Below are 72,089 nucleotides of genomic sequence, written 5' to 3'. Positions count from 1 at the left end.
ATTCTCCTGCTTTGAGATTATGGGATTAGTAAATCCTGTTGTTTGTCATTGTCTCCTAAGCATGGTTTGGTGATAAAATCCCTGCCAATTATCATAGTTCTCCTTTATTGAGAATTAGGTCAACGGAAGTTCAGATTTGGTTTTATTGATATATTTTCCAATTGGATCGGATAGGATTCCAATTCTAATTATGTTACTTGAATCAAGCAAGAGAGTTCCCTGATCACTACAAGTGAATCTTGGCAGTCTAGTTCCCACCTTTGAATTCTTAGTTTTAATTACTTAATTCACAATTACTCTGTCAATCACTTTATAATTAGTTTTACATCTTCTTCTAGTTCTACTTCTAGTTAATTTCAGAAACGTACAGGTTTCAGTCCATGTGGCTTCAACCTTGGTCTTACTGAGATTATTACTACATCGTGATTCTACACTTGGGGTTGTGAACACTATATCATTAAGATTGATGGTATTTGTGATCGTACTTAGTCTCACTTTAACAAAATTAAATGTTATAAATATTAACGCAATTCAATACTAGTAATCTTGATGGATCAGATTGTACAAGTGTTGTCTATATTATCCAATAATTACATTGATTAACCATTTAGATACTTCTTCAAAATTAAAACATGTTTTCAAAACATTTTCAAAATTAAACATTGATATTGATCCAAAGTGACCCAAGTGAGAAAATGTAAGAATTCTATAAGGTAAGGTGGGCCTTATTAATCAATGTTCTGGATTTTACTAGGGGTTGAATGGTGTGATTGGGCATACTAGTGGGCCTCATAAAGTTGTGATTCACCTAAAATCATGTGAGGGATGGTACATTATAACTGTTTTACACGCATAATATTTTAGATGGACTAAGAATCCTAAATTCGTGTGGAGCCCAAGGGGTGATGGGTTACAAACTCCTCACCATCAATAAATATAAAAGGAGAGTTAGGTTCTTAAACCTACACATGTTGAAGTATTTTCATCCCATCTCAGTACTTCTCTAAAAGGTATAAGGTGTGAAAATTGTGGCATTAAGTCTACAGCAATGACGCCCCAATTAGGTACTAATTTTAGATTTCTCGATCTCCATCTCTGATGCACTAAATGGTCTTTTCAATTATGCAAACACAGTTTACACTAGAATGAGTTAGAAAAATGGTTAGATGGTGTGGATAAAACACATATACTAGGTTGGGTCCACGTACCATTTTCTAGCACCCAAGCCCCATATAGGAGGGGTCACTATGGAATCCAAGTCCCTACTTTTTGCCGATTACCACCGTCTTCCCCGAGATCAGCACAAGCTGGGGCTCTAGGGGCCCACCATGATGTATGAGTTTACTTACATTGTCCATTTATTTTCATATCATTTCAAGGTATACGCCTAAAAATGATGTAGATCCAAGGCTCAAGTGAACCACAATAGAGATTGAACGACCATCATTGAAAACTTCTTGAGAGCACTAGATGTAAGAAAGGAGGCGGAGGGATTCAGACTCCTAATAACTCATAGAAAGATTGTAATGACCCGAAAAATTTTGTGCCAAGACCCGAGTACTACCTCTAATCTCCTTAGTAGCTTATTGGGGTAATTAGCGCTTAACTCGATTGCTTGTGAAATTTGCATCAATCACTTTAAATTTGATCTGCATGACTCAAAACCTGTAGAATAGTTAGCGCTATGTTACTCTGAAATCTGGGATTCACCGCTAAATCCAGTTGCTCTTGGAAATTTTTGGAAGTTCTGGATTGGACCTGGACTGCGCGTCGAAAGTCCGATAGCGATGATCTTAGACTGTTGCGATCACCATATTGGACTTGGTCATCACCTCAAAAATCAATCCAGATGATGTTCTGGGTCGATTTGATTGAGTCTGGAGTGAAGAGTGTGAGAACGGTTGGAAATTTAATAAGATTTTATGAAATCTGAGTCGTGTCGCTTGTGCAACGATTTTAAGGAATCTGGCCGTTGGATTCTAACCCAATTTCACCCTCTGATCAGGGAAGGTGGCCCAAGCATGCCTTTGTGCTTGTGGACCTGATCTAGTTTCGGTGACCGTTGAATTGAGTGTGGTCCGCCACGGCTAATCTGAAGATCCGGTCGGTACGAAAACTCAGCTTGACCTAGATCCATGGTCAGTGAGCTTAAGTCCGACCTTTCGTGGTAATAGGCCTACCGGAAGTGCTTCGTTGGATCGTGAGAGGCCGGTTTTGGTTATACCCTAAGTATACCTTAGCCCTGGGGTTATTTTCATCAATGTTAGGCCTATTTATAGACCTTAAAACCCTAGCTCTCCTTTCCATACGAATTTCCTAACCCTAGCTTAGAAAGAGAGTGGAAAGAGAGAGAAAGTGAGAGAGAAGTTGGTGAATCATCTTAGATTCTTTCCTGTTCTTCTTCATCCTTGAACCTTCACTTTTGAATCGTTATTCCGGCGATTCTGAGTTCATCTTTGGATAAGTTAACCTAACCCTAATCTATGTTAGAGCTTAGAATAGTCTTTGTATTGTTGTAGCTTATTTTTATTCTTGCTTTAGGTTATCCTGTCGCCGTTGACGAAGACATATCGTCTGAAATCAGTTCGGTGTTCTCTTCTGGCTTAAGGTGCGGACTTTAATCGTATAGGTTATGGTTTTCAAGGCTTTCAATGCCAGTGAATGATTTATTCTTTTTATGGATGAGATTTCACATGCCAAATGTTATGTTTATTTTGCATTCCTGATATGCATGTGTTATATTGAGATTTGTGTATTCTATGTGTATGTATAAAGTACCGTATACATATAAGATCTGATCATATGCTTGCCATGATTATTTGTCATGTACTTATGCTAATTGTATGTGCGACAACTCCTTGGCAAAAGGAATTGTCCAAATATGTGTATTTCAACATACGTCATGTATGTTGAACTATGTATTCTAAGTGTTTGTAGAAATGTCTGAATGATCTAAAGTGTAATATATCAACCTAGTATGGGCGTTGAGAAGCGATTCTCAACTCTCCCACTAATGTGTATGATTTCCTTCATGCAAGTTACATTCCTTGTTGTTTAATTTCAAGTCTTACTTATGTTTAAATTCATGCTTAAGTTGATATTCTTCAAATGCTTACATACCATATGAATTGAGTTGTTGTTCCATTACTATTCTAAATTATAGATATGAATATCTGGTTGTAGTGAAATGTGTGTGGGACTATGAGTTAGTCCAGAAATCGGTAATCGGCCTTAAGTTCGTGGTCGAGATTGCTTTCGCCACGAAGGACGTGATTATACGAACCCGAGTCGTATTAGAGTTGTCGGTAGTGGTTTGGACACGCGGAGTGTTTGCACACTCTATGTCGTTCAACCCAACGTGCGCTCGTGTTAGTCGAGTTCGTCAAGTAATCCGATTGTCCGATGTATGTTCACCATGTATGGACACTCTTGTTTGAATCTAGGGTACCAAACTTACCGATGAAATCCTGTTAACCATGGTACCTTGATCCGCTAAGACTCATGAGCCGAACATGGTGGTATGGGACACCGTGGTCGAGCCGTTGGCCTACGCGGGTGACGAGCCTCTCGTAGTGACCAGTGAGCAACCAAACTCGTGAGCCGATTATGGTGGTATGGGTCACTATATTCGTGCTGTCGGCCTACATTGATTGGTGACGAGCCCTTTGTAGTGACCTCGAGCATGCCTGGATACCGCAATGAGGTGACGAGCCTTATGGTGGTAACGAGGGTATGATAGGCGTGCATTGATTGGTGACGAGCCCTTTGCAACGTCCTCGAAACCATATGATCGTATGAGATGTCTAGGACTAACGACCCTAGAATGGATTCTTGTTTAGATGGTGATATGAGGAAGGTACCTTAGCTTCCCAATCCTGCTGTATGAAAAGGACTAATAACAACTTGGTAATCATGTTCATGCACCGCATTTGCATGTGCTTTGTAGATGTGGCGCACTTTGAGGCTATGTCATGCGTAACGTAAGATGAAGACGCTGAGGGTGTACGCGTAAGGGCACGCATCATTTTTCATACATTCTTGCATTAACAAGAGTACTTAGGACATGTTTGATTATTCCGCTTTATCATTACTGCTTGATTGAACTGATAACATGTTAACTTTTGCTTTATTGTTCCACTGAGTTGATCACTCACTCCCACGTTCTGAGGCGGTGTTAAACACCCACCAGACTCTGTCTTAGTTGCTGATGTTGCAGATGTTGATGCAACCTTTGAGGCAGAGCCGGAGATCGAGGATGATGAGGCTGCATTCTCTTTCATGCAGTTTTCAGACGGGTTCTAGTGAGCCTTGTTCTGATGCGAGGGATGCTGGGATTTCTTTTGGGAATTAAATGATGTAATTTGATACTTGTAATTTTGATAGTAACACTTGTATTACGACCTGGTATGTATATGTATTTCAGGGATTTGCACATGTACACATATATTTCATTAAGTCTTCCGCTTGCGTTCTTCACTTGTCCCTGAATTATATTTACAATTTGGCTTAATCTATTCCATGTTTTATGCACTAATATAGACAACATACATCCATCATCAAATATGTTACATAAGTGATGTTTTGGAACTCGGGAGCTGAGTTATGCTCGACCCCCGAATTTCAGGGCGTTACAAGTTGGTATCAGATCATGATTTGGATTAAGCTGGACCTGGGTTATGGTCACACACTGCACGCTGTCGCCACTTTAGTATATTTGGGTGCGAGTTTATCGTAGCTTGTGTGTTTGTGTTCCGTTGCTTCTATCGGCGAAAGTTTACTGAAAATGATCGCCGAGATCGAGTCTGTGCTCTCTCCTGATCACACACAGCGACCCGAAACCTCTCCGAGACCATCTATTAATGATTTTAGATGGTTTATCATCCCATTTCAACCCTTCAATCTTCAAGAAATCTCTATTTGTATCAGATTTTTGCTCGAATGGCCCGATAGGTGTCGAATCAAGCAAAGGGGCCGATCGGGGCATTTTCAGTTGGGCTCAGGGGGGACCCACATCATTTTGAGCATAAGGGACCAAGAGGACCTCGCCCAAACGGCGAGCCATCGCCGGTCGGTCCAGAGACAGGCGATGTCATCGCCGGCTCTACGAGGCCTCGCCGATCAGCCGGCCGGCTCGGGCCGACATGGTTTTGGCCTAGTGTGGCCCACCCTTCCATGGTTTGCTAGTTTAAACATCTTCTAAACCCTACTTCCTTTACAATCCTCCCTCCCAACCTCTCCTTTCCTTCAAGTTCTTCTCCAAACTCCTCCAAATCCCTCCAAATCTTCTTCTTCTTCCATTTTCATGCACACCCATCTGACCCATCTCAAAACCCTCACCCCCATTGCTGTTTACACTCCTTTTTTTCTCATTTGGGCTCTCAAATCCTCCTTTGGGATCTCAAGTGTGTGGAAGCTTCACCATCCTTCCTATTTCTCTCTTTCTCTCATTTCTCATGGCCCTCTTTGAGTTTATCACGGCCATCTTTTCCATTTCTACCCTTCTTTCTTTGATGGGGGAAGAAGAGAGCACCCGTGGATAAAGCCGAGCCTAGCCGCCTAACCCGTGCACAGAGGCTGAGAGGTGCCGCCGCGAGCACGTCCGCCACTCGTGAATTCCAAACCAAGAGGAACCTCGATCCTCGAGCTCCCATTGGTAGAACCTTGTTGGCGGAGCTATCGCATGGAGTCTATGAAGGCCGTAGAGTCCTTTTTGAGGCTCATGTTGATCCGCGGCTATATGACGAGTTTCTGTTGTTGGAGTGCCTGGAAGGGACTGGTTGGTGTCCCTTGTTTGAGGGCGAGTATCGCGCGAATGCAAGTACTATTCGAGCTTTTATGCCAATATTCGTGATCCTTCGCTAGCCTCTGCAGCTCAAGATTCCTTGTGGTAGCGGTCCGTGGGCCACAATCAACGCCGCTTTGATATCCCGACTCCGGAATGTGCCACTTGGTGAGGTGCATGTCAGTGAGAAGAATTTGAACAGTATGCGCGAGAGGGACCGTCGCACCCGATTCTTGTGTGGTCGTCTGGTCGAATGGTAACCTAATAGGAGTCTTCTGGCTACCAACATGACAGACGACTTCCGTTTGCTTCACCACATGTGTATGTTCAATGTATATCCAAGGTGGAGCAATCGCAGTGAGTGTACGCGCTGATGGTAGATTTTCCGTATCGGGTGGGGCAAGGAGCGAAGCCGTGTGTGCCGATGTACATCTTGCGTCCGATTATCCTTATCGCTCGTTCGACTAGGAGGACCGAATCGCTTCCTTTTGGCCGACTCATTTGTAAGCTTGCTCATGAGTTTGGCTATAGGCTTGGAGCAGAGAAGCAGTTCCTGTTTGTCATATTATGACGACCCTTAAGGAGATGGAGATTGGTCCTCGTCGACAGGCCTCGAGAGTGAGGATGAGTCGAGAGTGATGAGGATGAGAGTTATCTAAAGGTGGTGCCGAGATTGAGGAAGAAGCAGAGCAGACGAGGAAGAGGTTGAGGCACAGGATACGAGTGAGAGCTCTCCTCTTGTGGCACCGGAGCAGAGCGTAGATCAGCCGCCAGGGATGCCCGTATCGCTTGGCTTGAGGAAGGGCAGGCTGTTCTACGCCAGGATATTATGGATCTTCGAGGCCTTGTGAAGCATAATTTTAAGAAGGTGACTCGAACTCTGAAGTCTATCCTGTGTTACTTGCAGGATAAGGGTGCCCCGCCTCCATCTCCTGATTCCGGCGAGTAGTTGTCGTCGTAGTCGTCCTTTGCTTCGTTTATTGTTTCTTTCTGTGTGTAGCCGTTGTTGGCTTTGTAGTTGGAGTTGTTTGTAGTTGTTTGTTGTTGTTTAAAGTTTTAGATGATGTAGTTCACATGCTTTCCCTGTCGTGATTCATGTAATGCTGCACTACTTGTATTGCGACAATTTTGTTAAATGGAATGCATGTTGTTTATCTTTGAAGTTGTGTTGTGATTGCTGTATGGATGGCTTATATGATGTAGAATCTTACAGGTTGCATCCTCTGTTGAATGTAGGATATGCCTCCTAAGGGTTCAAAACTTTGGCCCGTCTCTCCTTGGTTGAGTCGCTTGTCGGGGTTCCTCCCTTGAGCGATAGCCGCACGAATCCACAGACGGGCCCGTCTCATGCCGGTGTTGGGCCGACACCTATGGCTCCTCCACTCACCTTCGGTTCCTAAGTCGAGCCGTGCACCTTTATCTGCTCCACCGTCCGATAGGTTTGAGCGGATGATGTTGTTGATGCAACAGAGATTCAGCACCACCACCACCACCACCGCCAGATCATTTATGATTTTCGGCATCTTTGTTCAGTTAGTGGGGGCTACTCCTCCTGCTTCACCTATGCCCCCATCTGGGAGCGTTAGTGCAAGCGGCACTTTTGAGCGATTCCATCACTTACGACCTCCCACATTTGTGGGTTCTCATAGGCCCGAGGAGGCGAGTATTAGATCGATTACATCTCTAAGATGTTGAGACCGCTACACTGCTCTGAGGTTGAGCAGGTTGAGCTTGCCTCCTTCATGTTTGAGAAGGATGCCAGTCTATGGTGGGACAGTGTTCTTCGCACTGTCAAGGAAGGATTTGAGTGGTCGTGGCAGGCGTTTGAGGCACGCTTCCACGAGAAGTATTTTTTGATTACCTACCGACATGAGAAGGAGAGTGAGTTCCTTCACCTCCGCCAGGGAGGGCTGTCGGTGACAGAGTATGAAAACTGGTTCACTGAGCTAGGTCGGTATGTTCCTTTGATTCTGGACGATCAGCCGATGAGGATGTGGCGCTTTTCTAAGGGATTGAGGCTTGAGATCCGATCGAAGATATGTTGTGCTAGCATTTCTTCTTATACGGAGTTGGTGAGCATGTCCTTGCGAGCAGAGCAGGACGGGGACAGGTCGTCCCGTATGTGAGCACCTATGGTTCCTAGGCCGCGACCTGACTTTCAGGGTGCACCTTTTCTCGACAAGAGGCTGTGGGCAGATTCTCCTCCTAGGCGTTCAGAGCCTCCCGCTCAGCAGATGCGAGTTGATATTCACTGTTCGTATTGTGGGAAGATGGGGCATTTGGATCGTTTTTGCTTTTCGCGTATGCGGGCCAGTGGTTTTACTCCACCGCAAAGGATTAGCCGTCCGATGCCTCAAGTTATTTCTCCTCCACCTCTTCGTTCAGCGCCAGCTCATCCATCCTTCAGACCTGCAGTACCTAGCTTCAGGCCACCTCAGCGGCCCATGGTTCCTCTGCCGAATCGTCAGCAAGCAAGCTCGAGTTCATGCGCTCTCAGCGAAGCGCCTATGTCTGACTTGGTGCCGAGATCCTTCGAGGTTACAGCACATATTAAAGGTATTCTCGTTTCTATGTTGGTGGATACTGGGTCCACTACTTCTCTTATATCATATACGGCAGTTAGGCGTTTGGGTTTGATCTCTAGTTCTATGAAAGGAGTGACGCTCACTACCACTACGGGGATTTCCTCTACTATGAACAAGCGTTGTATGGATTGTTTGGTCGATATAGGAAGTAGATCGATTCGTGTTGATTTCTTTGTTGCACCTCTTTTTCATTACGATGTTATTATGGGTATGGATTGGCTCACGAGGATGCGAGCAGAGATTGATTGTGAAGCAAGGTCGGTGACAATCCATGGACCTGAGGGCGAGACAGTTACTTTCCCAGTTCAGGTCAGTTATCCTTTTCGTCTTGATTATTATACTTCTTTGTTGGAGAGTATGGCTGAATTGGTGTTTGATAGCACGCCGGTAGTTCGGGAGTTTGAAGATGTGTTTGAGTCGATTCCTAGATTACCTCCTCAGCACGAGATTGATTTTACTATCGATCTCATTCCTGGTGCGGCGTCCATTTCTTTACCCATCTATCATATGCCTCCGAGTGAAATGGAGGAATTGAGGAAGTAGATAGATGGTTTGCTTAATTTGGATTTTATTCGGCCTAGTGTGTCTCCTTGGGGAGCACCTGTCTTGTTTGTAAAGAAGAAAGATGGTTCCTTACGATTATATATTGATTATCGCAGGTTGAATCTGGTAACTGTGAAGAATAAGTACCTTTTGCCTAGGATTGATGATCTGTTTGATCAATTGAAGGGGGCACGGTACTTTTCAAAGGTTGATCTGCGATCGGGTATCATCGATTCGCGTCGAGAGTGAGGACGTGCGAAGACCACTTTAGGACTAGCTTTGATCACTATGAGTTCCTTGTGATGTCATTCGGTCATACAAACGCACCGGCCGTGTTCATGGATCTCATGAAAGGTGTTTCGGCCATTCCTGTTCGATTCGTCATTGTCTTTATTGATGACATCTTGATATATTTTGCGAGTCGAGAAGAGCACAAGGAGCACTTAAGAGCGGTTTTGGATATTCTTAGGAAGAATCGACTTTTTGCGTAGTTCAAGAATGTGATTTCTGGAAAGAGGAAATCAAGTTCTGGGGCATGTGGTGTCCAAGGAAGGCATAGTGTCGATCTTGCTAAGGTAGTTGCAGTGCAGGATTGGAGCCTGGTTCCGTTACTGAGGTAAGGAGTTTTTTAGGTCTTGCAGGCTATTATCGACGCTTCATTCAAGACTTCTCGAAGATTGCCGGACCGTTGTCGCAATTGACACGGAAAGATTTGAAGTTTGCTTGGAATGAGAGGGCGGAGGAAGCTTTTCAGAGCCGAAGGACAAGTTGACGTCCTCCCCGTGCTAGTAATGCTAGAGCAAGGGGTTAAGTATATTATATATACCGACGCCTTTCACGTTGGTCCGGGTTGTGTCCTTATGCAAAAGGATAGGGCGATTGCTTATGCTTCGCGAGGAAACACGAAGAGAATTACCCTACGCACGACCTGGAGTTAACAACTATCATTTTCGCATTAAAGCTCTAAAGACATTACCTCTATGGAGAGGAGTTCGAGCTCTTTTGCGACCACAAGAGCTTTAAGTATATTTTCACGCAGCGTGATTTAAATATGAGGCAACGCCGATGGATGAAAACATTGAAAGACTTTAAGTTCGATGTTTCTTACCATCCGGCAAGGCGAACCTTGTGGCGGATGCGTTGAGTCGCAAGAAGGCTATTGAGTTTACGGCTCTGCGATGATAACAGAGTGGGATATGTTGGAGTTCATGCGAGACTTTGAGCGAAGCTTACGGTGGAAAAGCCGTATGAGGTTATCGCACACATTCGTGTACAGCCCCTTATCGACGAGAAAATCATTGTAGCTCAGGCGGATGATGAGCTTCGGTGAAGATGAGGAAGCGGGTTGTTACAGATGAGAACTCCAAGTGGAGTGTTAGTTCTGATGGGGGCCTACGTTTTCGTGGCCGGTTATGTGTTCCTGACATCCCTGACTTGAGACGGGAGGTTCTCGAGTTAGCCCATAGTTTTAAGCTTGCGATGCATCCAGGTAGCACGAAGATGTATCAGGATATGAGAAGATCTTATTGGTGGGACAACATGAAGGTTCACATTGCTGAGTTTGTATCTCGTTGTCTCACGTGCCAGCAAGTCAAGGCAGAGCATCGCCGACCTCCTGGGTTGCTTCAGCCCATGCCCATAGTAGAATGGAAGTGGGACTTCATCTCTATAGACTTTATTTCTGGGTTGCTAAGAACGAGGAAGGGATATGACTCTATTTAGGTGATTGTCGACCGATTGACAAAGTCGGCTCATTTCTTGCTTATCAGAGTCATAAACTCTACAGACGAGTTGGCTAGGTTGTATATCAAGGAGATTGTACGTCTGCATAGAGTTCCCCTGGAGATTGTGTCTAACAGAGATACTCGTTTTACATCTATCTTTTGGACTCGTATCAAGGAAGCGATGGGTGTGAAATTGAAGTTCAGCATCGCGTTTCATCCGCAGACAGATGGGCAGACGGAACGCATGAATCAGGTTCTAGAAGACATGTTGCGAGCTTGTGTTTTGGATTTCAAGGATAGTTGGGATGATTGTCTCCAGTATGCAGAGTTCGCGTATAATAACAGTTTCCAGGTGACTATTGGCATGACTCCCTATGAGGCATTGTATGGTCGCCCGTGCAGAGCACCGCATTGCTGGGCAAAAGTTGGCGAGCGTAGTTTGATTGGTCCGAAATTGGTGCAGGCGACTTCAGAGAAAGTTGACATTATTCGACGTCGACTTCTGACGAGAGTAGACATAAGAGTTACGCCGATACGAGGCGGCAACCGCTTGAGTTTAAGGTTGGAGACCATGTATTTCAAGGTCTCTCGTATGAAGGGAGTTCGCGGTTCGGTAAGAAGGGAAAGCTCTCGTCCAAGATTTATTGGTCCATTTCAAGTTCGGATCGAGTGGGAGCGATAGCATACCGCCTTGCTTTACCCACACCTCTTGCGGGCATGCATGACATATTTCATGTTTCTATGTCAAGAAGTACGTCTCGATCTTTCGCATATTATCGATTGGAAGCAAGTGCGTTGAGCGAGGATGCCACATATATCTGCGACCGACACGTATTCTCGACAGAAGGAGCAGGTATTGCGAGCAAGGTTATCCCTCTTGTGAAAGTTTTATGGACGCATCATAGTGAGGAAAAGGCTACTTGGGAATCTGCTGAGATTAGAAAGAGCTACCCTCGGATCCTTGAGGAATATGAGAAGGTATGAATTTCGAGGGTGAAATTTTCTTTAAGGGGGTAGATTGTAATGACCGAAAAATTTTGTGCCAAGACCCGAGTACTACCTCTATTTTCCTTAGTAGCTTATTGGGGTAATTAGCGCTTAACTCGATTGCTTGTGAAATTTGCATCAATCACTTTAAATTTGATCCGCATGACTCAAAACCTGGTAGAATAGTTAGCGCTATGTTACTCGAAAATCTAGGATTCACCTTGCTTATTGATTGTTCTTGGGAATTTTGGAAGTTCTGGATCGCCTGGACCGCGCGTCGAAATTCCGATAGCGATGATCTTAGGATGTGGGTCACCATATTGGACTTGGTCATCACCTCAAAAATCAATCCAGATGATGTTCTGGGTCGATTTGATTGAGTCTGGAGTGAAGAGTGTGAGAACGGTTGGAAATTTAATAAGATTTTATGAAATCTGAGTCGTGTCGCTTGCGCAACGATTTTAAGCAATCTGACCATTAGATTCTGACCCAATTTTACCCTTGGATCAGGGAAGGTGGCTCAGACATGTCCTTGTGCTTGTGGACCTGATCGAGATTCGGTGACCGTTGAATTGAGTGTGGTCCGCCATGGCTGATCTGAAGATCCGATCGGTACGAAAACTCAGCTTGACCTAGATCCATGGTCAGTGAGCTTAAGTCCGACCTTTCGTGGTAATAGGCCTACCGGAAGTGCTCCGTTGGATCGAGAGAGGCCTGTTTTGGTTATACCCTAAGTATACCTTAGCCCTAGGGTTATTTTCATCAATGTTAGGCCTATATATAGACCTTAAAACCCTAGCTCTCTTTTCCATACGAATTTCCTAACCCTAGCTAAGAAAGAGAGAGGAAAAAAGAGAGAAGTGAGAGAGAAGTTGGTGAATCATCTTAGATTCTTTCCTGTTCTTCTTCATCCTTAAACCTTCACTTTTGAATCATTATTCCGGCGATTCTAAGTTCATCTTTGAGTAAGTTAACCTAACCCTAATCTGTGTTAGAGCTTAGAATAGTCTTTGTGTTGTTGTAGCTCATTTCTATTCTTGCTTTAAGTTATCTTGTCGCCGTTGACGAAGACATATCGTCTGAAATCAGTTCGGTGTTCTTTTCTGGTTAAGGTGCGGACTTTAATCGTATAGGTTATGGTTTTCAAGGCTTTCAATGTTAGTGAATGGTTTATTCTTGCTATGGATGAGATTTCACATGCCAAATGTTATGTTTATTTTGTGTTCCTGATATGCATATGTTATATTGAGATTTGTGTATTCTATGTATATGTACAAAGTACCGTATGCGTATAAAATATGAACATGTGATTGCCATGATTATTTATCGTATACTTATGCTAATTGTATATGCGACAACTCCTTGGCAAAAGGAATTGTCCAAATGTGTGTATTTCAACATACGTCATGTATGTTGTATTATGTATTCTAAGTATTTGTAGAAATGTCTGAATGATCTAAAGTGTGATATATCGAACTAGTATGGGCGTTGAGAAGTGATTCTCAATTCTCCCACTAGTGTGTATGATTTCCTTCATGCAAGTTATATTCCTTGTGGTTTAATTTTAAGTCTCACTTATGTTTAAATTCATGCTTAAGTTAATATTCTTCAAATGCTTACATACCATATGAATTGAGTTGTTGTTCCATTATTATTTTAAATTATAGATATGAATATCTGTTGTAGTGGAATGTATGTGGGACTATGAGTTAGTCCAGGAAATCGGTAATCGGCCTTAAGTTCGTGGCTGAGATTGCTTTCGCCACGAATGACGTGATTAGACGAACCCGAGTCGTATTAGAGTTGTCAACAGTGGTTTGGCCACTCGGAGTGTTTGCGCACTCTATGTCGTTCAACCCAACGTGCGCTCGTGCTAGTCGAGTTCGTTAAGTAACCCGATTGTCTAATGTATGTTCACCATGTATGGACGCTACTGTTTGAATCTAGGGTACCAAACTTACCGATGAAATCCTGTTAACCATGGTACCTTGATCCGCTAAGACTCATGAGCCGGACATGGTGGCATGGGACACCGTGGTCGAGTTGTCGGCCTACGCTGGGGTGACGAGCCTCCCCGTAGTGACCAGTGAGCAACCAAACTCGTGAGCCGATTATGGTGGTATGGGTCACTATATTCGTGCTGTCGGCCTACATTGATTGGTGACGAGCCCTTTGTAGTGACCTTAAGCATGCCTGGATACCGCAATGAGGTGACGAGCCTTATGGTGGTAACAAAGGTATGATAGGCGTGCATTGATTGGTGACGAGCCCTTTGCTACGACCTCAAACCATATGATCGTATGAGATGTCTAGGACTGACAACCCTAGTATGGATCACTGTTTGGATGGTGATATGAGGAAGGTACCTTAGCTTCCCAATCCTGCTATATGAAAAGGACTAATAACAACTTGATAATCATATTCATGCACCGCATTTGCATGTGCTTTGTAGATGTGGCGCACTTTGAGGTGGTGTCATGCATTAACAAGGATGAAGACGCTGAGGGTGTACGCGTGAGGGCACGCTTAATTCTTCATACATCCTTGCATTAACAAGAGTACTTAGGACATGTTTGATTATTCTGCTTTATCATTACTGCTTGATTGAACTGATAACATGTTAACCTTTGCTTTATTATTCCACTGAGTTGATCACTCACTCCCACGTTACGGGGTGGTGTTTTAAACACCAACCAGACTGTCTTAGTTGCAGATGAAGACTTGACTGATGAGAAAGAGACGATCTTCGCAGATGATGAGGCTGCTTTCTCTTTTATGCAGTTTTTAGACGGATTTTAGTGAGCCTAGTTCTGATGCGCAGGATTCTGAGATGTCCTTTGGAAATTAAATGATGTAATTTGATACCTGTAATTTTGATAGTAACACTTGTATTATGACCTGGTATGTATATGTTTTTCAGGGATTTGCACATGTACACATATTTCTTTAAGTATTCCGCTTGTGTTTCTTCACTTATCCTTGAATTATATTTGCAATTTGGCTTAATCTATTCTATGTTTTATGCACTAATACAGACAACATACATCCATCATCAAATATATTGCATAAGTGATTTTTTGGAACTCGGGAGCTGAGTTATGCTCGACCCCCAAATTTCAGGGCGTTACAAAGATTTACTAAAGGCCATCTGGAGGGGAGACAATGAGAGAGGTAGCCTACTCTTGGTTTCGGGTTACAAGTACATGGAATTAGGCTTTCTTTGATCATCGAATATTTCTCTTTCTGGTTCTGGGGATCAGGAAGAAATTTCTTATTTCGAGCCTACATATCTCTTTCAGGAAGCTCAAATAGAGACTGGGGCCAACTGCTTGAATCGGCCAAGAGCTATCCCATCCCAAGTTAAAGTAGGAAAAAAATCTTCGATTTTTAACAGAAGTACAAACAATAGCAAGATTGATCCCTTATTTATTCGTAGAGTCCCAATGAAAACCATCTGGCTAATAGCCCAGAAGCCAATCCTAACTGCTAATGAAGACCATTCCTCCCCTATCTCTTAAAGCCCTGCAAGCAGACTAACGGACTCGTCAACAAATGGCTCTGGGTTGTCAGGCGAGGTGTTAACTCTCCCTTAGCTGATAGGTATCGATCTTGATCTATTGAATGTGACATATGGTTCTTCCCAGTTTGGCCCAAACTTCGGGTTCAATAGAGCAAAAAATCTTCTTCAAAATAAGATCTCCTACTGAAAAGCAGCGCTCTAAGACCATCACTATAGTAAATCATGTACTGATATATTTGGGCATAGTGGGCCACTCAAGCGGGAAACTTGCTATTTGATTTGCCTACCATTTAGACCATACATAAAGCTTGGAAAATCTTTTGTTAAGGGAAACCCGCTAAAATTTAGTTGTTGGGGTCTTAGGTATACCTACAACCATTCAAAGTATCATGCAGTCCAATAGGGCAAAAGTTTTGGATCAAGCTGATATTTTTGTTCTATCTTCATCCCGGTCCATGCGACCTTATGAACGCGTTAGATGGAAAATAAACATCATAGTGAGCCCTAGGAAGGTTTCAACTGTGGGTGCTATCGAGAATAGGATCTGCCTCATTTTTGGGCTTGTGGGCCCTAGGTGGGAGCAGCTGGTTGGTGCTCAATCTGCCTCCACCGAGGTTGTATTACTCATCGCAGATGGACGCAGATTGCGTCCTACCCTGCCCTCTTCTAACCGAACGGTAAATCTGTGGGGGTCCCACTGGCCATCACTCTTCCAATATCATTTCAAGGTATGAGCTGAAAAATGAGATAGATCCAACGTTCATAACTTTGGTTGTATTAAATGCACAAAGCAATAAATGAAAGAATCATATATGATGTGGTCCACTTGAGCGTTGGATTTGCCTATTTTTGGGCTCATAATTAAAGAAATCGGATTGCGTACTGAGTTACTCAGCACACTCTTATTGTACTGGGTAAACTCTGTTGGGCCCACCTCGAATGTATCTGGTCTATCCACACCATCTATCCATTTTTCCATTTTATGTTAGTGGTTGAGACCAAAATTTAAGCATACCCAAAGATCAATTGGACCATAGCATTGGAAACAGTTGGAATAATGACTTCCACCGTTGAAACCTTTCTAAGGCCCATAGTGATGTTTATTTCTCATCCAGCCTGTTCATGATATCACACAGACAAGGATGAAGGGAAAATACAAATACAAGTTTGATCCTAAACTTCTGTGACCCCAAGAAATTTTCAACGGCAGATGTTCAATTCAACACAAATACAAGTTTGATCCTAAACTTCTGTGGCCCCCAAGAAATTTTCAACGGTAGATGTTCAATTCACACTGTTTCCTATGGTGTGGTACACTTGAGGTTTGGATATACTTCATTTTTAAGATCAAGCCCTAAAATTATTTGTTAAAATGGATGGACGGAGTGGATAAAATACATAAATCAGGGTGGACCCCAAAGAGTTTACTCAGTACACATAGTGTACTGAGTTGCTCAGATATGGATACACAGATACATCGAGGTGGCCCCCACACAGATCAGCCCGTCCGTAGCTAAAGACGTGCTGTGGTAGGACGCAATCGGCGTCCGGTGTGGATTGGGTACTACCCCCACCCAGACCTATCTAGAGACGGACGGTCCTGTAAGGCCTTTATGGGGCCCACCGTGATGTGTATGTTTTATCCATACCTTTCATCCATTTTGACATATCATTTTAGAGCATGTCCCTTAAAAGGAGGTAAATGGAAAGCTCAAGTGGACCACATCACAGGAATCAGTGGGGATTGAAAGCTTACCGTTGAAAACCCCTCTGGGCCGTGTTGAGTGAGGCTCCCCAATCCGCTCCCGGCCGCAACTCGCGTAGGTATACCGGTAGGTGTGTCTGCCACTAACCCAGCGCACGTGGGAAATAAGCACGAGATCCATCCCATCCATCAAATCCACTTCCTCATAGTCACCCTTGAATTCAAAATTCAGGGTCATCCAAAACTCAGGTGGGCCACATCATAGGGAAAAGCTGGAATAGTGACACCTACCGTCAGTTATGTGTGGGGCTCACCACTGCTTTTATATGCCATCCCATCAATTCATCTGATGGGCGTCATTGAGATGAATGAATGCACTAAAATTGAAACTATTCCAAAACTAATGTGCACCAATTTAGATTTGTAAGGCATGATTTTACAAGATTCTCTATGGTGTGGCCCACCAGAGATTTGAATCTTTCACATTTTTGACTTAATTACAAAAATAAGTCGCATGGCTGATGGACAGGATGGATTGCGTTTAACGTGGGGAGTTATTTGATACTCTGGCGGTTTCGTGGTTAATACACAGGAACTCGTTAATTGTATACATGGCATAAATTAAATCAGTTTAAACCGTTCAATTTGTGGGAAGCTGTTATCAGGTCATACTACAAAAAACTTAAAGACTAATTAAAACATCCTGGCCTTTAATTAATGGGCATTTATTTATTTTTTGTTGAAATCGTGCCGTTGGCCGTTTTCATTTAGACTGTCCATTAAATGTCCACCGATCAACTAGTTAGAAAAATAAATCAGTATAGATTTCAGTTTACAAGACATCTAAACTGGGACACACAAATTGGACGGTTTAATTTGAGTTACGGTATGACAGGTGTTCAATTTCCTAGTGCATGTGTATCAACTGCCACACCGTTTTGCTGAGGGTTTTGATTGTGGGCCCGGTGGCGTAGACCGATCCCAAATCCGTGGCTAATTGGATGTGGAGCTGTACACTAAACGAGCTAGCTCAGTTAGCTCGGTTAGCTCTCTCGACTCAACTCGAAAAGTTCGATTCGGCTCAGTTTGAAATTGAGTTCGAGTCGAGTTGAGCTGATTTTTTTTTAACTTAAAAAAATTTCAAGCTGAGTTCAAGCTTGCCCAATCTAGAGTGGACTCGGATCAAACCCCAACTTAAATCAAACCCCAACTCAAATCAAACTCAGATTGAACTAGGTCGGTAACTCGGTTACTTTTATATTGACGTTGCTTAGCAAGCGTTTGATGAAATGACTCAATAAAGTGTTGACCAATGGTGAGGAAGGTATGGATAAGAAACAAATACCCTTGTATTTTGATTTTTATATTGCCTATTTAATGAAATCCCTATAAATTGTTGTTGATGTTTTACATTCCATGAGATATTAAACATGTACTTCATGTGTTGAGAAAATGCCGCAGAGGCTCAATTTTTGCTCGAACTTGACTTGAACTGGCCTGAGCTACTGACTGAACGAAGCCGAGCTGGCTAGTTAGGCTCGAGGACCGAGCCGACCCAGAGTTCAAGCTGGGGTCAGCTAGTGGCCGAGTCGAGTCGAGTTGTGCCAATCTTGACTCGGTTTGACTCGTGTACACCTCTAATTGGATGGAGTGAGCCTGCACTCACCTCGTTAGATAGGCTGGACCTCAGCATTGTTCGACCGGGACAACCCAGCTCGTTTTCCACCCTAACATTTATGTGGGCCCCACCGTAATTTTTACATGACATCCAATCCGTTCATCATGTGTGCACCCCCTCAGGTTCTCCTTGATGCCCAAAATTCAGGTCGATCCAAAACTCAAGTGGCCCACGTGAGCCACCTAACCTGAAAATTGTTACCTTCATCTGATCTGTAGCCCAGATCCCTTTCAAGTGTACAACGTGAGCCACCTACTTTGAAACCATTTGGTTTATGTTGGAGTTGACAGGATAAATTTAGGAACGCTTTTCCCCTTAGAACTATTACAGCCTATCATGTATGGTGGACCACACCGCACAAGTTCCAATGCAGATTTTAGTCAAGTCCCAAAAATTTGAATTTTGGTCCTCAAGTGGATATGTGGGGCCCAAAATCATTCATTGCATCATCTGAATGCAAAGGCAAACTAGGCTATTCATCAGGTGGGCCCCACCGTTTGTATGGCCTTCGATGATGGGCCACTCCAGGTGGGTCACTGATGTAAGGTAAACATTGAAAATTAGTTAAGAAGATGAGCAATGAGAGAGATCCAAGCCGTTCATTCGATTGGGAGGCTGAGAATCTGGTCCAAAAATCAAGCCCGTCCATTCAACAAGTGGTTACCTCTATTGTTGTTCGAAATGGGCCATGCACAACAAATACCCAGCCCATCAAAATTTAGACGAGTACAAGCCCTTTGATGGGCTTTACTTTCCAAGATCATGCCCCACCCAATCGATCATTTGCAGTGCTCCGAGAGCACTGTCGATTGGTTCACTGAGATAGTCCAATCGATCAATCTGAACCGTCCCTTATATCCAGAGCATATTTCATAGGTTACCCAAAAAAAATTAATACTGATCGAATGATCCAATCTGTCTTTGATTAGGCCTTTTTTTTACAACCGTCTGTTTCAAAGCCTTGTTTGGGATGTTTACAATGATTCTTTACAATCAAAGCAGTCCATGATGTGCCCTAACAAATGGAAGGATCAATTTGTTGATTGGACCTATTTTATCTAAATGATCTTGACCATCCATATTAAAGAACAATGATCAAATCGTTCTTATTTGTCAGATCGATGTGATGTTCGCATCACAGCCCTTGACATGTGCGTTGGGTTCAATGAACAGTCTAGATCAATGGATTGGACTGCCCAAGTGTACCAATGCAACTAAGAGAGAATACTAATAATATATATTTTTTTCCTGTTTAATCTCCAGTGCTCTAAGAGCACTATGAGTTAAAGAGTGCTCCTAGTTGCATCTAGCCACTTGAACAGTCCAATCAATTGATCTGAACTGTCCATCAAGTCCATGACCCATTTTATGGGTTTGTATGCAAAAATCACACAGATCAAATGAGCCAATCCATCCATGATTTGAGCTTATTTCCATAGTCATCCTATTTCTGGGCCATGTATAGGATGGTTACGATTGCCCGACAAAAGTTGTTTTTAGAGTAATAATAAGCAATCTATGGTATCTTAAATCCATAGATTGCTTGATTTGGTGTGGGTGGGGACCCCTAACTGTGGGGCTCACGGTGATGCATGTGTCTTAAATCCAAACCGTCCAACCATTTTGAAAGCTCATTTTATGGCATGACCCCTAAAATGAAGCTGAATCAAATCTTAGGTGGACCACACCGCAGGAAACAGTTGTGATTGAATCTCCACCATTTTAAACTTCAAGTATTCCACTGGAATGTTTATTTGCCATCCAACCTTTTGATAAGGTTACAAACACCTAGATGAAGAGACCACACAAATATCATCTTGATTCAAAACTTTTGTGGTCCACGAGAAGTTTTTAACAGTCAATCACTACTGTTTCCTGTACTATGGCCCATCTGGGATTTGAAAATACTTCATTTTTTGGATCATGCCCTAAAATGAGCTTTCAACACGGATGAACAGCATGGATGTAGTCACGTACATCAAAGTGGGGGCCAGTCAAGGGTCCCAGCCACCTCGATGTGGATCCAGGGTCTCACCAAATCCACTAACCGTCTAAAGCTGCTCGTGAGCAATTTCCATTCGCTGGATCAAGTCATGTTTCTAAAATCCAAAACCTTTATTTGATGGCGCTCATCATGGATGGAGGATATCTTAAAAAGCAAAATTAATATTAAAATAAATAAATAAATAAAACCTCAGATTGTATTAATTTTCAAACCTTCAATCATTTAAATATTTTACTCGCAGGGGCAGGCCCCAAAAAGGCCAGTTAGGTATAGGGCTTTTGATGAATGACTGCAACTATACTTTCCAGCCCAGACCATCGAACTGTGTAGGGGCTTTATAGAGGCCCACATAAGCCCACCAATTCAGGAACAAGGTCGACAATGAACTGCACTTGTGACTTTTGAGCCCATCATCTATGAATAAATTAGGCTAGGATTCCATGCCGAGCTTTTGGGCCTGTAGAACACTCAAGCTTAGGTCCAGCCCAATCAAGTACTGGAACTAAAAACCACAACCGTCAACGGATTGGATTGGATTGGATTTTAATTTTTTTTTAAATCTTCTTTGTTAGCCTCCTTTCAAAAGCCTCAACCAACTAATAGAAATCAACATAACTTGTTCTTGCTCGTGCAAAACATGTTCAATGATGACTTCCAAGTTTATAAAAGACAGCTCCCACCTTTCGACCAACGACCTTTTAACATGAAAACCACATTCCAATCCAAACAACAGAACCATTGTTGGGTTCCAATAGGGCTGTCGACAGCTACCTAATGGACCTGACCTGATTTTAATGGAGGGGCTGACCATGTAAATGTTCTTATTGGACATGGATGCAAACCAAGCCCGACTCAAAACCAAGTTCCAAAGACCAGATGCATACCTCACAGGCACCCAAAACCAACTGGATCCTGGTCAAGGTCCTCAAAAACAAGACTCAGAACTGAAATGATCCAGAGCCATCAAGACCCATACCCAATCAGTGTTTGTCCGGGAACTCTTGGACCAGAACTGTTGACAGCCCTAGGTTCCACAGCTTTCCATTCACTGGGGATTCCATTGGGTTTTTCCATGTCCACGAATCCAAACGGCAAAACAAGTTCTCTCTTCAGATTATATACAAACCCACCTGCAACCTTTTTCTTTTTCTTTTTATGTGGATGTATGATGATTGTAATTTTAACAAGCACATAACAGGAAGAACAACCAGAACATCAAGAGAGCAAAATTTTTAGTTGTTCAAATGTATGCAAATGATTTGAATAGAATCAACAACATATCACAAGACCAAAATAGAAACATTTTATTTTTCAAACATTAAAAGAGACATCGTTTACCTCAGGACATCTGATTAAAGAAATTATTTAACCAAAACAAAAGGCACAATTTTCAAGAGAATCAAAAGATCTTACCAAGGCTCCAAATCAAAAAGAGTGGCCCACCTAATGATATTTTTATTGGGTGGCGACATTTTTATCAACAATAACAGACTCCATCGCTATTGCAATAACCTCAACTTATTAAAAAATGCAGGACAGTCTAATCGAGTTGGCTTGTCATGAGAATTGAAATATATTGCTAAGGCCCCAAACCAACAAGAGCGGCCCACCTAATGATATTTTACTGGGTGGCATCATTTTTGTCAACAAAAACAGACTCCATTGCTACTACAATAACCTCTATACTTAAATCTTCTCATTGAACAATGCAAGACAGTCTTATCAAGTTGGCTTTTCATGAGATTTGAAAGATCTTGGCAAGGCCCCAAACCAACAAGAGTGGCCCACCTAATGATATTTTACTGGGTGGCAACATGTTTGTCAACAACAACAGACTCCATTGCTACTACAATAACCTCTACTTAATCTTCTTAATACAATCTTATCAAGTTGGCTTTTCGTGACAACTGAAAGATCTTGCTAATGCCCCAAATCAACAAGAGTGGCCCACCTAATGATATTTTACTGGGTGGCATCATTTTTGTCAACAACAACAACAGACCCCAACACTACTACAATAAACCTCTACTTGATCTTCTTATTAACTCAGGACAATCTTATCGAGTTGGCTTTAATACTAGCTTTACACGGGCCATTCACACAAGTTAGCTTTAACACTAGCTTTACAGGGGCCATCCAACCTAGTGAACCTATCTTTTTAGTTGATGTGAAGTGTTCTAGTCATAGTTCTAAAACTATGTGAGTCGACTCGAACCCCATTCGAGTCAACTCGACTAGACTAGATTCTAAGCCGAGTCACCATGAAACTTGGCCTCAGCTCACTGACTCATAGAGTCAACTCAACACAACTCGAAGTGAGTCATTTAAGTCTTTTAAACAAAAGGCAAGAAGCAAGTTTTGAACCCGAGCTCTTGTAGAGGGAGCAACATCTCTCCCACAGAGCCAACTACTGTATGTATACATCAATGTTTTAAATAGTGTGTATGGTCCTCACTCATGCCTCAGTGGTAGACTCACAAGGTTTCCAGTACCCATTGTGGTGAAAAACCACTGGTGTGAGTGAGTGCGTGTGAGTGCATGTGTAAAAAAATAGCGTGTAGTATAGCGTTTGGCCCTCTATAGCATGTAGTGTAAGCTACACAATATTTAATATTTTTTAATTAAAATAATAGAAAATTATGATAAATTTCACAAAATGCATAATTCTAACCGGTTCTTGACTGCAAATCTGAATCATCAACAACATATTTCCATGCAAAATATCTGTCTTTGCCTCTGGACATCTCTAAGTGTGACCCCTCCTTTTCTATTAGAGAAAGATCACAAATTCACAATATGGACCACAATTTGGACGGTCCGGATTGATCTAAGTGCTCTATCCACGATATGCACCACAATTTGGATGGTCCGGATTGATCTAACATAGTGCCATGTGTGATAGGGATGAGTCACCACCATTTTAAAATAGGTGTTAAACCAACATAGAACAAACACTAGAGACAGAGACAGAGACACAGATTTCAGATAGCATACACTACCTGCGCTACATGCTACATGCCTTGTAGCTTACGCTACTAGGGAGCTATGCTAAGCTACAAGTGCTAGTAAAAACACTGGTATACATCTTCCATTATTTTGATATTTTAGCTATATATGACTATTTAATAAATATTTAAATAATAATAATTTAATTATTAAATATCAAGTCAAGTAAAGACTCATCCAAGTCTTTGGGCCAACCTTGATTGAGCTAGACATCAAGTTGAGTTTTCAAGTTTTGAAACTATGGTTCTAGTCTGTGTATATACCAAAGGCTAGCAACGGGCCTGGCCTTGGGGTTCGCTAGAGCCCCTGCTTTGAATTGGACGAGCCAGCTTATCGGATCAACCTATTCAAAATATAGTTCTAAAACCCACTGGGTCAGCTCAAAACACAGTTGAGTCAACTCATCTCAGCTAGATTTTGAGCCGAATTGCTGGGAACTCAAACCTTAGGGCAAATCTCGTCAAGTCAATCCAACCACTTGGTCGACTCAACATGACTCGTGGTGACTCAAACCGAGTCACTCGGTGAGTCACAGAGTGAATATTAATAAGCTATAAATGGGAGGGGAGGGAATTGAACACTAGGCCTCTGCTACAAGAAGAAGCTGATCAACATACCATAGAGTGGTTTGATAACAACATTTGTATTTTATATTACTTAACTATGTTAAATATCTACTCCTATCTCTAATTTTTAAAATTTATAATTATTATCAACTCAAATCAGGTTGAGTCTTCGAGTCAATCCAACTTGACTGAACATCATGTCAAACTCAGGTTTTCTAACTATAATTCATATTTTTAATTTTACTGGAGCCCGGCTCAGCCCACTTTAAGCCCTACATGTACAAATCCCTCATGTAAGTAAATGCTCCATATTGACAGAAATGTACGTCGATCTTCATAAGGGCCAAAGAGCTTCTCCCATGGTTTTGATGGTGGATGATGACTCGTTTAAAATCATTGATTCTATTCAAACCATGGCATCTATCACACACATGGGGGGTCCCCAATCCTCATCTTGAAACCTCTAGTAGATTGATCCCACTTTGTATTTCTTATTATTTTAAAGTACACTGGCTTGATGATTCTAACAATGTGATTTATGGCTCTCAAACAGTGGATGGTTGTAACAAATTGGCCTCATTCAAAGGGTTAGGAACATCCAATCAGCGAGATTCTTGCACCATGGCTTGCTCCTGGTTGAATGAATGGTTTAGATCGATGATAGGTAACCTTTTGCCGTTTAAAGGGTTTGAGGGCATTTGCATACATACATGCATACATAGATACATACATATAGAGAAACTCTCAAGTTGGTGTTTAATTAATGTTCTTGTCAGTAATAAATAAAGGGAAAAAATAGTGTTATAAATGTAATAATAAATGCAAGCATGCCTGGTGTTATTTTTTAAGTCATGAAATAACTCTTTTTTACCTAGTATTTATTAGCATTAATTCAAATTAACAAAATCCAAACTAGTTTATTCCTCAATATCAGTCATGAAAAAACTAGTTTTGATTTATTAATTTAAATTAATGCTAATAAATAGTAAGTATAAATGAGTAATTTCATGACTTGAAAAATAACATCACACATACTTGCATTTATTATTACTTTTATAACAGTCTTTTTTTTCTTCCCTGTATCTATTACCTTATTTATTATAAACAATAACATTAATTAAGCACTAGTAACCGAAGTGGTTGTACGGTTGAACTGATTGGATATATATATATATACACGCGCGCGCGCGCGATGGGAGAGGATCCGTTTGTCACTCCACAAAAAAACAAACCCAAGCAGGAACAGAAAGAATAAGATAGGATAAGATGTCTTGGCCCTGCTATCGACTACTCATCCAAAGACCACTACATCCCAATCACTTCTAACAGAAGCTATAGTGGATACTGAGAAGTCAAGGAGATCAATGACCCACCCCAACATAGAAACGATTGAGAAGGAGATAACCATCATTGAGACAGATTTTTTTCTCGAAAATTCTAGCATTCATTTCTTTCTAATAGAATAAGCAAAGCCCATATTTGCTTCCCCCGATTCGAGAAAGGGCCAGGAACCAGCCTGCAATAAACTCAAAAGGGGATCTCTCCAAGACCCAGCTGACTTTGAATAACAAGAAAAGTGGTCCCAGATTTTCCTTGCTGCCCGGCAATGCAAAAAGAGATGGTCAACTGATTCCTCACTTTGCCTACACATAATGCGCATGTTAACCATTGCCATTTTTCTTTTTCTTTTTTAATATTTTAGATTGTCCACCATAAGGATTCTATTGGCAACGGCTATCCACACAAATGCTTGAATCTGTGGAGGAGTCGGAGCTCTCCAAATTTAGGGCGGGGGTAAGAGGGCTGCCCTGAGTGACGAATTCTTGGAAAGACTGATTTAGATGAAAAACATCTGTTTACCGCCCGTTTCCAGAACTTTTCATCCTCTTGAGGTATCAAGACTAATCTCATGAAGGATGCTCACAAGGTTGGCAAAGTCCCTAGTTTCCTCATCATTTGAGTACCTCCAAAAAGGATACGTTCCACACCATGGATCCCCCCAAAAACTTATAGCAAGTTAGCAACTCACACTTTCACCTCTTGTCAACAGATAGAAGAATGAAAGGAACCCATTTGCTAATTTCGAGTCTCATAGCCATATGTCCTTCCAAAATCTGATTCTCAATCCTCCACCCACTGAAAATCTACACCCCTCAATCAATCAGCATTTTCCTGCCTTTCCCAGTATTTGATTACCAGCTTGATCAGATATCCTACCAGTGTAGCCTTTTGCCTTCCACACAGAAGACCACATGGAGTTCACCGCCGAATTCAGGAACCAGCCACCAGCCCCCAAATCACCATATTTTCTATAAATAACCTCTCCACAATGCTCCTAAACCTCCACCATTTCATCCATTTAATATTGGTCTCTGTTTAATCGTGCAGTGGTGAGATATATAGGCTGTGATACTATTTCCAAACACCCCATCTTCAAGAACACACCCTACCCAGGCCAAGAAGGCGAAAAGCCCATAGCTACAAAATCCGGTGGGTCAATTGTTTGTTGGTTGTGACACAACCAACGTATGCAAAATGGATTGCTAAAAAATCACAATATACAAGTCTACTTGAATGCATGTGTGACTCACTTGATGAGCAAGCTTTCCCGGCCTTCAGGATAGGACAAACACACCAGCAGGCCATCAGCCGAACATCATGAATCATTGGAAACAGACGCTTATTAACAAGGCAATATGTTTACTAATTCCACAAAAACAATTCTAATGATGTCCTCTTAAGATAATGCCCAAAAGTAGCAGGTGAATATATCACATTGAGATATTCATAACAAGGCAATGTCCACTCATATTTTCGTGAATCAAATCCTCGATTAGGGGAAAATTTTGAGAAGGGTGTGTTAATTCTGCGAAAATTAGAAGAAATTTTGATTTTTCTTTTTCTTTTTTTCTTTTTTTTAGTATTTTTTTAAAATGTTTTTGGAATCTGGTTGGGAAGTGGATTTTGACCACTCGTCTTCCATTTTCGTGAATTATCAATTTGGGAGGAAAATTGGGAAGGAAAAAAACAAAAAAACATGCATAAATATTGTGAAAAAAAAATAGATTGTTTTTTTTCGAAATTTCTTTTGGGCATCTAGTTGGAGAGTGGATTTCAACCACTCATCTTCAATATTTGGATTTTTTTAATAGTTTAAAATTCAAAAAAAAAAAAAAAAAGTCTTATTTAAAAATAATAATAACATTGTTTCATGAAAAACTATTATTTGTTTACTTTTAAAATTAATTATTTTATTTCATAAATATGTATGCATATATGGATGTGTGCATTAATGGATGGTTGAATGGATGAGTGCATTGATGGATGGATGGATGTGTTATGCATGTATGGATGGATCATAGATGCATGTTTATATGCATAGATGCATGGATATATTCGTGTATGGATGGATGGACAGACATGTACAGATGTACATATGTATGCATGGATGGATGGATGGATAGACGTGTATGGATGTATGGATGGATGTTATTAGCATATGTATGCATGGGTGATGGATGGATGTATTAGTGTACGTATGGATAGATGGATGGATGTATGCATACATGCATGGACGGATGACTGTCTTTAATTTAGAAACAGCTTTAAGTGATTATTGTGTTTCTAATGATATTATTGGTATGAAATGAACTCATTTTGGTTTACTATTGCACTAATTTTTTACGTCAATACATGTTTTAGGCCCCTATCAATTGGAAATTTTATTATGTACAGTCCTTTTTTGCAATTTGCAATTCCTAAATATGTAAATGTGTATTTCATTATCTCATGAAGTTCCACTGAAAAATTCCACCTTTTCCCCCATGTTTCCCTCAGTCAGAGATACATTTCCTGGCATCTGCATTATTATCAGCGATATTGATACATGTTTCCATATCCCGGTCAGTGATATGTGTAACGATATTGATACTACGAAAACAGTCGACGCTTAACATGTTGCTTTCCTCAACTGCAAGCAAAGCTAATGTTGTTGGTCTAATATGGGTTCTATGTTATATGCTTTGTATTAGACTTGGTCCCATTAATGTAATCTTGTTTTCTTTTACATAAATTATCATTCTCCACGAAAGGGTACTATTATGTGGAGTCGTGGACCGAACCATAATTATAAAAGTTGTTGACTACACTCAAAACTTGTCCGAGTCAACTCAACTCAACAGGATTTGAAGCCGAGTCACTGGGAAACTCAGTATTGAGACCGGCTCGGCCTAGACTCGGAAAGACTCATTGAGCCACGAATCCATGGCTCTGGCTCAGTCAACTCAACACGACTCGGTGTGACTCAAACCAAGTCACTCATCTCTTGAGTGGAGATACAATTAAAAATAAAGAAGGATGGGAGTGGGATCCAAACCCCCAACTTCAACCAAATGAAGCAATGCACATAACCAATAAGGTACCTGTTAGTTGTTGATTTGAGTTTCATTTTATATTACTTATAGTTAAATTTAACTATTTTAAATATCTATTTACATAGTTTTTTTGCAAATAGCCACATAAAAACAATAAGTTTGCAAATAAATGCATTATTAATTTCCCATTATTGCAAACACCCACATTCGGTTAGATTTTGCCAAATCGTGTTAATTTTTGTGGCATCTTTTTTTTAAGTGATGAAACTACCCCCAGCCTAAAACCTCTCTTACAAGAAACTACAAAAAACCCTAGCCCAATTTGCCATCTCCATCTCTCCATATCTCTTGTTCTCTCCTATTCTCCTTCCCTCTTCCTCCTTCCAACTAGCTCTCTCAACCCTTCTCTCTCTTTCATTCACAAAGAAGCAAAAACAAGAACAGGGAAGAAGAAGAAGAAAGAAGAAAAAGGATGAGCAGAAGAAGAAGAAAGCTTGAAGTGAATTTTTCCCCTTATCCCTCCATACTGGGGAGAATTATTTGTTTTTACCTCTTCCACCATATTTGGGGGAAGTATTTGTGGGCCCATCCGCTTGATCCATGCCATCCGTCTAATAGAATTATCCCATCTAGAAAGGATTTTGGGAATTGTTCATCCATGATTGGAAACATCAGAGGTTTGCTAAGCCCACACCTATGTACTAGGGGTGCACATCGAACCGGTGGAACCGGACCGAAACTGTTGGATCGGTCCGGTTTGGTCCGGTTCTAGACAGCACCGGTTCCGGTTCCGGTTCCAAAATTTCAAGAACCGTTGGATACGGATCGGTTCCGGTTTAGGGCCCTGTAGAACCGAAACCGAACCGTGGATCCGAACCGTTAATCCGAACCGTGGGCGGAGCCATGGATCCAAACTGGTTTAGGGCCCTCTTACCTCATTTCAACGAGACCCAATTCCTCTTTTCTTTTGATCTCCCTTTTTCTTTTTTTAATTGATGATGATGGGATATGGGTTTTTTTTTTTATGGATATGTAGGAACTAGTCAAGATTCTAAGGTGGAGTTTACTGAGGATGAGAAGACTCATTGAAAGGATGTTTAATCTTCTTGGAGAGAGGTTTCATTCTGTCTTCTTTGGAATTTGATTAGGGACACGTATTTTACACCCTGACCCCGTTTTGATGCATTCACCCCTCTATTTATGAAGTGGGTGTTTGTCAAAACGAAATTCATGTTTGAGAACAGATCCAGTAGCCCACAGGACTATTCCTAGGGCCCCCATCATACATGAACCCAACGTCAACTGAACAGACCAATGATCTTGTGGGCCTTTTGGCAGATGACCCACTTGCCTCACCTGGAAAGCCCAGAACCATGGAACCAATCCGGAACCGAACTGTTTTCCACGGTCCGGTTCCGGTTCGGTTCTAGGATGCTAACGGTCCGGTTCCGGTTCCAAAAATCGTGGAACCGTTAGGTACGGTTCGGTTCCGGTTTCACCCCAAAACCAGACCGAACCGACCCGTGTGCACCCCTACTGTGTACAAGGCAATTGATGTATTATGTATGCACCACCACATGTGCCAGTGTCACACACATGCACAAGATCCAAGCTATCCATAACGTGGTCCGAAAATTAGGATGGTCCACACTCTAAGTAGGTCATAAAAATAGGCGAACAACTTAAAAAACTTGCGGGAACTTTTTTCACATATAAACTTTTTTTCCTGAAGTGTGGTGCATCTGATGTACACTGTAGCTTGATTGTTGTACCCCAGCACCAGAGCATCAAAACAATGAAACCCACCGGATTTAGTGCATTGATCTGAAGCTTATATGCCATGGTGCCGAGACCACGTGTATATGAGATACCCCGTATACGGGCATGTGGGGTTTGTAAAGCTCGAATCATCATACCAACTATCCATGATTTAGTGATCCAGGCCAATAAACAGCTGGTCCTCACGAAGGATGAGCCATGAACCAAGATTGGAAAATCCTAGCCATCCACGTTTTAGTCTTTTTCAGTAAGATAAGGACAGGATCTATAATTCTTTTTTAACCATCAAATTGAAGGGGTTATGTTTGTCCCATGAGGGAAGATTTTGTGGTATGTTTCATATTGGGCATGGTTCGTAAGATCAACTTGATTGGATGCTTGAACCATGAACCTGACTTGTACAAGCTGAAAAACCCAAGGATGTTGCATATTCTAAAGGATCGTATACCAGTGTCCAGTTATAGTCTCCACCAAACAAGATGGGTCCCATGGTCAGGACCATCTCTTAGTTTGTTCCCACTGCATATGGACCATGCCTCAAAAGAACTCTCAGATTGGAAGATCAAACCACCAGTCTTGCCTTTTTCTGCAGTTGAACACGGACTGCTACTGTAGCTCTTCTGGTCTATTTCAGGCCAAAAACTCAACGGTTACAATTACCCTGTAGACAACATTTTCAAGACATGGACCAGCCATAGTGGCAAATCATTGTGCATTACAAATATAGGCATTTTTGTCATTTTCTAACAGCCCTTAACGTTAGTAGTTAAAAACTAATGGAATGTGGTTATTAATAATAACAGCAAATTAACAACGTGGTTATTCACAAATTCAATATTTTTATGTGGATATTTGCAAATACCCTTTTATCAATGTGGGAATCTGCAAACCCCCCATTTACATTAATATTTGAGTCAGGTCTGATCAAGGCTTCAAATCAACCCAACGGCTGAACATTGACCAAACAACCGATTGACAACTGATTTGATAGGTTCCAACTGCTTGTTTGTTCAATTAACGCAACAACTTACATGGTCTGAAAGAAGTTCCTCGGACATGCTTGATAAGTTCGGAGAACCACCAACCAATGACTTCGGGCTGATGATAATCCATCTTTCCTCATTTAATCTTCCAGAGATGGCAATGATACTCATATATGGTGGCGAACATTATTACAGCCGATAAATCACTACAATCATGTCACCCCCTTCAACATCAATTTCATGTGGAAAACAAAATATCTTAATCACTCTCCAAGAAATCCATGGCAATGAGGCCATGCCATCTACTGAAGAACATGCTCTGAGTCCACTTCTTGACTGGCTTGATAATGGGCACTCCACTAGCGCAAAAATACGCTACTCAAGTTGTGGTGGTTGAACTTTTACAAGCCACTCCTGGACCAAATTGATGTGGGTAGCAGTATCTACATACCATACTAATCTTATCATCAACATTGTTGTTGTCATCATAGCCTTCTCCTAGCAATTTCAGGGTTCCCCTTCACAAATCCTGTTTTGCCATCATTTGAAACAGAAATTATCATGGTAACTTGACAAATTTTCAACTGTTGGATGCCCACCAGACATCAACCCTCTTACACTCGGTCTAGGGGTTGGTGGAGTAGTGCATTGCGCCAGGTCAAACCCTGCTCCTATCCCATTGATTTTACTTCGCAAAAATTTCAATGATTGGCTCCCTCCCTCCATCACTCTAGAAGAAATAATCCTAGATACATAGGTCTGCAAGCTCGCCATCCTCTCTCAGCTAAAGAATCAACGATCTCATTAGCTTCCTTCCACGAGGGAGTGAAGGTCTAGCATAGATGCTATGTCATGGATCTCATCCAAAGCAAAGTCTCCACAGCTCAAAAGCAAAATTGGACAACCACAAGATATTGCTCAAATCAAATTCCAAGGTAAGATTTTAGGAGAAGATTGATGACCAAATGATAGTTGCTTCCTGAAAATCTGTCACCTCCACCTCATTTGAATCAAGCCAACAGACCAGCATGAAAAGCATATCCTCATGACGATGTGCTCAAAAAAGAAAAAGCATCTCTTTTAAGACATCAAGAACAATGAGATCTGCTCAATTCATGGATAGTTGTACTACCGATAATTATAGTATGTAAATTATGCAAATATGATGAGTGATATACTCAACAATTTTAATCCTTGTATGTATATATATAGTGTACTAATGCAATAGATACAAGAAAGATATCCACAATATAGTCCATACAGTAGCATGGTATTAGAGCTACGGTTCTAATCAATCCAAGCACCATCCGATCACCATTTGATCATTCTCCAATCATTGGCAACCCTACACCATTGTCGATCTTCCTGCAACATAAACAACCATGTCCCATCATCTCTCCTTAATCACCATCGCAACCCAAGCTCCGGCACTTCTCATTGTTGTCTTCAACCATATCCACACCCCATCACCTGAATTCAAATGCCAGTTGTCACAGCAAACTTAACCTGTCATCATCACCACTGTTCCTAGAAACCTATGTTACAGTCGTCATATCTTCATCATTTATGAGCATTTATTAGCATCACCTGATCTAATCACTTAGCCCAATTTTAATCGATGCATGTTCAATTTGATATGTTCTCGCATCATCTTTTACAGACCTTTCTAACCAGACATATGTCATGTCAGGCCTTCGTGGTTGAACCTGTTCACTCTTCACCATACTTCTCTCAATAGTTCTGATATTTAGTGATTGTTGGATCTGAAATATAACTATTGTGTACATGAAGCAGTAACTAATTGTTATCTGCAAATATGTTTTGCACACCTGTCCTTGCCACCGAATTGTCAGTTCCTGCATTTGAATTTAGATATGATCGTCTGTCTTTGGATTGGACCTTCTAATCCTCTATTTATTCGTCTACTTGTTCATTTGAATTTATCTGCATTGCCTACTTCTATCGGTTTTCAGTTATTGTCGGTGCTCAATCTGTTTAAACCCCCCCCCCCCCCCCCCCCCAATGGTTTAGGGTGTCTCCCGATTGTTTCGCAGAAACAGAGACAGTGACAGCTTAGATCAAATGGGAGATATAGGTATGTGATAGATAGTGAGACGGTTGAATAGTGACCGGCATGGTTTCAAGACTGAAACGAGTCTCATGCAACTCATTCAAGTCGATTTGGAGTTAGTCGAACCCAGTCCAGTTCAACACCGCAAGTCACTTGGATGAGTCACCCCCTAATGCCGACTACATCGAGACCAACTCAATCTCCACCGCTAATCTTGAGATGGTCCACAATCTTACCATTCAAAGGCTTGCGTTTTCAATACATCGTATAGGAATCATCATCATTGCCCTAGGCAAACCGCTATTTGGATTACTTGGATTAAGCTAAGGTCAAAGCTTCTCACAAAGATTCATCTCCGACCAGGTGGACAGATTCAACAATCTAGATTGTTTTGAGCTTCTGGAACCTTAGACTCATCAAATCTGGGAATGAAGACCATCATAAGATAGTTGACAATCTCAAGCACCTTGGGATCAATTTCAACCACAACAAACCCTAGAACAAATGGGCGGGCCCAATGCAGGGGCATTTTCACACCGGGCTCAAGTGGGATGGCCCGTGTGAAGCGGGACCGATGTGAAGTGGGGACCATGAGGGGGGTTCAGCCAAGGGCCTACCCTAGGCTATGAGATAAAGGAATTGACTCACCATGCTCTATTAATTCAAGCTTTTAGAGCAAGTGGTCAATTGTCCTGCGTCAAAAGTGATATCAAAAGCAAGAGGTCTCGTGTTTGATACTCCTCACCGAGGATGATTAATGCATGGGCATTTTCACACCAGGCTTGAGTGGGGTGGCTTGTGTGAAGTAGGGGCACAATCGGGATGGGCAGCCCGTGTGAGGCGGGTGGCTTATGTGAGGCGGGACCCATGTGAAATGGGACCCACGAGGGGGGTTCAGCTGAGGGCCTGGCTTGGGCTATGAGATAAAGGGATTGATTCGCCACACTCTTATCAGTTCGAGCTTTTAGAGCAAGTGATTAGTTGTCTTACATCGGGGCCCCAAGGCCCCATCATTGTCCAAATCTTGTTCAGAAACTTGCAGCCCACTTTTGGCTGACCAAATAATGTTGAAATTGTGCAAAATTGGTCTCATTTGAAAGTTTATTGAGTCAACTTCTAACGAATACAATATTGTTGTTGTATAACTGACATATGGCTGATTTAGTACACAGTTGTCAAGAGACTGTATTTTTGCAAAAATTTGACACAAGACTCAGATTCCAAATTCCTCTTCACATAACTCATTGACTTCACACATTCACGAGCCCACATGACATCACTCAATCCATAAAGCAAAAGAAATTTAAATTAAAAGATTTACAAGTCCCACGAAGAGCTAAAAGTCTCCTTAAATAAGAAAAAAAAAATTTGTATGCATTTCAAGGTATTGCTTTCTTATTTTTCGTTGGTCAAGATAGCTATTTCACTATTATTAGTTGAGAGAGTCAGCAACTCAGCACTTGTTTTATTTGATGGTAGAACTAGAAAGCTTGTTTTGATGTACTAAGATTTTCACTTAGTTTTGAATATAAATAAAGGGCCCATACAACCATAGTTGATTGATTTCTGAAGGGGAAAAAAATCTAGCATCTTGTGTGTGATTTATCAGATTGGGATTCATGCTCAATCTCCTCAAGGAATTGCAAGTTCCCCTGGTTTTTTGTTTCTCATTGCTAAGTTGATCACAAGGTGACCATACCAACCTAATCAACATGATTTTTCACCGAGTTGCTTGTCAAATCACAATACTGGTTATGCGTTGTCGGCTTCCCTCATTCACTTCACATTATCTTCCTTGATGCCCATGTGTATCCTTTCAACAACATGTAGGGTCGATATTATTTGGTATCAGAGCCAAAATATTCGAAGATCGATTCTTACGCCAATTCTATCAACATAGCTATCTCAATCCAACCGTTGTACATGTTACCGCAATGACCCATGCAAACCATCATCAAGTGGTATCACAGCTCAAGAATGCGCAATTTTAATACAAAATAATGATAAACATACATGTCGTTGAAAGGACATGCGGGCGTAAGGGATGACAACGGAAATTCGAATGTAAGATGATGATGAATCACGTTAATCAGGTCATAAGGTCACCCTACTAGCAACTCAATAGCGGGAAACCAAAAACAAGGACCTATTTGGTTTGGTGTAAATGCATGTAAACGGGCAATACAGTCAAAAATCCACCTCGAAAATCAAGCAAAACTCAAACTCGTAACAGGTTAGCCCCACCATGTTGTATGTGTTGTATCCATGTCGTCTATTCATTTTTTTCAAATCATTTTAGGGCATGAACCCAAAGATGAGGCAGATCCAAAGCTCATGTGGACCACACCACAAAAAATTGTGGGGATTAAATGTCTACCATTTAAAACTTCTTAGGGGCTACAACAATTTTGGATTTGCCTCATTTTTGGGCTCATGCCCCTAAAATGATCTGACAAAAAAGAACGGACGGCATGGATAAAATACATGCATCATGGTTGGACCCACAATTTACGTGACGCAATCGGTCTCTTTTCAAAATCTGCACTTGGCAACATCTTTACTAGATGGAAATACCGAAGTAAGTCATCATTACTTATTTACCATCGTTTGCATGCATTTACAGCTAATCAAATAGACCCTAACGGGAACTTGCCGCCTAGTAAGAATCTCAAATTTCATAATAACACACAAGATACAAGATATTTTTTCTTAGAAATCAATCAACTATGACCTCATATGTATGTACGTGCTCTTTATTTTATATTCGAAACTTGATGAAAATCCCCATACAACCAATCAAACTTCATAATTCCACTATTCATAAAAGTGTTGGCTCTCTCAACTAATCATAAAGTACTTGTTCTAAAGACTAATGAAAAATTGGAAAGCAATAACTTGAAACACGTACTATCTTCTAACTTATTAAGACTTTTTAGCTTTTCGTGGGACCTATAAATCTCTCAAGCCAACCTTCTTGCACCACATGGACTAAGTGATAACATATGGACTTGGAAATAAGTGAAGCCAACAAGTTGTATAGAAAGAAAGTTAGAATCAAACTCATTCGCATCTAAATTTTTTGAAAAAGCAACATCTTGGTAGTCATCCAATAAATCGATCACATCCCAGCCATACAACATCGAACTTGCATGTATTAGGGTCCATTGGAATATTGACTAGATAGGCTTTCAAACAATACCAATTTTACACCATTTCGACATTGCTTGACTCATAAAAAATGGGTTGCAAGTTTATGAATAGGATTTCAATAGATAGTTGTGCCATAGCGCCTATTAGTCTAATTTGGGGTTTATTGGGGTTGAAATTGGATCCCAATGTGCTTGAGATTGTGGCCCACCTTGTGATGATCTCTTTAATTTGATGAATCCAAGTGGTCCAAAAGCTGGAAACAATCCAAACCATCGAATTTGTCCATTTAGGTCAAAGATGCAAATCTCTATAAGAAGAGTCAGTAATCTTCGACCTTGGCTCAATCCAAATAGTAGTCCACCTAGATCAACTATAATGATCCTTGTGCGATGCATTGAAAACACTAGTCTTTGAATGGTAAGATCACGAACTATCTTTAGATCAACGGTGCAAATTGACTAGGCCTTGATGCAGCTTGCATCCCCCTACTCGGCCAAGTCAACCTGATTCACCCCCAACTTGGGCAAGTCCTAACTCAACTTAGATTGAACGAGTTCTTGAGTTTGTTAACCATGATCATCAAAGAATGATGGAATTGTGACCGACGGTGGTTGGAGGGATCAAAACCGTAGCTCTAATACCATGTTAATCTATAGATTACACTATGAAAAAAATTCGTGTATCTATTGCACTAGAACACCAAATATATAAACAAGGATTACAATTGTTGAGCATACTTAACAAATATGCATAATCTACCTACCATGGTTATCAAAAGCAATACAATTGTAGGTACAACTGCTCATCTCTCTCTATCCTATCCTAACAACGTTAGCTAACAAGCCCATAATAATATGGTTTTCTAGAAAGTAGAAACCAAGTTTTGTAATCCAAATGATGCCTAAAAGCACCACCATAAGATGACTAAAAGGAACTTGAACATAGAATGCAAGAAAGTTGTTCTCTATTCTCTTTCGACTTTCCTTTCATATCCTCCAAAGTTTAAGTACATCCCTTCCAAACTCTCCAAAACCCAACAAACAAGATGGTCTGAGCGTCCATTGCTAGGCCTCGATAAAAATAAAATAAAAAAGCCCGTCCTTGGGAGTCGAACTTTGGTGCAAAAGCAACAAAATTGGCTCAAAGAGATTTCAAATCGTGAATCGACTATAAAGAAAAGACATGACTGGCTTCTAATAGCACAACCAAGAAGGGCTACTAAGAAATGGAGCACAGGGGATTCCAATAAGCTAAACTACACAGGCCCAAGAAGGATGCTGCATTATTAGCAATACTAAAAAAACAAAACCATGACGAAACCACAAATAAAATTCCTCTTCAAGCCATCAAATCTGTCAGTAACTAAGTAACTCCAGTTTCATATAATCAATACTACCCAAATTGTTTTAAACCTTGACCCAAAATGGACAGTGGGACCAGTTTGGACTGGAAAGACCACCAAAACAAGCCGTCTTACCATAAAACCTGTCAGTCAAAAGCTGAACTCATGACTTGAAAATCAAGTGCTCTAACCACTACCCAGTAGCACATTTTGTTATTTTGTTAATTCCTTCCATTTCTAATAGTTTTCGCTTAAACAGAATTCCGGACCTGATCAGTTGGACTGGCAGCTGGACCGATCCATCCCCAAAAACAGTCCACATATGGTCCAGGTTTTGAAACATTGATCTACCAGAGTACCACATTTAGGGCATGTTTGACCCTTAGTAAATACATTGTAACTGGGTAATAATTACTTCACTTTGTAATTACCGCATTGTTACCAATGCTTGATTTGACACTTACTTTTTTAGCTCTAAAACCAAGGACATTACCAAATTATATGTGGGGCCCACCGTGATGTTTTTGGTTTATCCACACCATCCATCCTTTATGCCAGCTGAATTTAGGGCTTGACCAGAAAAATGAGGTTGATACAAAGCTCAAGTGGACCACACCACAGGATTTAGGGAATCAAATATTTACCATTAAAAATTTATCGGTGCCACTGTTTCATTTGGTGTGGGCCACTTGAGTGTTGGATCGGACTCATTTTTCGGCTCATGCCCCAAAATGTTACGCTAAAATGGATGAACGGCGCAGATATATCATATATATCATGGTGGGGCCCACAAATTTAAACTAGTCATTTTGACCCAGTTTGCAAAACAGAAATACAAGTGCATTTTCAAACTGGGTGGAGTAATAATTAGTAATTCACAATGCATTTAAATGAGATTTGGAAAATCAAACAGGCCAAAGCAGGTGTAAATACCCGGTAAATGGGTAATTAACTAATTATTACCCTTTCGCCCCATTTGAAAATTCATTTGAATTTCTGCTTTGGAAATCGGTTCAAAAAAGTTAGTTTAAAATTTTGGACTCCAAGGTGATGTATATGATACAGTCGTTCCGTCCATCTGTTTTTCCACAACATTTTTAGGCATGAGCCGAAAAATGAGGCAGATCCAACACTCTAGTGGCCCACACCAAAAGAAACAGTGGCCCCGAGAAGTTTTTAACGGTAAGTGTTCGATTCCTTTTTTCCTGTGGCATGGTCCACTTGAGCTTTGGATAAGCCTCATTTTTTGGCTCATGCCATAAATTCAGCTGGCATAATGGATGAATGGTTTGAATAAGCGACATGCATCACGGTGGGACCCACATATTTTGCAGCTTTCTCGATTTTTGCGTGTAAAAGTAGACAGTCAAATCAAGCATTAGGAAAAATGTTGTAAATACCTGAGGAAGTAATTATTACCCATTTACAGGGTATTTACCAAGAATTTAAAAAAATCAAACAAGCCCTTAATCTACCATCATAAGCACTGCAAATTAAAATTTTGGCAATGTCAAACAAAATCTTAAACTAGAATTCTTCTTCTTTTTTCTTGAGAAGATGAAAATGTCATTAAACAAGCATCAGAAAAATACAAAGTGCATAGGAAGGTGACCCTATCGTCACTCCACTACAAGAAAGGAACAAACACCAGACATTGGACGCCTAAAAGCAAAAAAGCAACCATAAACAAAAAACAAAAACAGGGGACCAGAACCTCGGCCAATCACCCAAGGACATTTGAATCCCAGTTACATCTAAAAGCTCAGCCGCCAATTTCCAGAGAATTCTAGAAGACAAATGACCCATTCCAGAACTAAAGACACTATAGAATAAGATAGCACCATCTCGGTGACACTTTATTCAAAAATTCTTGCATCCCTTTCCTTCCATAGCCCCCACATAATAGCGAAGGGGAAGAGATCCCAATTGTGTCTACCCTGATCAGAGAAAGGGCCTAAAGTCCACACTGCCATAACCTCTGAAAGCTATCTTTCTAAACCCAGTTGACTCTAAACAACTTGAAGAAATGATCCCAACAAACACTAGCTGTCAGACAACGCAGGAAAAAATGGTCCACTGATTCCTCACTTTTCCTACACATAATGCACATATTAGCCATCAGTCCATCACCATATTTCTCTTTTTAAGGTTATCCATCACAAGGGCCTTATTTGTTGCAGCTAGTCATGTAAAAGCCTGCAGTCGAGGGGGGATGGGGGCTCTCCAAATATTAGCACGGGAGTAGTGAGGATCACCTGAGATGCGGATTTTAGAGGAGGATTTAACTGAAAACTGACAATTGGACACCAACTTCCAAAACTTAGGGGTCGTTTGGCACCATGGATTTGGGGGGATTTGAGGGGATTTCAAATCCCCTGGTTGTTTGGCAGCATAAAGTAACTTGGGGTTTCAAATCCCTTCAAAGAGGGGGTTTGAAATCCTCAGTTACAGCTTGGATTACATGGGGCTTTGAAATCCCCTCAAAGAGGGGGTTTGAAATCCTCAGTTACAGCTTGGATTACATGGGGCTTTGAAATCCCCTCAAAGAGGGGGTTTGAAATCCTCGATGACAACTTGGATTACATCTAAAATCCTTCCAAGAGTTGCATGTGTAACATGTGTGTCACCAGACTATTATTGTATTGGGCACATGGCCCACTAATGATATCCCAAAACAATTAGATTATCAATTGCATCACTATAATTCCTTTAATATGATGATCAGCACTGTCCAAACATTGTCCATGTAAATCAACAGTTAAACATCATTGGTTAGTCACTCATACATGATCTTGTGCTTGTGGCCCATCCGAGACTTGGAATTTCATCATTTTCGAGCAAAGCATATATTTCAGTGGGCTTATTACAACCATTATGTTAAACATTACATACATCACTAATTAGAGATATTAGAGTTGATTTAGTAATTAAATTCAAACCCCTGTAAATATACCATGCATAGCTACTTTTGTATTAAAGTTGATTCCCAATCCAAGGTGCAAAACACAATAGGAGGATTTCAAATCTAGGGGGTTCCATATCCACCCTCCCAAACAGGCCCTTAGTATCTTCAAATGAAGGATCAATACTAACCTCCTGCAGGATGCCCAAGAGAGCGGTGAGGTCTCTCAAACCTTCCTCATTTAAATTCCTACAAAGGTCAACATTCTAAGCCATGGAATCCCCTAATGATTCGTAACAATCCCTTACACTTGCATCTTTGTTCATCGCAATGGAGAAAATCAACCGGAACGCCATAGCCAAATTTCCATCCCCTACGCAAATATCCTTCCAGAAGCTAATTTTGGAACACCCACCCACCAAAAATCTGCAACAAACTATTATCAAATTTCCCACTTTACTGGGATGATTTGTAATGCCTTGATCGGGCGTCTTGCTAATCACCCTATAGAAAATCCAACCAGATTCTCCACCCTATTAGGAAAACAACCACCTCCACCCAATTCTCCATATTTCTTATGTATTACATCTCTCCACAACACCCGTCTCGTCTCCAAATCTCCATCACCATTAGCAAGCTCCCAGTTCTTCTCCTTTATATTTGCCAACCAAGGACCTCCATCCTTCCTAGGTTGTTACACCTCTACCCAATTAACCAAATGGAACTTGTGACCCTCATTCCGACCTTCCCACGGAAAGTCCCGTTGTAACTTCTCAATTCTCCTACACACCTTAGCCGGCATCATGAACAAGAATAGAGACTAAAACAGAACAATTAAGAAGGGCAGCTTTTGATGAGGCATATTCTACCACCAACAGATAGATACAACTTCCACTTGGCCAATCTTTTCTCAATCCGGGGCTAACCACCGGATCCTAGAACAAAGGAACCCTTGCATTTCCTCCAATCAGAAGGCCAAGGTATTTTACTGGAAGCTTATTGGCCTTATATCCCTCCAAAATTTCAGCAAGAGTCGCCACTTCTCTATCCTCCATTCCCACCTCTTCCGCCACACTTTCGCTCATGTTTCGATTCAAAACATCTCAAGACACCTTTAATATGCTTCTTTTGACACTTAGATGTGACGCAAAGAATATGGGACCATCTACAAATTGGAGGTAAGATACCTTTATCTTTGGTCTACGCACTTTAAAATCCTGAACAGAACCAAGGTCCAATGCTCTTTACATAAGTTAAGGCCGTCCGCCACAATAATAAAGAGGAGATGTGATAGAAAATCCCCTTGCCGCAACCCTCTTGAGCTCTAAAAGAACCCCACCAGCGAGCCATTAACTAGAATTAAAAAAGATGCTCACACATTCCTTGATCCACAAGAACCATTTATTTCTGAAACCCATCCTTCTAAGAAGGATAGCATAAACCCCTAATCAATGTGATTGTAAGCCTTCTCCATATCCTCCTTGCAAAGAATCCCCTTTTCCAAGCTTCTTTTTCCTAGAGTCAATAGATTTGATGACCACCAACATACCGACTAAAATTTGTGTCTTTCACGAAAGCTCCTTGAAAAGGAGAGATGAACAACCAGGGGACCTCTCTCAATCGCAAAGAAAGGATCTTAACAAGAATCTTATAAACTCCCCCAACCAAACCTATCAACCTATAATCCTTAATATTAGATGCATCTTCTATCATTAAGGCCCTTAAGATGAAAGGCCACAAAGGTAGCATTAAGGCCCTTAAGATAGCCCAATCACAAAATTCCCTCATAAAACACATGAAATCTTTGTTGATATTGATAACCTACCAACATTCTTGGAAAAAAAAAAAGTAAAGAAAAAGTCATTCAGCCCAGGGGCCTCGTGTTTATCCAACCTCCACACCACTATCCGAATCTCCTCGGAAAAAACCCCTCTCAAGTCAATTGGCATCCAACTTCATAACTAGCCGAAAAGGAAGGCCTTCCAATTTAGGCCTCGAGATATTTTCTTTAGAACACAGTCGACTATAAAAGCCAACAATTGCCTCTCTCAACAAAGGATCTTCCTCGAAGGTGTCATCTGCCGCACGGATCTTATGAATATAGTTCACCCTTCTTCTACCGTTTGCAATCTTATGGAAAAAAAAGGGGGGGGAGGACTTTTGCCTATAGCTTTCCTCCTCCCTCTTAAGGATCTCTAAGCACCACCCTATATACCTCGAGGCTCACCGCTCTTCCTCACTATTAATATAATTAATGATATACTTAGAGGCCTCCCTAAGAACCACCCTATATACCTCGAGGCTCACCGCTCTTCCTCCCTATTAATATAATTAATGATATACTTAGAAGCTTCTTTTTCTAGCATCAGCCCCAAAAGTGGGCCTACTCCAATCTTTCAACTTAGATTTAACATCTTAATGTTTCTTCATCATCCAAAAATCACACCCATCCCCTGACCCTCTACTCATTCCATCATCCTGCTGACATTTCCACAAAGCCATTCTGCTTCACCCACCAGTTTTGGAAACGAAAGGCAATCAAGTCGCTTAATATGCCTGAAGTTTCTAAACAAATTAGAACACCATCTGATGTTGGTTGTGGGAAAACTGATTACAGTAGCCCTGAAAAATGACTTTTCCACTCATGAGAGATGAGGAACCTATCGAGCTTACATTAACGAGTTTGTCTTAATTATTAAACCAGGCGAAATGGCCCCCATTTAGAGGAAGATTGGGTTATTGCTATCAACAAAGGCAGCACACTTTCTCATAGAGTTTGTCACCCTGCTTCCTCCCAACTTCTCATTACCTAAATGGGATTGTATTGAAGTCCCCTCCTAAACACCACAAAAGATTCCACCTACCCTTAATCTCAAACAGCTCATTCCAAAAGTTGTTTCTCAATTTAGGATCATTGGGCCGATACATGTTGTCAATGCCCATAAGAATTCCTCCCCAACCAAGTGACATCTCGAAGAGAGTGAATAAATTCCCATGTGGACATCCACTAGCAAAATCATATCACTATTCCACAAGGCATTATTCCACCAATCGCTCCTACAAAAGGGAGGAAAACATAATCCTTATTTGACTCCCCCCAAATCTCGTTAGTTACATTCACCATAATGTCCTCCAACTTCAATTCTTGCAACAAAATATTCTCCACCTTTCTTAGCAAATCTTTAACACACCTTCTTCGATCTCTATCACCAAGACCGGAGATGTTTCATGAGACAACCTTCATGGTGATACCTTTGAGTAAGCCTTCCTCCCCTCCTTCCTATCTTAGTTTTCTACTTCCTTCTATATACATTTTTTATTTCCCATCTTCCTATCTTGTGATCCTTCTTGCCGTTGGGCTGTCCTCTCCTTAACCTTTCTCTGAACCTTCATGTGGACCCTCTCTCCTTCTCTCTCACATCCATTTCTTTTAGGTCTTTGAAGATAGTGTCAATCTCATGGGTCTCCCCTCCAAACGATAGACCCAATTTTTGTTGAAGTCTCCCATATCTAGATTATCCTCTAAGTCATCAATGTTTTCCAAGTGTTGAGATCCTTCGAAACCTCTAGTCACCTTCAATCATTATCGAACTCAATTCCACATCATCTACCACTTTTGACACTACCGACATAGATGTCGTCTATACAAGAAACTGATCTGAATATGTTTGGCAAATTCCACAAGTCGCAGATTGCAACAATGATGACAATGTCTTTGAGGAAGCAGGTGTAGAAGGCGGATTCTTAGCCACCCTTGCGCTGATGATTCTCAAACCCGATTATCCAACAATCCAAGCTCTTCCCTAAAAGGTTGAACTTCACAACAATCCCCTAGATTGTGGACCACTTTTGGCAAGCCCAAACAGCTACCCAAAGCTACCACTGAAGACAAACGAGACCCACCATCCACAAATCCTTGACCCTCTAACTCCACACTATCATCTCCACGTCATTTGAGTCATCGGTTGCAACAGGATATTTCCATCCAACAATGCTTCCTTCCTAGCATCAAACACGCATGCCTGAAATCAAGTTACGCACTAATCAACACTCCCCCCTCACAACTTCAGGTTCATGCCTGCGGTTGTCCTTCACACGAGTCTGGCATGATTTGATTTGGGTTTCCTCTCCCATCTCATTAGCACAAACATCATCTCACAATTAGTCAAAATTTCGCAATATGACTTTCTTTTTTTAAGGGGAACTAATATATGGTCTTTCCTATGCCGCGTCACCACCTTTTTACAACCCAAACGCACCTCATGACAGTTGTCTCTATGTTGGTGAGAGGCACTCCTTTAACACACAACCACTACCTTTTTAAAGCATTTAATTCTCTAGCTACCATCTCTGATGGGGACATCAGAGGACCTACTCAAGTGGACCAGAGACGGAAGCGACAACCCACATCAGTACGGCTTTCTTTGTGAATAGGAGACGAGTTCCAGATAGGGCCCACCGGGCCATTTTGAAGACCCCACATGCATTCTCATGCATTAGACGTGCATCAAGAATACCCCACTTTGGGATGATGCATATGGACTGCTTAGGAGACCATTTTAGTCATAAGATTTTTATTTTGTGTCGATCCAACCATTGGATCTTGTCGATCAGGCCATTGGGCCACCAGATTTTTCAGATATAAGCCCCTTGGACTCTGATCTTGCTTCATTTATGTTTTTTGTTATTTTTAGGAATTATTTGATGGATGATATTAATAATAAGTGTTTTAGTTTTCTTATTTTGGAAGATGGGTCATCTCACTTAAGTAAGTGGCATAGTTGTAATTATTACAAATTTTTAATTATAAAAGCACGTCGGAGGTAGACGTCCAACCCTAGTGGAGTTATTGAGAAAAAAAGAGAGAAGCTCTCTCATGTAAAGGAATTTTCCTCGTGTTTTAGGGTTTGTGAGAAACTCTCCCTTCCAATTAAATTGTGGAAGGGTAGAGGCTTGTTTAGTGGTGGATTCTCCAAGGTGCATTCTTCATCTTTCTCTTCTTCAAAAGATATTAGTCTTCTTCTCGTCTTCCTCATTCCCCTCCATTACAACCTTCTAAACCCATCAAAAGCCCACTCAAACCTCCCTCTCTTTCTTCCCCTTTACCTAGCCATGTGTCGAATTGCACGTACGTCCGTACGAGCAGTCACATGTGGACCCCCGTTTGGGGTTTTCCCTCTTTGATTTCCCTCCAAAACTCCCTAAGCCCTATATCCTTTAAATCCCCAAAAAACCCCATTCCTAAATCTCCATCCATGAATACAAAACCTTAATGAAAATTTGATTTTTTTGTGAAACTTTCCCCAAACCAGAATTTTGCTTGCATCATTGTCTATTCACGTGGTTGTTGCACTACCCACGATAGATTGGAAGGTCCATACTTCCAAGTGGGCCACTCTTGAATTATTTTATATTTTCTTGCACCACGTATGTGATAACCTAAGATCTTCGTGTTATAAATTTGAATTTCCAAATCTATTATGTGGATGTGCTTAATTTAAATGTTGATTGCTGAAATTAATGTGTAATTGATCTCTCATCTTGCAAACTAGGATAGTTTCCATTATCCTACATCACTCTCTCTCCTTATGTCCTTTGATAACCCCTAACCCCCTCAAAGTTGCCACATGACCATAGTACTGTCTCATCATCAAACATTCCTTCCATTCGAATGCCGCCACCTATTCCACCCCCCTCCATGTCACCAACTTTTCCTTCCTCTAACCATCCCTCCTCCAAAGCATTAACCTATTGCTATAACTCTCTTCTAGCTACTCTGGCCACCTCATGAACTTCCTTCACCGCTCTCACCTAGTGGAAGTATCCCCTTCCTTATTTCCACCACATGATTTCATCCACTATAAGAGGAATTGGATTAAACGTCTCCACAGAGCCATTTGTTAGGATTTTCATGCTCTATACTTCCATCTTCTCTTTGCAGGGTCAACTCCAACACCTCCCCAAAGCAAGACCTCAAGGCCAAGAAGGTGTCCACATTCCATGCACGGAGCGGCACTCCCCAAACATCCACCCAAATCTCCTTACCCACAGACCTTAAACACTCACTCCATCTACATAGGTCGATAACCAGGCCTCCCATCTTACCCCATCCCTCCTTTAAGATTCTCGAAACCTTGCTCTCCAATGGGAGAATGGTGAGGACTGACCTCCAACATATTATACCCACCAGAATAGCCATCGCCCATTTATCCAGTATCCACTCATGGACCTCTTCTAGTGAGAATCTGCTGAAATCCACTGTTCCAATAACACAAGAGCTTAGGATCAGTCATCACTCCCTAGCTAGAGAGTTTTTTTACCACCATATTGATCTTGTCGTTTATCATCTCCTTGCAAGCTTGACTTGTTGTTTGCAAAGGATCCTAAGACTACACTCATATAGGAGTTTAGACGAGGGGCTTCGCATCTCATCTCCAAGGGAGGGGATGAAGGGTTTCTCCAAATAGGTCGTGACGAAGGTCAGATTTGTTGCAAATTTTCTGTCCATTTCTCTCCCCAACTTTCCTGTTTGAGCTATGTTTGCCACAAGTCTCCACTCGTCCACCATCCTATCTTACGCACATCTATGGCCTTAAATGAGTGGTCCAAATAGCTAAATCTGAAAAAGGCACACATTCTAAGCTTATGCGAGTCTCAATGTTTGGACACCACCATCTCTACCAACTTCCCATACTTTAGAAAACTTCTGCAACATTATCACCCCCGCCTAAGACAAAAACCAGCCACAAACACTGTAAACAGTCCATTACCAGAGATTTTCTTCTTATGATGTACTACCTTCCATTCAAACCTAGCATCGGCCACAAAAGAGAATCTGATGAAGCGACAGAAATTGATCCCAGCATAGCAAAAAGATCCCGCTTGGATTCCATTCAGTCAGCACAAGAAACGATGAATGGGGAGGCATCCAGCACATTCCCCCTATCCATTGTTTTTCTGCTGAAAGAAGAAATCACCACGAAGTGGAGCAACGAGCTCGGTTCATAATTCAAATGATTATTCGATCTAATTAAATGTTAAAAACATAGTGTGCTTGATGCAGGAAAGGATTCTCCTGTGAGTGGATAATTGATTCCTTTTTCTTTTTCATGAATCTTAACTGACCTCCTACACTGACAAACAGGGAGGCATCCAGCACATCCCCTCGATCACAGTGAAGATAGGTGTCGATTGGTCTCAATACTGGAAACAAAGTCACCAGAGATTTTTATCTCAACTTGCAGGAAAAGGATATTCAAGATGCCGGAAAAGGATATTCAACCGTAACATGCAAGCCCATGACTCATTGAATGGACAGTCCCCAATTGGAAGTGGAGAAGAGCTACTTTCAGATGCACATCAGCTGTCACCAAAAACCCAGAGAACTCCATGCGTGTTTGAGATCCACTCTCTTCATATTTTATTTAGCAACAGTCTGAATTGGGCAATTCCACTACACTGAATTTATAGTGCAAAGAGAGAGAGAGAGAGGGAGAGAGAGAGAGAGAGAGAGAGAGAGAGAGAGAGAGAGAGAAGCTAAAAGAAATTTTGCAAAACCCAAAGAATCACATTATCTCACTAAAAACTATGAACGCAATTTTCTCTCATTTAACTACACAACCTGAAACAAAAATAAAAAAATAAAGGCTACTTTAAATTTAAAATTTAAAATTTAAAAAAAAAAAAAAGAAAAAAAAAAAAAGAAAACTAGCATTTCAAAACAAAATTGAAGCTACCATACTGCATTTTAAGAAAGAGAGAAATTCAAGCTTACCTATATACGAACAGCCTCTTGCTTCAAAAACCAACATCCCAATTCCCCTCATCTCTTCAAACCGGCCCTATCTTTCTCCGCCATCTGTGAAAACACCTTCGTAGCAAGCACATTATCATCGAAATAGTCTGCATAGGGATGCCCCTTCGGCACAAGCCGGCGGTACTTCTCAAACTGCTTCTCTGCCTCATCCATCTTCCTCAACAATGTATATATAATGCCTTGACACAGATAAGGGCGGAAATCCCTCGGCTCCTCCTTCACAAGCTGCTGATAGACCTTCAATGCCTCTTCATACTTCCCTTCAATCACCCGCACCTGTGCCACCAGCAATTTGAACTCCCTCAGTTCCCCCTTCTTCTCCTTTTTGCACCGCTCAATCACACCCTCAATTCTCTTCATCAGTGCCTCGAGGTCCTGCGGCTCGGATTGCATAGCGGCCATCGCGAGGCCATGGTAGGCCTCAACACGAAAAGGGTCAGTGGAGATTATCTCCTCGAATGCAGATTTGGCGGTCTCAACTTCCCCACCATAGAGGTGGAGGTGGGCCCGCAGCAACGGCCATTCCGACTCTATGGGCTGAAGGGCAATTAGACGATCGATGATGTCAATTGCTTCCGGAAGTTTTTGGAGCTTGATCTTTATCTCCATAAGGGCTCTGAGCGAGCTTACGTCGTCGGGGTGGGAGTCCAAGAACTCTTCAAGGGATCTCTCTCTTTCTTTCTCCGACTCGGGGGTGGCATCAGACGAACGGGCGGTGGATGGAGGGGCTGTGGTGGGGAGCGCCGCAATGCAACGGTTGTGATTGAAGCGGGTAAAGAATAGGGCGGCGGCAGTGACGAGGGAGATGGAAATGGATTTGAGGAGGGATGGGAGGGGGTTTTTTGTAGAAGGGAGGAGGGCAGAGGATTGTTTTGGTAAAAAAGAAGGCTTTTTTGGTAAAGATGAGGGGGTTTGGGGGTGATGGGAGGAAGAAGAGGATGATTTGAGGAGGAAGGATTTGTGGGTTTTGAACGGGGTTTTGGTAGAAGGGGGTTTGGAGGAGGGTGTTTTTGGAAAGAAAACAGAAGAGAAGGGGGGTTTTGGGAAAGAACGATTGGGAAGAGAGAGTTGGAGAGGAGGCTGGATTTTGCTGAAGGATTCCATTCTCTTTGTTTTCGGGGGTTTTGGAGAGAGGAGGAAAGCGTAAAACCCTCAGATGCTGAAAGGGGAGATAGAAAGAGAGGAGGGAAATGGTTAAAAAGATGGATAGCCAGCCACATACGCAGCACACGTGCCACTGCGTGGAACATCTAAGCCGTGCACAAGGTAGGCCGCAGTGGGACATACACGGTTCTGAGGCAGCTCGACCCATCCGGTGGGCCAAACTATACCCAAAGAAGGGACGGTGCAGATCGAATCGCCAATGTCCACATTCAATCTATGCCGTTGGGGACGATAGTAAGTAGGCATGGCAGATGCGTGTAGATTCGTGAAAAGCATGAAAAAGTAAATAATGCGTACCGTGGGACTTTGTTTTCGGAACAGGCGGGAAGAGAGAAATTATTTTCCTCCTTTTTTCTTAAAATTATTTTTATAAAAATTTAATATTTATTTTAAAATTACTATTTTACAAAATAAAATAAAAATTTACACCAGGACTAATATGTATCAAATAAATATATATATATATATATATATATATATATAATATTTAAGGAAGAATTGTAACACATATAACATAAACAATATATATGTGTACTTGAAATATAGGTTTTACTGTAACAATTTTCTTAGCTACCACATTCGGCTACGAAAAGATGATGAGAAAATAATGAGATTCCCACGATGTGATTGGTCTTTATAACACAACTTGGCTTCAATTGGAAGGTGATTGAACGGTCGGGATTTTGAAATCTCACAACAACAGTACGGAGAAGGCCATGTAGACAGAAAACAGGATCCGATTTCATGAATACGAAGGAAACGGGATGCAGTAGCTTTCACACTGACGCCCTACGTGTGATGAGTGTGAAAATGGTTGGCAAAGTTGGAGCTCGGAGTTACAAACCACCAAGAAATGGGAGAATATGAGTGTTTTCTCGGCTGTGCAATCGAGCGTTTCAAGATAATCTGCACGGTTAAGATCATCCAATAGAAGAAAGTTTATGGTTCGCTCATGCACACATGTTGATACTCTGGACGTGCACACGTGTTGATCATCCATTGGATGATATAGATCAGTTCAAGATGATTTCTCTTGGATGAGGATAATTGGGTTTCCGAATGAAATAATCAGAAGAGGACAATCTTGCACGTTGGCTGCTGTTTTCCATGATTTTTGGGTTAACGTCCTCGACGTGCACTCGTTGTGCATTCGGGCCTTGGTCACACATGTTTACAGCCGCGGCGGCGGGTTAGTTATGGTTGATCACAGACCATGGTCTCCTAATAGCCTAGTCGTTGGATGATTTGAATCCTTTAAAATAAACTATTCTAACTCAAATGGCCATAATCATCTTAGATCTGAAAATGAGTAATTGAATCGTGTTTAAGATCATAAATTAAGTTTCCCATAGGTTCTTGGGGGTGTCTGGGCATAGATGTAGATTCGGTTCCTCATATCAACAGTTAGATCAAAGATTATTGAGGGAGAGTGTATGATGTAAAATATACATGTAATTATTGTACATTTTTAGATTTAGAGACGGCAGGATTACGTGAATTCGTTTGGATGGTACAGGACCTCCAAAATTAAGTTCAGATGTGATTTGATGTGATATGGAGAGTGATAGATTCATCGAGATTGTCTATGGAACGGAATGAGGGTTGTTGTCTCATTTTCAGGAGGGCCATCTATCATGATACGAAATTGAATGGATCGTAGATCTTGCGAACTAGGTTCCGAAATTGATATTGTACTGTTTGATTGGACCAACTAAGTATTATCTCACATTTAAAACAATTACTAGAATGAAATAATTATTATGGATTTTGTTACATCTTGTGAGAATCTAGCTAACCCTTTTAATAAAGTGTCTTGTTCAAGAGAACTTAAAAGATACATCAAGGGGTATGGAATTAAAGCCCTTAAAATAAATCTCGAATGTTAAAGATTCCAACCTTGTGGTTGAAGATCTTAGAAAATTAAAGTTCCAAAGGTGTTTTAAATTGAAATAATATTGTTGGAATACCATTGAAAAAGGAAAATTTTGCATTCACAAAAGCTTCATTCCTATGGGAGGTGCTTGTTTTTTCAAATACATATGTAAATACAGGTAAATAAGTACTAATTATTTGCGCATGGTGTTTATTTAAGAGAAAATTTCCTTAGTAATTCTGCCTCGAAAATAATTTGTGGGTCCTATAGTAATGTATATATGTGATCTACATTGTCCATCTATTTTACTATCTCATTATAAGGCCCGACCCCAAAAATAAGGTAATTAGAAGCCCAAGCCAACCACACCATATGAAACAAGGGAGTTGACGCCCACCATTCAAAATTAAAACTTTTGCAAGGCCCAAAGGAATGTGTATCTATAATCCAACTCATATAAGATCACACTAATATGTATGAAGGGTATAAGCAAATATTAACATGATCCAAACTTTGGTGCCCTCAATAAGTTTATAATGCTAGGAGTTCAATTCCCACAATTTCCTTTGGTGTGGTCCACTTCAGATCTGCCTCAAATTTTGGCTCATGGCCTAACATGAGTTGTTAGAATAGATAGATGGCATGGATATGATACAAACATCATGGCGGGCCCCCATGATTTTTATATGTAGAAATAGTAGAAATTCAGGGCTATGAAATGGGGAGCTTTCAAACAAGCTCACTGTCATTGTCAACCTCAAAATTGATGTTATAATTACATAGGTAAATAATCATTATCTATTTACCAATAATTAAATTGTAAATAAAAAACAAACACCCCCTTAGCATAATGCTATTGTTCATATAACATGGACAATACTATATTAAATCATTTAACATGTCTATATCTATTATAGTGGAATATGAGTTACAAAATATCCTTAATAAATTCACCTATATTAGTGTGGAAATACGGCCGCTTCTTGTGAAATTAAGAGAGAAATCTCTAAAAAAAACTCATGAAAATGATATATGCACACAACTTTTCACAAAAATATGGCAATTAAAAAGTGTAAGTAAATTAATTCAAAGGGCTTCTTTGTTAAATTTGAAGTTTGAAGCCATAAATGAAGTCTGAATGTAAAGTCTAAAAACATCTTTGGTAACTATCCGAATCCGACGCCGATAGCCTCCGTAGAACCCCATTCTCGGCTCCCGGCACTCATTTACCAGGTTCCGATCCTGGGATACTACAAGGAGGATTTATAATCATTAGTCTGATTCATAATGAGCATAACCAAAATCATAACCCACGAACAATAACCATAAGAACACCATCACAAAATCCACTATGATAAAAAACTTTTGAGTACAATGCATCTGAAGGGAATACAAGATAATGCAAAAGATAGAAACTCTAAGGCTCGTGCACGCTCTCGCTACTATGCTACGCCGCATCTCGCGTCACCGCACGCATCAATCGTGCATAAGTTTATGGAAAGCTTAAGGGTGGTGTAAGTGTGTGCGCAATATAAGCGTGCTCAAGATGCAAGGTCGAGTAATGTGGAATCATGGTGATGAGTATATGAATATAATCAGCTGTACTAAGGCTATGCGGTGCAAGATATGAATATTATCGGCCATAACACGGCCATGCGATGCGAGATGCAACTCAAGTATGTCAATCCTCATCATATATCAAGATAGTTTTCATTCTCAGTATAACCACCGGGTTCGACACTCTAAATGGCTGTCGCTCTCTAGCCCACCCAAGAGAGCGTAAGAAACATCACTATCCGTCGACCAATAGTCTGCCAATACCTATCTGGCATGTCGATAGCGGACCCATTCACGAGCTGGTCAAACTCAGCCTAGTATTGCCCCCTACCCTCGGGCGAGTAAGGCCACACCCCTTTCCAGCCGACCACGACACAGTGGGAGACGCGGCCTCCTGGTATTCAGCCCTCGTGCGCTCATATATCCACTCGGTCTCGACGTTGGAGTCATCCTCTGGTACCATCGGGTTTAGGGATTTTCACCCAGGGACATCTATGGCGCCCGTATGCTAGAACCAAACATTTTCAGTATCCAACCTAGCCACCCACAATGTGTCTGTGGAGGTTATGGCCTTGATGTTGCTAGGGCATATAATAATTATGATCACACAAATGCAAGTGCATGAATCACCTTACCAAACATGTAACAATCCTGCACGTACCGAGCGCTCATGTGGGGCGACTCCGCCTATCAGGGAGCCCATAAACGATCTACCCGAAGGTATATGCTATGATCAGTCACTTCTCATATCAGACATACATATGATGTGTATGATCATAAATCATGGATCTATGCTATACATGTTATGTGGTAATGGGCTCTGATTAAAATGAAGATGGGCCTAGACGGCCTACACATTGCAAGTATGGGCCTATTAATGGGCCCTAGGGAGAGTGACAATGCGGACATTTAACCAACATCATCCTTACAATGTGGACATCAAACCATCATTGCTCCCAAGGTACAGCCCACTATAAAATCAACACATATACCATGGTGGAATCACACAACAATGGCCTTATGTACATCCTCTAGGGCCTTGACCCATGGGCCTTCAGTACATCAAATGGGCCTCATACATGGGTCTCGTATATATACATATCAAGGTGGGCCTCAACGATGGGCCACAAATGCATCAAAATGGTCCTAGTCAAATGGGCCTTATATTCGTCAAGTGGGCCTTATAATATGGGCCTCATAATGGGCCTTAAAATAATTTTTAAAATGATTGGATGATTTGGATGAAACACCCGCAACATGGTGGGGCCCACACTAATGGAGGGTGTGGATTACAATACATACACAAGTAGGTCCCATGTGGGGCCTACCATAATGTTTATTTTCCATCCAACCTGGGCCCACCATAATGTTTATGCACCATCCAAACTGCTTCATAAGGCCATGTGAACCAAGGTAGGGCCCACTGGACTGGGGCCCACTGGAATGTTTATTTTCCACCCAAACTATTTATAAGGTCACACGGACCATGGGTAGGGCCCGCCATTTATTTACAGCCAATCTGGCACACGGTCAGAGCCCATCGTGATGATTATATATATATATATATATATATATATATATATATATATATATATATATATATATATATATATATATATATATATATATATATATCACGTGGACAGGAGCCCACCGTGATGTGGTCCACAAATCCACCGCTCATTATGTGTGTCCCACTTGGGCCGACAGTAAGTTTCAGATGCATCCAAATTTCGGGTAGGCCCCACCAACCGATTTTATATTTTTAGGCATGTTCATTCAACACTGTTTCGTGTAATGTGGTCCACTTGAAATTAGGATATATCTCATTTTTTGGTCTAATACCATAAAATGATCTATAAAAATAGATAGACGGCATGGATGAAACACACACATCATGGTGGGGCCCATAGGCGGGCCTGCCACGATTGTTCACTAAACTCTACCCGTGAGCTCATTGGCAGGCTACTGCGCATGATTTGGTTATTATTATTTTTTTGAAAAATCGAAATTCTGCAGTTTTTCCCATGTGGGGCCCACATCGAGATAATCCACTCCAACCATTGGATTCCACGGTCCAAGACCGACCAAATGAGTCCAATATGTGGCCTATTTTTGGCGAGTAAAAAGATTAAGGTAGTTTTCAATGGTAAACACCACTATTTCCTATGGTATGGCCCGCTTGATTATCAAATTGGCCCAAATTTTGGCTCAACGACTAAAATGATCAAGGAAAAGGATAGATAGCTTGGATTATATGCATACATCGGGGTGGGGCTGCATGAGTGGCCCACCACTTCTTTTTCTTTTGCTAGCTCGTTAGTACACTCCCATGTTAGTTTACACTTCACTGCTCGCCCAACACGTCCAGCATCTAGGGACGCTGGACGGCATAGGAAAGCATATCATTGTGGTGGGTCCCACGTGTATGTGGCCCACCAACACCTATATACATATAATATATATATATATATATCTTATATTATATATATAATATATATTATATTATATATCATATATATATTATATAAAATATATCATATAATAAGAAGGGCATTGGGTCCATTTTAACAGTGGATGGTGTGGATCTTCACCTACAATAGGGTGGGCCACACCGTTTGATGTTGATGAATGGAGTAGATATCACACATTTTGGTGGGATCCACACCATCACAATGGAAAGAGAGAGAGAGAAAGAAACAAGAGAGACGGTGATGGAGAGGAGGAACCCTGCCACTATGGGCCCTCCATTGATACAACACGTACATCAAGTGGGTCCCACAACAAGTGGACCCTAAACTTTAAAATTAACGGTGGATCACCCACCTCTAGGCCTCTTCCTTGCTCCCTTAGCCTTCTATGCTCATTGCCTTGCCTTTTGATGGTGGTTGATGAAAGATGAATGGTTGAGATGGGAGATGAGAGGGTGTAGATGGAAGATGAGAAGGTGAACCACACTTGAGAGGGAGAGGGAAGCTTGGACGTATGGAGTGTCTTGGGTTGCTTGGGAGAGAGCTTAAGAAAATGGAATAAATGAATAAAATAAGAAAAAGAATGGATGGTATGGGGTGGTTTGAAAAATGGGTAAAAGAGGGATGGTTTAGTTTGAAATTTTTTTTTAAGAAGGAATGGTGAGAGAGAGAGAGAGGTTTGACTTGTGGGAAAAGGAGGAGTGGGGTGGTTGTACTTGGATAAGGGATGCATTTATGGTTGATTGATGAGACTTGTTGTAGAGATTCCCTCGAGATTCGCAACGCGCGGCGTTTCTTCAGAATAAACGCAGACCGACATCTTCTAGCCTGGGTATCGGTTCGGTGTGCGAGTCGCGGCGTTGGAACCGCGGCGACGACGCGGTCACTATAATACAAGTTTCGGGTCGAGCCGACAACTTTTCACAAAAATATGGCAATTAAAAAGTGTGAGTGAATTAATTCTAAGGGCTTCTTTGTCAAATTTGAAGTTTGAAGCCATAAATGAAGTCTGAATCTAAAGCCTAAAAACATCTTTGATAACTATCCGAAAGAAGTGTTAAAGTTTGAAAATTAAGTACTAAATTTGAAATAACATGTTTGTCAACAAATGCCTGAAATGTTTGAAATTTGATAATTTGACATATTTGCACCCGTCTTCTATTTGGAGATGTTTTTAACTATGAAGGATTTTTTTAATTAAATAAAAATAAAACCATTAAGTTAACGTCCTTTTAATTCAAATAAACAGAAGTAATAAATAGAAAATTAAAAATGTCATACATTTGTCCATGAAAATAGAGCAATTTTTTATTATTATTAAATCAATTATTTGCATGTATAAGTTTGACGACAAATTCTTCTCGAACATTACACAATAGTTTGTTCGAAGTCTCCAAATTCCCATTCCAATTCAAACATACCATTCTTTCACTCGACATTCATCTCCAAATGAATATGTTTATCATTGTATTATGGTATGAGATATGTTGGCTGTTGTGGGGGTCCATCGAGATATATTTATTTTATATCCACGCCATCCATCCATTTTGCCAATTCATTTTAAGGCATGGGCCTAAAAATGAAGAAGATCCTAAGCTCTGGTGAACCACACCATAGTAAACAATGGTCACTAAATTCCCACGGATACCACTCTCGCATATCTAGGGTGCGACTTTGGTGGATCATCGGATCCACCGAAGTGGGTGGGATCCCTAACTGTAGGGCTCACAGTGATGTATGTGTCTTCAATCTAGACCATCCAACCATTTTAAGAACTCATTTTAGGGCATTGTCCCAAAAATGAAGCTGACCCAAATCTTCGATGGATCACACCACAAGAAACAGTCATAATTGAATCGCTACCATTAAAAACTTCATGAATGCCACTAGAATGTTTATTCACCATCCAAATTGTTGATAGGATCATAAAGACCTAGATGAAGAGACCACACAAATATCATCTTGATCCAATGCTTTTATGGCCCACAAGAAATTTTTAATGGTCAATTACCATTATTTCCTTTACTATGGTCCATCTAAGATTTGGATTTATTTCATTTATTAGATAGTGCCCTAAAATGAGATTTTAATACGGATGGATAGTGTGGATGTAGTCACATGCATCACGATGGGCCCATAGTCAGGGGTCCCACCCACCTCGGTGGATCCAGGAGACGCAGATTGAATATTGACGATGCCAAAAGGCTGTAGCTACTAGACGATGATGCGTGGCCCCACCATGATGTATGTATTTTATCCACACTATCCATCCCTTTTTTCATATCATTTTAGGGTTTGATCCCAAAAATTAGGAAGATCCAAATCTCATGTGGGCCACACCACAGGACATGATGGCAATTGAACAACCACCATTAAAGGCTTCTTGAGGACCACACAAGTTTTGGATGGAGCTGATATGTGTTTTCCTTTTATCCAGATACGCGTGACTTAATCAACAGGTTGGATGCTAAGTAAACATTATGGTGGGCCTTATGAAGTTTTTTATGGTGGGCATTCAATACCATTGTTTTCTTGTGGTGTGGTCCCCTTGTGGTTTGAATGTCTCATTTTTGGGCTCATGCCATAAAAATGATATAGAAAAATAGATGGATGGCGTGGATAAAATGCATACATCATGGTGGGGCTCACAGAGCACTATCCAGTAGCCACCTCACTATTAGCAACGCAGCGTCGGTAGGCAATCTGTGTCTGGATTCAAGGATCCACCGAAGTCGTGCCCGCAAAGCTAGAGAGGGCGTTCCTGTCAAGGGCTATGGGGCCCACCGTGATGTGTGTGTTTTATGAACACTATCCATCCATTTTTCATTCCTTTGTAGGGCATAAGACTAAAAACGAGGCATATCTAAGACTCAAGTGAGCCACGCTATAAGAAATTGTGAGAATTGGGTGCTTATTGTGAAAAACTTCTTAGGGCCAATGAAGGCTCTGATCAAGCTAATATTTGCCTTTTCCCTTCATCTAGGTCCCTATGACCTTGGGAAGAGGTTAGATGGCAAATAACTCATAGTTGACCCTGAGAAGGTTTCAACAGTAGTGAATCAATTCCCACTACTTTCTGTGGTGTGGTCCACTTGAACTTTGGATATGCCTCATTTTTAAGCTCATGCTCTAGAGTGATATGGAAAAGTTGATGGATAGTGTGGATATAACACATAAGTCATGGTGGGGCCCATAAAAGTTTTACACATTAAAAGTTAGGTTATGTAGTACGCAATCTATTCAGGAGAGATAATCTCTGTGGTAATGTGCATAGGAGCATTTTTTAAATAAACTTTTTTCAGAAGAATCCATATAGTGTATTTTGTATTCACTATTAAGTTAGACCTCCATCATGGAAAAAAACAAAAAAAAAATCACGGAGCACTTTATAGGTTCGGCATTAATAAACAACACTTAACATGAAGTGTTTTTTGAGTTCCACAGGTTTTTTTTCGATGTTAACAACAGACCTAAGTCTCATAATAAAATAATATTGATTCACGAATCAGTTCACTAATATTTTTATAAGAGTCAGGTTAAGTCACAAGATTCAAATCATCAAATACCTAGATTTATTTCCCTTTTTGCCGATTGCATAGTTTTTAATGTTCTTATTTATTTTAAAACACGGGAGAGATTGTTATGTTTGTAAAGGTTTCAAAACAAACTATTATGTTTTGGAAAGGTCTTGTTTTGTCCCACATTAAGGAAGAGAATTTTAACCCCCTCTATGTGATAACCTTCTCATAGGGGCTTTAGCCCCTTTTAGAGATCATGCTTTGAGGTTCAAGGGGGTGTGTGCCACGTGCCATTTTTCATACACCTGAGCTCATGCCAAGCTAAGCCTCTCCTAGGCATGTTGTGTCATGCCAAGTCGGGCCTTGGTCATGGACATGGCATGGTGATAGTGTGTGTGCATGTGCTTGCCATGTACTTTTTAAATTTTAAAAAAAAAAATTTCTTAAAATTCAATGCATTTTTAGCTTTAAAATACTTCAAAATTAATAGTGGTTTTTCTCTAAATAGTTTTAGCTATTTCTAGTAATTTTTAATCATTATACAGACAATAAAAGTCTTTACTCCCTAGAAGAACCCAAGCAAGGGTTATCTAAAGATTAAACAAAAATAAAAAATTAAATTAAATTAAAAAAATCCATGCATCTCTCCAACGTTCTCTCTGCAAAACATTCTTTTAAAAGTCTATGCAAACAATGTCCACTATCATCGAAGTTGGATTTATACTTCTATGGTGGGCCGACTCCAAAAGACTTTTCTTTTATCTCAACTGCCACACTTGTGTGGGATAGAACTAGTCTTAAAAATAGCAACCTGGTCATGCTCAACTTAACAGTTTTTGGAGCGGAAGTGATCTTATATCTGATTCAAACAAGCAACCCAAGCAAACGCAGAGACTGCATAAGTTTTTACATGGAAAATACTCGAGGGAAAAACCATGACACAGAGTGATGATCAATCCACTATAATAAAATGAAGGTTGTAAGAGATGGAATAACTTACAATAGAAATCCTAACTTTCCCCTCCAAGTCCTTGAGTATTTATGCTAAGCTCCAAAACCCTCATTTTTTATGCTAACCCTGATCACAATTAGGAGGGCATTTATATACTCCCATACAAGATTAGGAAATAAAACCCACACTCACGCATTCTATAAATTGGATCGATGAGACCTTCAATTAGACCGATATGAGTCAACTCACATCACTGGTCGAATCAAAAATGTGCAAAAGTGGATAATGTACAACTTGAGAATTCACCTCATAATTTGGTAAAACCGAAAGGGACACCGGCTGAACCAATAGAGGCCTTTTCTGCACTAGAATTAAAGGCACTCGATCAACAATCTACACCGCGGCTTTAATTCTCCAACTCCATTGTTCCAAGATGCTACTACCATCTCTAATCATCTTTAAAGTAATGTCATCATCGTTTTATGCACACTCTATATTTATTTCTTCTTTGCCAAGCCTAGAGAAGTCGAGAAAAACTTGAACTTCTCTACCGGAACGACCTTTATAAGCATGTCTACACGACTTCCTATTGAAGCCCCAACTCATTCATCATCTCTTTCAACTTAACAACTTCCTTGAATGCTTCCGTCATTATCATGTATTCAACTTCAGTTGTGAATAGTGTAACTACAGATTGAAGTTTCAATATCCAACTAACAGCTCCACTCGCTAATACAAACGAATAACCGAAAGTTGACCTTCTATTATCCACATTCTCTGCATAATCTACATTTATATAGCTTATGAATTTCTCCTCAGATTTTTTACAAACCAAGACGTAGTCCATGATACCTTATAGGTACCGAAGTAACTATTTCACTACTTGCTAAAGTTACTTGCTGGGGTTTGATATATATCTGCTCATAACACCAATCGCATGTGAAGTATCTGGTCTAGTACAGACCATGGCGTACATAAGACTACCAACCACGCTTGAGCATGGCACATGAGACATACTAATTTTCTTCATTTGACGTAGGATATAACTCCGAAGAAAGCTAAAAGTGAGTAGTGTGGGGAGTGCTAACCGGTTTTTCCTTTCGCTATCTAAACTTGACCAAGACCTTCTCAAGATATGTCTCATGAGAAAATCATAGTCTGCTCCTTTCCCTGTCTATGTGTATATCGATGCTGAAAATATCCTTTGTAGCTCCTATATCTTTTATCTTAAATATCATGGATAATTGAGCTTTAATATATTGATTTCAGGCATACTATGGCTAGCGATAAGCATATCATTAACATATAATATCAGAATAATGAATTTCCTATCACTTAATACCATAAAATAAACATAATGATCAAATTCACTTGTGATATACCGCTGACTCAACATAAAAGAATCAAATTTCTTGTACTACTGCGTATGTGACTATTTTAGGTTGTACAACGACCTCTTTAACTTTCAAACTAAATTCTCATTTTCCTGCACCTTGAACCATTCAAGTTGCTTCATGTAGATCTGCTCTTCTTGTTCCCCATATAGAAACGCAATCATCGCATCCAACTATTTTTGTTCCATACTGTATTGGGCAACCAATGCCAGTACAAATCTAATAGATACTTTACCATTGAAGTGAATATTTCATCGAAGTTGATACCCTCCTTCTGAGCATTACTCTTCGCTGCCAATCTATCCTCGTACCTATTTAGTTTCTTCTGATAAATCTACTTACAACAAATTGATTTTCGCGTAATGGATAGCTCCACTAGTTCCCACGTTTGATTTTTGTACAAAGAGTTTCATCATGCATCACTGCCATCCACTTATCTATATCTCCATCTTCTAGTGCCTCGTAAAAAGTAGATGGCCCCCCTCATTTGTAATGAGAGCAAATACAACGTTTGAGTTATTTTCATATCTTAGCAGTAACCTATGATCCCTTGGTGGATTTCCTCTGACAGGTGGTTGCTTCACCTCTTCCTCTACCTCTACCAGCGGCTCAGGTTCTTCAAGTGTTTCACCCTTATTTTTTTCAACATCAATAATTATTTTTTTATTTTCTTGTGCTCGCCCTTCTGAAACAAGGAACTTTCATCAAACTTAATGTCCCGGCTAAGTATGATTTTCTGTGAAATTCGGTCATACAATTTGTAACCTTTCATCCCATCACCATAGCCGACAAAAGTACACTTCTCAACCATTTGGTCTAGCTTCTCTCTCAACTAACAGTACATGAGAGTAGGCATCACAACCAAATATTCACAACCCTGAGTAATCAACTACCTGACTACTCCATATTTCTTCTGAAATTTTACAATCAATAACTATAAAGGGAGATCGATTTACCAAATAACCAGCCATAGAGACAGCTTCAGCTCATATCTCCTTGGCCAACTTAAAATTACTTAACATAGTCCGAGACCTTTTCAAAAAAGTCTAGTTCATACATTCAGTTGCACCATTTTACTCTAGTGTATGCCTCACTGTGTTGTACCTCACTATCCCCTCACTCTTGCAGTATTGATTAAATTCATCGTTGTCATTTGTCTTCAGAATTTTCACTTTCCACCCTGTTTGATTTTCAACCATTACCTTTCATGTCTTATAAGTGGAGAAAACATTAGATTTATGCTTTAGAAAGTAAACCTTAACCTTCCTAGAGAAGTCGTCAATGAATGCAACAAATTATGACGACTCTCTTTCATAAACAACAAGAAACAACCCCCTACACATCAGAATACACATAGTCTTGTTGACATTTACCAGCATGTTTCCTTATTTTAAAGCATAACCTTGACTTTTTTCGATATATGCAATACTCACATATATCTAAATCAAAACTTTTAAAACTAGGAATTAAACGATGATCGAGAAGTACCTTCATACCTCACTGGCTCATGTGGCCTAGGCGCACAAGGCACAAATGTGTCATGTGGACTCTGCTATAAACACTGCAGCTCTACTACATATAGTATTGTCGATCAACTTATAAAGATTTTTTATCCTCTGTACTTTTATAGTTATGAGTGTCCCTTTTGAAAGCTTCAAGATACCTTCGTAACCAACAAACTTGTACCCAAGTGCATCTAGAGCTCTTAAAGAAATCAAATTCTTCTTCAAATCTAGAACATGCCTCACATCGATCAGAGTACGCTCCACCCCATCAAATATCTTGATGCGAACCAAACTAATTTAGTCATCTTACATGCATGATCATTGCTCATAAGAACCAGGCCACCATCATACTCACTATATTTGGTGAACCAACTCTGATGATGACACATATGGTACGATGCCACTGTATCCAAAATTCACTCATGATAAAGGAAACCAATCTGATCCTTTTACTAGATTTCACTGAATTGGCTTCATTCGACGAATCATCTGAGATCTCATCATTTCGAGTTTTAGGATATTGTCAGTCCTTTATATGTCCCATCCACTGACAATTCTAACACTTCAACTTACCTTTGTCTTTCGATTTGAATCTATATTGTGATTTCCCCTTCTTATAGTCAGACGGTCTTCTCCGAGCAAACAATGCATCCGTGGAAGTACCTTCGCCTCCATTCTTCTTTCTCAGTTGCTTTAACTGAAGGGTTGAGATGACAGTCTTGATGTCCAAGGCATTCCTACCATAGCAAAGAGTATCAACTAGATACTCATAAGACTCTAAGAGAGATGTCAATAAAATAAGGGCTTTGCCCTCTTTATTAATCTTCACATCCACACATGTTAACTTGCAAACTAAGTTGTTGAAGATGTTAATGTGCTTAGAGAGATCCGACCCTTCTGCCATCTTCCGACCATAAAATTGTCTCTTCAAATATAGACAATTGGTGAGCAACTTCGTCATATAAATGCTCCCCAACTTTGTCCATAAGCTTGTTGTAATTGTCTCATCAATGACATTGTGAAGAACTTCATCAGCCAAGTATAATTGAATTGTGCTAATCACCCTTTGATCAAGTTCATTCCGATTATCTTCCTTCATAGATTCTAGACGATGTGTTTCTCAAGGAGTGCATGTTGTAACCCTTGCTGAACTAGGAGGGCTTTAATCTTTAACCTCAATCGTTCAAAGTTATTTTTACCTATGAACTTATCTATCTCAAATTTCACATTTAATCCCTTAGATGCAACGTTTCCATATTCAAACTAATGCCCTAACCCACACTCTAATACCACTTGTTAGGAGCGGAAGTGATCTCAAATTCATATCAAACAAGCAATAGAAAATGAAAAATTAAAGCAAACATAGAGAACACGTGAGTTTTTACGTGAAAAAATCTTGCAAGAAAAAAATCAAGGCACAAAGCGGCAATCAATCCACTATAACCAAAAGAAGGTTGTAAGAGATGAAACAACTTATAGTAGAAACCCTAGCTTTCCCCTCAAAGCCCTTAAGTATTCGTGCTAGGCTCTAAAACTCTCATTTTTCTACTAACCCTAATTGCAATTAGGAGGGTATGTATACACTCCTGTATAATATTAGGAAATAAAATCCGCACTTACTCAAACTTACAAGTTTCGTTGGTCGAATTAACAGGAACTGACTCACATCCACTGGTCAAACCAAAAAAGTGCAAAACTGGACAACGTGTAAACTGAGAATTCACCCCTAATTCGATTGAACAGAAAGAGACACCGGTTAAATCGACATAGGCCTTCTCTACATTAGGATTAAAGGCACTTGATCAACAAACAATCTTCTAACAATTTGTGACTCAGCAAACCCACTCATTCTCTAGTCAATTACACACATCTTTGAAGAGATAGTAACCCTATCTTGACTTCATTTTCTATTATTAGTCATCTCTGAAATCAATAAAAAATATAGATAAAAGGTAAATTCACCAAAACTAACTCATGTAGATTTCACTATGTCTAGAGAAAGTCTCCAATTGGGTCGCAACTTAGTTAATACTAAAAAGAAACTTAAAATTGATTGACTGAACTTTAGAAAATAGTTGAAGAAATTTGAATTAACTCACCAAAACTTGATGTTGAGTGTTTTTAAGGGTCAAATATTGCATATTAGACCCCAATTATTATCTGATTTTACATATTTGATAATGCTTACCATTCTATTTTAATCGTGTTTTTGTTGCAAGGTGAATTTAAAGAGCTTGGACTGAAAAGGGTATTAAAAGCATGGATTGAACGCTCATAAATCACCAAGGTAAGAGATGGACCCTAAAGGATTGAGATCAAAGAATTTATACACCAGAGATCCGAGAAAATCAAGTGATTGAAGTTCAAGTGGCCTGAAAATCGTTCAAAATGCAAGATCACAGGGTTCCTACCATCTGTTCGATGTGAAACTTTATATCTGGCCTGTAGACCATACATTAACCGTACACATCGAATTTCAGCCATTGTATCCTTTTAGAAGTAGCCCAATGGACAGATCGGCTTATAAAACACTGATATGGGGGCCCACCTAATATCTGAATATGCTTCAATTTTGGTCTCAACCCCTTAAATGAGGTGGAAAAATGGATGGACGAAGAAGATTTTGTGTTAACATCACAGTGGGCTCCACCCGGGGATGTGCATGTGCACAGTCTGCGTGCACATGTGCCGCACCGGATCTAGAAATCTGGTCAAAGGTTGTTGACTCGACCATTTTTCAAATCCAGCTCGAATTCAAACTCTCGCCGCACGGCCGTCCGCTGGACGATTGGCTGGCTATCAATACGAGCTCAGTTGAATAATCCCGACCGTCCATTTAAGCTAGGAGGATATTTCGACCGTACCCATGGTGTTCTCTTGGTCCCATACACACGTACACACGTAGATTGCCAAAAAACACAGGATGAACGGTGAGTTGATTTGATACAGTGGATTGCACCAAAACTCGACCAAAACCACTATTTTCCGACTGGATTTTCGACAGGAATCTAATGGACGGGGTAGATTCTTCTGAAAATACCACTGTGGGGCCCATCGAACACGTTAGCACGGTAACGTGCACATGGCTTATGTACGGGAAAACTGAAACTTCTAGGGAGTTGCGTGGCCCAGATCATGATCGTTTCGACGATCTGAACCGTCCAGAAGACTCACAAGGGGACCATGACCCTAGCCTAGGTGCCGGAATCAAGTTCGGGACGTTCACCATCCTGAAAATCCAATCCAAACGCAAGACGCCTTGCGTTTACACCTGCGCATGCACGGTGCTGCATAAAGAGTTGCGTAAACGTTGCCTTCTCCACCGCCTCTAAACTCTCAGCCGACCGACTCTCTTATGCATATAAAAGAGAGAGAGAGAGAGAGAGAGAGAGAGAGAGAGAGAGGATGTGCAAATCATCATTCTTTGGACGTGAAGTGGAGAACGTGGAAGGAGAGAGAGAGATAGCATGAACGACTTCAAGTTCTTCTTTCTTCTTCTTTGTTTTTCTTTCTTTTTCCTTTGATGATCATTGTTAAGAGCTTAGCTTCATCATGACTATGATAAGCTAAACCTCTTAGCTAGGGCTAAGAGGTGAAGCTTGTAGCATGATGGGGTGGTTTCTACGGCTTTGATTGCTTAATGACTTCTCTTTGATTATAGTTTGATTATATAGTATATTCATAGTTTTTAATGGTTTGTTGTGACTTAAATTACATTGGATCTGCAATAACTTTGAGTATTTTCTATGCATATATGGAGGTTATGATCATAGGAACCCTGTTGTTCACCATCGTCTCATAGGTAGAGGTGGGCATCGGTTCGGATCGGATCGGATTACGTACAACCCGATCCGATCCGAAATCTCAAAGGCTTGACCCGAACCCGATCTGATCCGAGACTCAATCTGGGTCACCGGACTCGGACAGATCCGATGCATGGTTAGCCTGACCCAAACCGAGTCGGATTGGGTTGGGTACGATTCGGATAGTATGAACTTTAATTCAACCGTTTCATGTGGTGTGGTCCACTTTAGTCTTTAATATACCAACTTTTTGTGCCCATGGTCTAAAATAATATTTCAAAATGGATAAATGGCTTAGATAAAATACATACATCAAGGTGGGCCCCACATGGCTCTAGAAGACCTTCAATCTACTGTATACATGTTTTTACCGAATTTTGACTTTTGTGCACGGTGCACTGCACAAAATGACAGTAGCTTGCTTTTCACGGAAGGATAGCATCCGCATAATGAATTTTTTATCGACGTTTGTGAGTACTATGGGTCTTACCTTGGGGTATGTGTTATATCTAAACCGTCCATCCATTTGGCGAGCGCTTCTTAAGGCTTGAGACGAAAAATAAGACAAATCTAACTATCAAGTGGACCACACGAATTGTTTAATGATGAAAATCATTCTCTGCTGTTATTTGTGGTGTGGTCCAGATGGTCTTTGGATATTGTTTATTTTTTGGATAATTCTCTATAATTTTCTCTAAAAATATATGAACGGTGTAGATATAATAAATACATCACTGTGGGGCCCATATCACTTTGATCTCCTTTAAACCATTCGTACAACTCAGAGCTCGAAGAGCGCCAGACTATACTATAAATGGACTGGCTACTCCCCTTCCCATCGGCAACTGGCTGGTGGTCGGTGCTCTGTGGGCCCCACCATGATGTATGTGTTTCATCCATGCCCTCCATCTATTTTTATAGATCATTATATTTATGAGAAAAAAATGAGATATATCGAAATCTCAAGTGGACCACATTATAGGAAACAGTGTTGAATGAATGTTGACCATTAAAAATGTTTTGGAGGCCATAAAAGTTTTTGATCAAGCTGATATTTATTGTTTCCCTTCATCTGGGTCCTTATGACCTAATCAACAGATTAGATGTCAAATAAACAGTACAATGGGCCTTAGGAGGATTATAATCGTGGACTTTGGGATAATGAGCCTGGAAAGTTGCTATCTCTTTTGTTAACTTTGTTCCATCAATTTCATGCAAAGGTAGGCCCCATCAAAGAAGGAGTAGTTATCTGGACCGAAATCGTCTAAAACACCTATTTTAGTCGTGAATGTAAAACACACAAGCCATGTGGAGTCCATCATTTTTCATATATAAATCTAATCTGTCCATCAGGTGAGAAATATTATTTTAACCATACATAAAACATATAATTCAATTAGATAAGTGACATAGACCATATCAATGGAAACAATGTAAAATTGCTCCTAAAAACATTCAGTTCAACAGGAGTGGCCCTTAAAAGTTTTGTATCATAATGTTATTTGTATTTTAACTTCATCCTTGTGGGTTAAACTAGATCAACGGGTCTGATGAAAGAAAAACACTATGGTGGCCACGCACCAACCCTATGGTTGGCATCCTATCCCAATTTTCCATGTGATGTGGTCCATTCCATATGTTTATTTATATGATATTTTCATCAAGGGCCCATAATCGAATATAGAACCTGATGGACGGAATGGATTTTATATATACTGCATGGTGGGCTCTGAAGAGCTTAGGTGTTTTACGCGCTGAGTAAAACAGGTGCTGTGGACGATTCCAGTCCGCATTCATTTCCATTTCTATTGGATTGGACTCTTGGGTCTACAGATACAGACATGTTGGCAATATAATCGAGAGTGAGATATGATCTTGGACCCGAGTATATATCCATGCTTTGCTCGGGTCTTTTTTCGTTTATCAGGCCCAAAGTAATAGTGATCATGACCATTGTTTTCTTGTGGTGTGGTCCACCTGCGATTTATATCCCTATCATTTTTTTGGTATAAAGCCTTGGAATGATCTGTAAAATGGATGAACGGATGGATGAAATACATACGTCTTAGGATTGGGTCGGATCGGATCAAATCGGATCCAATCGGATCGGATTACGGATACGCACACACACCCCACACACTCACGCTAGTGGAATTTCACCACTTATGGGTACTCAAATCCTTGACCAGGTGTTGAAACTCCTGAGAGTTTACCACCCGAGCAAGAGTAAGGAACCCTGCTGTTTACCATCGTCTCATGGGCATGGTTGGACGATGGGATCCTTCCTAACTTTCATAACTCTCTGAGATTGGATGTAGATTGATTAAATTTTGTTGTTTGATTTGTCTCATGGGCATGGTTTTGTGATGGAATCAATTCTAATTCTCATACCCCTCATCTCTTGAAAACTAGATCAAATGAAGTTCATAATTGAATTTTAATGATGTATCTTCCAACTGGATGAAGATGGGAATCTGATTTCAGTTGTGTTTGTGAATCAAGCATAGATTTCCCTGATCTCTACAAGTGGATCCTTGACACCCTAGTTTCCTACCTTTGATTTTATAAATTTTAGTTAATTAAATTCATAATTATTCTCTTAATTTCTCCTGATTAGATTACATCTTCGCCTAGTTCTAGTTCGAGTTACTTTCAGATTACGTAAAAGGTTCAGTCCATGTGGATTCGACCTCAGTCTTATTGAGATTATTACTACATCACAACCCTATACTTGGGGCGTGAACAAGTTTTTGGCGCCGTTGCCGGGGATTGACGGTTGCGTTTTTCTGAGATTAAGTCGTTTTAGAATTAGGTTAAGATTGGGGTTTTTCTAGTTCTTAATTTTAAGATAGGGTTTTTCTATTTAATTTCTAAAAACTAACCTAACTTTCCTGTTTTGTAGGACCCTGACATAGACTTTCTAAATTGGTAATCTCTTTCTAATTTTTCTATTTTTCTATTTTTAGGATTAGGTTTGATTTTTATATTTTTAGAAACTTTCTAATTTTAGGATTTCTTTTGTTTCTAGAAACTTACTTTCTAATTTAGGTTTCGAACTTTCCTAATCTGTTTTAGAAACTTTCTATTTTTAGAAGTTTTTTCCTTTTTAGAACTAGCTTACTTTCTATTTTTAGGTTGTAAGAGCTTTCTAACTTTATGATTTCTAGTTTTAGAAACTAATTTCTTTTGTTTTCTTTTACAGGATCCCAACATAGGAACTTTCAATTTGGTAAATTCCTTCTAACTCTCCTCTTCTTACTTTCCATACTGCTATAGGATATCTTCTTTTATTTTTCTTAGGATTAGATTTAGAGTTAGGGTTTCACCATGGAAGAGTGGGTACGTCACTATGCTGAGATGAATAAGAGATATTGGGGAGGGATGTAAATGATTACGATGTAATTCAACCTAGATCTCAAGATTTTTCTGAAACCATCATTAAGAACTGATTGGAATATTATGTTTCATCATTAATAAGTCCTTATGCGATCATAATTATGAGAATGAGGACTATTATCAACTATCATCTTCTTCCACATATGATCAGTATGACTATAACCAGTGGAAACATAAAAAATGGGAAGATGAACCAACAACATGTTATAATGATTATTCTCTTGGATACCCTACCTTTGAGATCCAATCAGAAACGATCCAAGAGGATTCATTTCAGCATAACATGAACTATCTTGCAAAAATTAGAAAAACGTTGGAAGCGCTTAATTCGTGCCTCTATAAGAAATTGGAGGCTCGTTTGTATCAGTCACAATTCATTCTAGAAATACAATGCAAGAAAAGTGATCCTAACTCATTTTTGAAGAACTCTATAATTTGGAATGAAGAGTTGGATTATGTTAATGAGCATATGGTTCAATTTTCTAAAGAGTCGATCTTGATGACGGTTCAAAAGAATAATCAAGAGACGTGGGTGTCTTTCAAATATAATGATAATGACACACTTCACTTACATGACACACTAGGTTTCAATGATGAGAGAGAGGTTAGTTTATTCGAACATCAACCCAATTTAGAAAGAGAATGTGAGGAAAGCGATCCCATCACAAGAGTGTATTACACTGAATTGGAAGATAATGCATATTGGGATGACGATCTGAATGTGCAGCCCAAATTCCTCTAGAATCAATTTCAAGTTTGGTCCAGGTCAATGATCAAGAAATACACAAAGTGATCAGTCATAATGAGCTACTCCACTCACCTGACATGTCTGATTTAAAAGTGGAAGATGACTCCTTATAACCAACCCTTCTAACTCCTGTGAAACATGTTTGGACCACTCTCCTAAATTGAATGATGATATGATTCGGGAGAGGGACGAGTTGCTCGATATGACTCTGAAATTTGAAACCACCCAGTTAAGGTCACCATATGAGCTGTCAAGTTTTAACAATTCAATGCCTTTTCTGAGTAGTATCAATGAATAGAGTCCTCACATCAAACTTCGTCTACTGACCCTCAATCTATCTGTGCAGGGTTGGAGCAAGAGAGCGTACCTCCATATACTTTTAAAGACGATGAAGTCCTTGAGCATCTTATTATAGATTTCAATGTGAAATTTTCTAACGCTTTGGATGATTGCTTGCCACACTTTGAAGATTCAAATGATCCTATGATAAAAGAAATAGTGGATGCCTTGCAAGACAATACCTCAATGGTTGTCACGGATCGAGGGAACCCATACTCTAAAATCCTTCCCTTCATAGATCTTAAACGTTTACCATTGAGGGAGGAGGAGCTGGAAATTGAACCGGAGTCTGAAACTTTGGGTTGCATTGAGACTACATCACTTTCTAAAAAATTTTCTAAATTCTATTTACTTGTAGTCTCTGATTCACCATGGGATACTAACTTTGACACTTCTTCTGTCACAGGTGAATCATATATACTTTGAATATCTCAAGCGCTTCAATGACAAATTTGTGCTGAGGTCTATAAATTTCTCTGGAAATTCATACTTCAAGGAATCCAAGCTCATTGCAAAAAAGGCTTTTGGATGATATTGTTGAGAAATCTACTAAGAAATTTATCAAGATATTGGCCGGAAGAGGAACCTTGCGGCATGACTGAGTAGCTTTTCCTTTGCTTTCATACGACTAGGATAGTTTGCTTGCCAGTTGTTTTAGGATAGTTTGCTTTTGTTGGATTGAATCTTGTGTTGAACCATCGTCACGCTGAGATCTCCGTGGAAGAAGCCTCTTAACTCCTTCATTAGGTACTATCTTTCCATTACTTCTCCTTCAATTTCGTTGTCTCACGTGCATTGCATGCTTATACCTTTTACATTGAGGACAATGTAGATTTTAGGTTGGGGATGGGA

At 40.5% G+C, this 72,089-nt stretch overlaps 1 protein-coding gene and 1 long non-coding RNA gene across 3 annotated transcripts; one reads left to right on the top strand and one right to left on the bottom strand.

The window, feature by feature from the left end:
• Positions 1 to 26,470: 26,470 nt before the first annotated feature.
• LOC131253022 (protein SLOW GREEN 1, chloroplastic-like) lies at positions 26,471 to 49,697 on the bottom strand. 2 transcript variants are annotated; one of them, XM_058253851.1, is made up of 2 exons: positions 48,476 to 49,697; positions 26,471 to 26,714 (listed from the first exon to the last, which is right to left on the bottom strand). In XM_058253851.1, the coding sequence occupies exon 1, from the start codon at positions 49,619 to 49,621 to the stop codon at positions 48,524 to 48,526; it is 1,098 nt and encodes a 365-aa protein (XP_058109834.1). In that variant the 5' UTR covers positions 49,622 to 49,697; the 3' UTR covers positions 26,471 to 26,714; positions 48,476 to 48,523. The 2 variants fall into 2 exon arrangements, with proteins under 2 accessions (XP_058109834.1, XP_058109833.1); XM_058253850.1 differs by lacking the exon at positions 26,471 to 26,714 and adding an exon at positions 48,248 to 48,322.
• Positions 48,086 to 48,346, top strand: LOC131253023 (uncharacterized). Its single transcript, XR_009174793.1, has 2 exons — positions 48,086 to 48,170; positions 48,201 to 48,346. It is a non-coding gene; the product is annotated as an uncharacterized LOC131253023 (long non-coding RNA).
• Positions 49,698 to 72,089: the final 22,392 nt, after the last annotated feature.

Source organism: Magnolia sinica, chromosome 8 (genome assembly GCF_029962835.1).
Source record: "Magnolia sinica isolate HGM2019 chromosome 8, MsV1, whole genome shotgun sequence".
Lineage (NCBI taxonomy): Eukaryota > Viridiplantae > Streptophyta > Magnoliopsida > Magnoliales > Magnoliaceae > Magnolia > Magnolia sinica.
Note: the sequence above shows the minus strand (reverse complement) of the source record. Positions and strands in the feature narration are given on the sequence as shown.

Coding starts and splice junctions, on each gene's coding strand:
- LOC131253022 (XM_058253851.1), bottom strand. CDS start 49,621: ATGGAATCCTTCAGCAAAATCCAGCCTCCTCTCCAACTCTCTCTTCCC.